Source organism: Triplophysa rosa, linkage group LG8, assembly GCF_024868665.1.
Source record: "Triplophysa rosa linkage group LG8, Trosa_1v2, whole genome shotgun sequence".
Lineage (NCBI taxonomy): Eukaryota > Metazoa > Chordata > Actinopteri > Cypriniformes > Nemacheilidae > Triplophysa > Triplophysa rosa.
The window spans coordinates 10507979-10580067 of NC_079897.1; positions in this window are offsets into that span (position 1 = coordinate 10507979).

Below are 72089 nucleotides of genomic sequence, written 5' to 3' on the forward strand. Positions count from 1 at the left end.
CTTTCTTGCTCACATAGACTCTCAGAAACCGAATATTTTATATCCAAGCATACACCACAGAGACCTCCCAAACTTTTGACTGCTGTTTTATCTCAGTGTCTGGGAAACTCTAAAAAAATCAATTGTTAAACAACATCTAACATAAAGTATTTCCCCAACACACTGACACTTTCAACACAGCAGTAAACAGTCATTTTGTGCTGCAAAATTTAATGGCTGAATCCTTTATTTTCCTTCACAATGAATGGCCACATATTGTGTATTCTGCTTACTACATGGAGCCTTTTCCAACAGTGCCTGACCTTGTCATAAAAACATGTAATAAAATTAAAAGTAATGTAATAAAAATACATATGGAACAGCGATCACACTTGGAAGAAAGTTATAACTCTCAGTTGGGCAACATGTGTATATTACACATAAATGTGTTAGAAGTCAAATGTTATTTTATGGTGGATATATTATACAGCGTGACAGAAAAATATAATCAATTTAAGAGACATTTTAAAGGCATGAACCTGTGGACTAAAACCTGTGGAAGAACAGTGCTGTAAACTATACAGAATGTCCTGTTATCATTTTGGATTGTCATGTAATGAGTCTCAGAAACAATTTTAGATTGTTTCTATTTCTCTACAAAACAAAAACAATAACCTTAACAAGAAAGCACCACTAATAAGCCAAAATACATGCTCATCAAGCAGAAATGCACTTTCACTTATGCTAACCATTTAGATAAACAGTTTTTAGGTGCGCAACATTTAACGCTGCAATATTTGTTATATTTAATTCACTACCAATACTTCAACTCACTCTTTATATTCAGCCATGGCTCTGGGCCATCTGACCCTCTCTGACCATACTGGTAAATTTCCTCTAAGAAATGAGCAGCCATCAAGCACAGAAGAAGTAAATCAACTGTTTTAGACAGAGCTACATCAGTCTTTGGATAAATGTGTGCAGAGGAAATCATTCTAATTGTTGCGTTTCATGTTTGTCTGCTCATTAGGGCAGAAAGATTAATCTAGCGGAGCGGATACAGTGGAGAACGTGATGTGTCCAGTCTTATGACGCTCTGCAGGGTGCTGTCTCTGTCTTCATTCACCCCGTGTTATATCCACAGACAAAATGTAAATAGAGTTTTACCTTCTGGATACAATTAGAAGATACTTTAAATGAGTAGGTACTGTATACTGTAGGTGAAATGTATTATTTATGCATCACTAGTTGCACTTGATCAAAAAATCTATGAATAAATAAAACGTAAAATGACTTTTAATTCTTATATGAATTGTTTCCCCCTACGGCATGAAGGGATATGTTGTTTGAGTGGCCGTTCCCAAGTATGCCAACCAAGTCTATTAGCTTATTTTGCTGAGTTGGCTTGGTGGGGATCAAGCCTGGCACAATTCTGAAAATTAAAGCTAAAATAATTTGATCGCCTCCTTGTGGCTGGATCCAGTACAGTTCATAAACCCTGCCCTCTCCCTGTAAACAAACAGGAAGCAATCTATAAAATCCAATTACACTTCAAATACATTTTTGCCAAAGATGGTTTCTGTCATTTTAGTTAGTTCTTATAATGCTGTTGTGTGTTCAAGGGATCGTTATTCTAATCTATTTGGTTTTAGTTAGTTATCGGCTCCACTTTATGCTTAGACCTACTACTGTGCAGACAACGAATGATGTCATCGGCGCAATATGTCAGTAGCCATATCTAAGAAGTTTTGGCTTGATTTTTCTACAGTGGAAGTAAATGGGGACAAATACTAAAATAATGTTTAGAAAATTATTGTTCTGGGACGAAAACAAATAATTAAGTAAGACCGACTAAAATATGTATTGGTATTTAAAAGAAACCTGTGTTTACTGTACGTTGTACTTGTTCATATTCACAGACACATATTTGTGCACTCACAGTTTTACATGCACTGAAACCTCAAAGACACATCCAGACATACAGTGCAGTGAAATCTAATAGAGCCAATCAGAGTCAGCCAAAATGCTTATCAGTAAAGCCATGACATTGGGAGCGTGTCTGGCACTCAGAATAAAGGATGAGGGTTGGGGTCTGGAATCCAGCACTGAATGAAAGACCCATTGACATTTATCCTACAGTCCTTTTCCACAGGAAAAAAACCCTCGCTTTCTCCGTGGGTGGATCGCGGCATCTGCACTCCAGCCGCAGTCCAGACAGCCAGAAAACTGACCGCGGCAAACTGACCCTCACATCCTTACTAAACAGAAAAAGAAGGCAAATACAGCCTGCCTTAGAGGTGGGCTGTCTAGCATCATCCCAGACTCCCTCAGGAGCAGAAGTGAACATTAGTCTTACTTAGAGAGACCACCCGGACTCTCAAAGCTGGACTACTGGATCTGCTAAGCTCACCTCTAAAAGGAGATTGTAGGTGCACAAACCGGACACATTGTTGTGTTTAAAAACACCAATACACATAACAATAGAACTAAAAAAAGATGACAAAGTTGTCACAATAGGAACCTTATATTAAACAGCCTTTTCTGGGCTTTCAGCAAGGCAACATACATCAAACATATTAAAAATAATGTGTAAAATTGACTGTAAAACACCTTTTATTATGTATTATGTTTATTATGTTTTTATTATATTTAATTGTATTATAATGTTTTATGTTGTTGACCCTTGCCCTACAGTGTGTTCACCCACCCCTATTAAAATTATTAAGAGTTATTGTAGTTTTAGTTTGGGTAACAGAAAGAAATTAATATAATTTAGAAACCAAATGTTTGAAACCAACATAACAACCTACTGAGAAAAACATTTATGCAGTTGGTCTTTCAACTAAAACCTTACTGAGATATAACCCTTTGCCATGTGACAACTAGCCCCTATCGTCTCTCTTCTAATAGGATATTTACATGCATTCAACCAGAACGACTCAACGTCCATTGACTGTAACTGGCCAGTGAACAGATTCTTGACCTACTTTCTTTGTATTTGCACAGTAACATTATATGTGAGAGTTTATATGTGACCCTTCTGGTGATATAGAGGCAGTGAAATTTGGCGTGTAATTGAACACAGGGCTGCACATTTAACCAGACAGTATATTAACCAGCCAGACAGGGACATAAGTGACAGGTCTCCCACCATAAAAAGTTAAAGTGAAGTTTATTAATCCATAAAATACCCATCCAATCTACTGTTACAATGTACAGTACCACACTGGCATTGAGGTTATGCTCAACAGGTGGAGGTCACAGGGTCCATGTATAGGGTCAGATGCCGTGATCTCATCTTCTCCGTGACATCTTTATTTTTCTTTCTCACGCACATGTCGTACATAGACAGCCTTTTTATTTTTATCCTTTTCCCATCTATTTGTCTCTGTGTTTCCCATTCTTTTGAAGGTCATTTTCTGTTCGGAGTCCCAGCTCTGCTTCTCATTTCCTGGCTCTATCAGACCCCATTTCCTCCTTTAGAGGGAAAGAGTCAGGGTCCGTAAGTAAAAATCCCATTCACTTTCTTTATAGAAAACAGATTTTAGCATACAGTAAACCTTTCTAGGACCTTTCTAAGCTTTCTAAGCTTTAAGATGAAGACAAGTGATTTTAATGCCATTTAAAGAAATTGTGCCCAAATTCCTTATGAACTGCATTACCCAAAGTCCTGAAGTGAGACTGACCAATCACTCTCAAATTATGCATATATTAATATTAAAATATATTGATGTCATACTTTTCATATATTTATAAATTATATTAATTAGATACATAAATTCTGAATAGAAATTTAAATGCTTCATAGAAAAATGGAAGTTCATATTCGTATTCTATTTAGCTTTTTATGCTTACCTTAAATCTCTTCATCAAAGACTTTTATAAATCCCTGTGAAGAAGATAAAAAAAATAAAACAATACTTGTGGAAACTCTTGCTACTCTGCTGTCTTTATCTGATGTCTGTCTCTCGTCATGCCATCCACTCTCATGTAGAAGCTCTTAAACATCATACAGATGCTGATCGCCATTAAATCTTCCACCAGACGCTTCAGGACTTTCAGTTTGAATTTGCAACCAATTGCCAAGAAAAAGGAGAAAATGTGACATGGAAAAAAAGAGTAAAATCAAAGACGCTCTTGGATATAATGCAGTGCAGGGCTGTCAGTTTCAACCTGTTGTAATTCTTAGAGCAGGTGCTTCAGATTTCATGGTGGACACGTATCTGCTGAACGTTTGTCTCGAACGGTCCCATCAGGACCTACTTTTCGTCTGAACAGTGGGTCCAGGTGCTGTACATGATGGAGATGTGAAATGAGATATCAAAGTGAGAAACTCACCGGAGTTGTTTGAACTTAATGCTTGGTTAATGGATTTTAAATCACTTTTAATGCAGCTGAGCTTACAAAGAAATGGGTTCAATGATTAAGTTATTGTGTACATGTATTGTGTACATGTACACTATATTTACTAGACTTAAAAATTACAAAAATAACGAATAAATCAGAACAAAAGACACAAATACATTTTTCTTTAATGTTGTTAATAATTCACAGTATATTAAAATTTATTTGGCAGACACTTTTAATCCTATAAGCGACTTCAAGCTTTGATTTGGTCCAGTATGTGTTTCGTATATTGTAACTGTGAAAGGAAGACTTGCCATTGCCTGCATTACAGTAATGCTTTATGAGAAGGGTTAGGAAAAACTTTTCTTTACATTGAAACTCCATTCTGAGGAAATGACTAAAAACTTTTATGGTAAAATGAAATGGGTCTATTATGGTTAACGGGCTAGTTAATGGGTTAATGTCATGTGTTGCTGTGATGCCGTTTCCTTGCGGCACCATGGTCACTCTCACACGCCAAAGGGTGGCAAGCTAAACAAACATGACCTTTTCCCAGTGGCCACCAAAGAGAGGTTCCATTTCCAGGTCAGTACTCGCATCAGTACAGGTCAATGTCTTGGCAGAAGGCTGATGAGAGGGATGTATAATGTCCTTGGGCATGTGGATTTAAGGATTCGTTTACAAAGCAACTTTTGTGTGTGTGAATACATCCAGTTGAGACAGTTGTTCTTCAGTAACCTAAAGCAGGAATTGTGGTGTCTTCACAAACCCACACTATCTCGTATCTCCACGATTATCTTCCTCCCCGCAAAACTGCTTGGCTGAGGAGAAGAGATGGATTGCAATTCTTTATTCAGAGATAATACTCTCCCACATTGTGTCAAGAGGAATGCTTTTGGCTATGACATCATACCATCTTCTTTCAGCCATTGGTCAGAGTGGTCCGTGCATTCAGCTAGTTTTCTGCTGGATTGTTCTGCACAAAACCTGCACACTCTTCTCGACAAAGAAAGAGAGAGCTTAGATCTCAGATGCTGTTTGAGAATACTAATGAGGACATTAGATACAAATTTCCACTTAAAAGCTTTTGTCGGATAAGTGCATCTCATCATGATTCAATGCTGAGTGTTAAAGGGCATTTCTCTTATGATTCGTAGTTGAACACAGTATTAAAATGAATTGTGGAATTTGTCCATTTAGAAGTGTATGTGGTCAAATAGATGCAATGCTCTGATATTTAGCATCCTTATGAAAATGGTTTCCTTGCATCTTGTAGAGCTCTGTGGTCCCTGCCTGACTGAAAGGCATTCTTGTGTGGGCAGTCCCCATGCCACTGACCCACTGTGTAAAAGAGCTGTGGCCACTAAAACCCCATTATCTGAAATGGCTCTGTGGCATTAAAACTCACTGGATCTCTCACACAAAAGGCCCCTGCAGACTCAGCAATGCAAAAACGGGGGAAAAACGAGACCTTTCACACTGGAAAAAACAGAAGAGTAACAATTCCACCCTATGTGGCACTCACTGACAATTTGGAAACAATGAGATTCTCATCTGAGATGGAGTTAAAGACCCAGATGCCAACTCTGGAATACTGTCCTCAAACATTGAGCCAATCAAAAGCAGTTATAACATTCATTCCCACTCATTTCCAAAAGTCACAGGCCTACAAAAAAATTACATCTAATATTGTTTCAACATTTTTAAAAGTGTTAACTTATCTAATCACACATTTTTGACAATAGGGTTGGGAATCTTGGGAATTTTTTCGATTCCAATTCCAATTCCGATTATCGATTCCCAGTTTCGTAAAACATCCCAAGTAAAACATTTAGATATCAACCGGTTTGTGTATATACACAGAGAACCATGTTTTTTCAGATTTATTACAATTTGTTTTACCATAGTTGAACTACATCATGGTTAAACTGTTTTAACTATAATGAAACTATGGTTAATTTGTGGTTCCTGTGCTTTTCAATGCAAATACTATAGTTAAACTACGCTTACTATAGTAAAAATATTGTTCATTTTCATAAGGGCTTTTATTGAGATATCACCAGATCACGCAACCCGTGTTCTTTTCTGAAAATTTGCACACAGGAATTGATAAGAGGAATTCCTATTCCTTTTTTTTCCGATCCGATTCCTAGCCTTTCGATTACGATTCCAAATTGGAATTGATTTTTTGATTCTCAACCCTATATAAAAATAGAAGAGTCATGCATAGACTGATATTTTTGGATATCTGGATTTTATCAACAGTATTTTGGGAGAATATAAACAGATGCTTAAATAGGGCTGTCAAACAATTAATCGCGATTAATCGCATCCAGAATAAATGTTTGTGTTTACATAATATATGTCTATGTACTGTGCATATTAATTTTGTATTTATAAATACAAACACATACACATGAATACATATTTAGGAAATATTTACATGTATTTATTTATATTTACTAATAATTAAAATTATATATAAATGTTTATTAATTTTTTAATTTTCCTTAAATATATGCATGTATGTGTATGGGTTAAAAACTACAAAATTATTATGCACTGTACACAGATATATATTATGTAAACACAAACTTTTATTCTGGATGCGATTAATTGCGATTAATCGTTTGACAGCCCTAAAGTAATAAATAAAATTTTCGACTGCAAATGTCACATCCATAACACTGGAATTGCCCCTCTATTATAATTCAATTTAGAACCATTTAGTTAAAACATAAACTGATTGTAAAAAAATGAAGTAAACTTTTCTAGGATCATTTGTTTGCACATGCCACAGTGGTTTAAGTGTCCAAACTCATTTTCAGGTCAGTGTAGTGTTCTGAATGTAGACATTTGAGGAGTTATTTGACTTGAGGATCAATACTGACATCTTAGGGATGTGTGAGAAAATATCTGGATTGTCTTTGTGAGCCTGCAGCTTTTGGTGTGCGCACTAAATACTCCAAACTCCAGTAAAGAAACCCCAGTGCTGACACATCCAGATTAAGTGGCATTTCTCTGAAGCTCTGGAGATTAAGTAGCAAAAAAGCTCTGAAGATAACTTAAATCTTTGCTGTTGGGTCAGAGGTCATCAGCGTGGTTAGAGATGAGAGCTGCCAAAGTCTGATTCTTCTGCGCTAATCCACTGCACATCACATGACATCCTGCTCGCGGCAGCTGCGTGGACTCTGATTGCAGGACAGTTCTGTTCGGCACAAACACAAGCTTATATGCAGAAACCCATCCCTTATGATTTAAAGTAGAGGTTTGGACATGAGAGAGAATAAATATAAAAATAATTTTCATCTCTTTAACCAACCCAACCTTCATGCTGCCCTCAAGGTGAAAAATTCTACAAATAATTTCCTGATCTTTCAATGATCGAACTGTTCCAAGGAGAGGAGCACAGAACCAGCCTTACAAGAGACTAATCTTTGGTTAGGGAAAGAAACCCCTGACAAGTTTCTTTAAAACATCCTTAAAGGTCCAGTGTGTAATTTTTTTGGAGGACCTATTGACAGGAATGTAATATAATATACATAACTATGTCTTCAGAGGTGTATAAAGACCTTACATATTGAATTTTATTACCTTAGAATGAGCTATTTCTATCTACATACACAACGGGTCCCCTTGCATGGAATTCACCATGTTGTTTCTACAGTAGCCCTTAATGGACAAACTGCCCTACAGAGCGTGCTTCGTAAGTACGTTATCTCCTTTGGCAAATAAGCGGAAACGTGACCAAATGTTTGTCCTGTGTCAGTTGCCGTAGTGCCTCGAAAGGGAGGGTGGAGGGGTGGAGTGAACCGTTTGTTGCATTTCGCAACCTCACCGCTAGATGCAGCTAAATGTTATACACTGAAATGTATAAATGAAGAGAGTAGCTGTGTCTCGTTTCGGAAGGCTGCCTCCTTGTGTCCTCTTGAGGTCTCATCCTCTAAAGGATGCGGTATACGGAGGAACCTCAATTTAGAATTAAACGAGAAGTCCTTCGTAGGACATACTGACAGAAAAAGAAACAGGAAGTACCACGTTGCTATGACAACACTTTGCACTCGCACACCTGTCAAATTAATTAAAATGATTTCTACATGATTTTAAGAGGTAAAAAGTTGGTTACTTTCTACCCTAAACAATGCCAAAAGAGTTAAACAAATGTAGCATTTTTTGTCTTACTGTTTTAAACGTTTAAAAATCACTAAACACTTGTAAAGCTATTTACTACATGTGCCTGATAAGATGAAAAAATGTGACACAAATTGTAAACTGTTAACATTTAAACACCACATATTTGATTGAAAGTGCAGCTGCTGCCGTTTATTCAGATAACAGAGGTTGGCCGACGCAAAGAATTGTGGGTTATCTCTAGCAACGAAGGATACACCTCACGTGTCCTCAAAATTCTTGTGAAAGTAAGTCACATTAGAAGGGTGCATACGGAGTGTCCTGCTTGCTTTTAAGAAACGAGACAGCCTCAATGACGTAGCAGGCTTCAAATGAGACCTCCGGAGGACGCAGCCTTCCGAAACGAGACACAGCTAGTGACATGGTTTTGGAGACAAAAATGAGATGAAAACACACAGCTAAAATTAGATAATAAGAACCGAATGAGAGACAGGTGAACATAATCAGAAACTATAGAAATAAATTAGCAACAGCAACCAAGAAGATATGAGGTGCGTTCTATTTGACTATCCCTGCATTCACTTTTAGACTTAGGAACTTCCCTAAGCACTTCCCCTCAGGGGAATCCCTGCCATCTTTTTGAAGAACATATCACTTTGTGACGTGGACGAAGTAAGGAAGCAACCCAGTATCACACCTAAGCATGTAATAGACACGCTGGTCCACTGGAGAAAGTGTATCTGTGTCAGTGTCACGCTTTGCCTCCTCAAGGCTGAAAATGACACGCATGTATAAAGGCGAAGTAACGTTAGCAGCAGGAGGGCAATTTTCGAATGTAATTACCTGATATAATTTGCCATCATGGCGTGTACGGGTGTAATTTTTAATCGGTAATTTTGTGTATGTTTATTACTTTGTGCGCACATTTTAGCACGTAACCTGACCCGACCCCACCCCTAAACCTAAAAGTTTGTATATTATATATCATAAAACACAACACATAACAGGCAGATTTGCTATTTATTCAAAAAGTGCAATTATTCCAAGCGTTCTGAGGCCGAAGAACAGATCCAAAAGCAATCCTTTTCTCCCTCCGCCATAAAACTCAGATCCGGTTGCATACAATTTCAAAAACTGCAGCTGGAACGTCAGCTTTGATTGTGCAATGGCATTTGCTCTCGTGTGTCTTGTAACTGGTTGCGTCATTACGTTCGCTTACGTTTTGAAACGACATTGGCTGTCCTGTTCCGATTGCATCACACGCTTAACTTGAGTGTATACGTTTAAATGAGATGCCACTGCTTGCTTCCTGGAGCGCGGTCATTGGTGATTAAAACCTACTGTGCTCACAACGATATCGTACTGCTTTAGAAGACTCGGAATGCAACGCGACCTGTTCATAATATTTTGATACTGTTTCTGGTGTGTGTTTTAATAATAGCTTGTTGCATGTTTTTTAATCGTGATAGGTGGGTAGGTTTATGGTAGGAGTGGGGTTAAGCGCTCTTAAATATATATTATTTTATATATAAAAACAAACAATACGTATTTATAAAATCGTTTTGGTTTACAAGTGCAAAGAACTGATGCTTCCTTGTGTATTTCTAAAGTTTGTATGAAGTACACCTGCTTAGATTGTTAAAATAAATATGGGATCTATCTCAAGACTGTTTATATTTATCTAAGTTTAGAAAACGCTGGGAAAACTTTGCATTTACGCAACATTTAAAAGTGTAACGTTAGAAAGAAGGTAGATAACACTATAATAGTATGGTTCGACAAAAAAACGTACCTGGCTGAGTCTGACTTGAAATGGCTAGCAAGCGTGTACGTTTTAATATTCCATTTGTTTAGCAAATTGCAGCAAACCATTTGCTTCTTTTCTATCTTTCGGCAGTCTTTAAAAATAAATGTCCAATTTCACACTGTACAATCCATCGCACAACAACTTTTTCATTCTAAACAAAGTAAAGATAGCGATAAACGCTAACTCGCTTGACTTTCGTGTGCGGTGACGTCACGTGCAAGCACAGCCACCGAACGTCAAAATAAAAGCTTTGTTCAATGATAGGTGAAATCAGATGTTAATCAACATAAGTAGCGAATCAAATTTTGGGGTGGCAACCAAGGTGGCCAATTGGATGTCAGGGGTATTCAGTGCCACCTTGGACCCCCTCTGGCTCTGCCACTGCACAGCAGATCGCAGTTCAGCGTTTGTTGTGTAAATCTATTTCTGGCAGTATGTACAGAAGAGTCTAGTCTATCTTTGCTATAGCACTTGTGTACATAATGCCGGAAATGTCTTTTCACAACCGTAATGACTCTTCCGCATTCGGAAACCCGGAAGTGTGAAAAAGGCCTATAGCCCTCAACGGACATACTGCTCTACAGAGCACGTTTCATCAATACGTTATATCCTCTCCAAAAAAGTGATGACATCTAAAGCCTGTGGCATACTTCTATTTTTTTACGTGTATGCGAGTGTACAGCCGAGCGCACAGCCATGCAAAGTATACTGCTTATGACTCGTAATGCGCATGCTTGGGAATTGACGCATGCGCATTGCGACATATTGCAATACCTCTCCGGGCCTACAGGGGTCAGGCTTTCTTCTACTACCTTGAATCGAAGCTCCCAGGACACTGTTGCCACCTGGTGGTTAAACTAATTACTGCAAGAAATAGAATGCGTATGCGTGACCTGCGTGTACTTTGCACGCCAGGTAACAAAATTCTGGCAGAGCGCGTGCAGTATGCGCATACTATTCTGATGACGAAATTTGCGTCACGTGCACTGTACGCTGTCCCTCGTGTGAAAAGGGAACTATACTTCAGCCTTTAGTCATCTGTCAGCCTCCGTAGTGCTTTGAAACGGAGAGATGGAGTGAGCTGTTTTTGGAATTTAAAACATCACCGCTAGATGCCGCTAAATTTCATACACTGGACCTTTAAAGTTGATACTATTAATATTTTATATACTATTATATTTTATATATTTTTTCTAACAATTGATATGTTTATGGTGCATAAAACAAATTAGTTAAAAATTTTTAAATGGTTAATAAAATGGTAAATAATAAATCAAATAGTGAGTTCCAAGTGATCAAGGGCTTAGGGACAGATTTACTAACAGCTTGCGCCAGCACAAACACCTCTTTTGCCATTATAAAAACCATTGTCAGGATTTACTTTAGACACAAGCAGTGAAAAATTACTGCTGAAAAGGTGTGGGCAGTTGTTTTTGCGCAGTTTCCCTTACAGACGCAAAATTTAGGAGAGTATTAGTATTATTTGCGCTCGTCAATTTACTGGTATTTGCCCCATTATTTAACAGACAACATAGCATGTCTTAAACCCCGTGCTAATTTGCGTTGCTCTTGGTAGATTGCACAGGTCATTATGGAAGGTCATTATGGATTATGTACTTTATGGGCTATAAGAATGCGTGACTTCCGTGTTTCACAGGAAGAAACCTAGGCAGGGGTTCCGGTTGGGGAGGAGTGGTAGAACGCCACTTCTACATACCACTGCTGTGTGCCGCAATGTACAGCATCTGCTAAATTGAACCATTTTCTCATTTCTCTCTTCTTTAAGTCTCCCCAACCGGAAACTGCCTAGGGTTCTTCCGGAAGTCACGCATGCATAGAGCCCATTGTGCTTGTGTCCTTTAATGTTGCCCTTGTCAGTAAATCACCCTCAGAAATTTCCACTCCCATCGGTGCTTCTTTGAAATTGTGCTCTCACGCTACTTTGCCCTATTTAGTGAATCTGACCCTTAGTGAGTTCCATTTAAACCTTGTGCACGAGTTGCTCGAGTAGTGGGCACTCGAGCAATGAAAAAGATGCCGCACATCTGAGTTCACAAGATAGAGGGAAGTTAGTGAGTGAAGGGCATAAAAACTTACAACAGCTAACATGGTGATTGCATGCTGTATTTGTCCAAGGAATGTTATTAACCTAGCAAATGTGCAAATAAGTGGACCCAGGGGTTACAGATGTACTAAAATCTCAAAATGGATTTATCCATGATTAATTACTAACCCAGAAAAAAACTCTGAACAATGTGAAACATGGAACAAGAAAACCCAGGATTAAAAATAACCCTATGTAAACAACTGTTAGTGTGAAAAGCCTAATGGTCCTTGACACAGGGAGATTTAAGACCATTTGTGTTACTTAAGGTTGCTTATTCTTTAAAACGACTGTGTTTGGCTATGGATTAATATCTAAAGAAGATGTGTAGTTTTTATGTGAAACATTATCTACTTTCCATTTCCACTCAGTCGTTATTCATTAAGTGATGGATGTAGCCTATGGAATGAAGAGATCGGTGTATGGATAAATGGATGCATGCAGACACATGTTGTCATCTGTCTCAAAAATTACATTTTGTATAATAAGTTTAATATTTGTGCTCTATAACTCAGAAATGCATTGTGGGTATAAAATTGTGAACAGAATGCTGACTGCAATTGCTCACAAGGAATTTGGACAAGCCTATAAAATGGCTGACATCCCAAATAGTGTTCTGCACAGGGACAGGGTCTGAAATCGTGACAACAGGTAGATGAATAGATTTTAACCCAAAAGTCACTGCAAAACTCATAATAGGTGAAATCGACACCGAAAGCAAAACTGGGTCAAAGAAGATCTTTTGCCAACTGTAATTTCTCATAAGTTTAAGTTTCCACATATTCTCTACATGCAATACATGTTCACTTTACAATGCAAACACAATTTCCCATATACTGTATCACTGCCACTGAGAGTAAGTTGTCCGATTTGAGACTTAATGCTGGGTGAGCGTTCTGCCTCTCGGAGTCGAGGGAAAATCATTTCAGCCAGGAAAATCCCAGACACTGTGCGGGTCAGTCTCGAGGTCACGTGGTGAAAATCGTCTGGTGCATGCTTTCCATTTCTCTCCACTCCCACTCAACAGCTGATTCTGGGTCTGTTTACACGAGAAGTCTCTCAGAACTCCCAGAAGACCCCAAAAGCCGGTCATACGGTATCAGTTGAAACAGGATTCTTTGTGGAAAACATAGATTCTTGCCTGGCTAGGGCACAACACTGCATTATATTATACAGCACACTTCTGCTTGTAACTTATTATTGCTTTAAAATAAAAACAGAAAGTGTTATTTATGAGAAGTGACTTGTAAATACGTCTCGCTCATATATTTAAACTATAGGTGAACGTGAAACATTTGTTATAATGGTGTTTGCGTATGGGAAATGTTGGGTGATAAATGGCTGTGCACAGCTGGTCTATATGAATAACTTCACAGATTATCATGGTAATATAATGTCAGCTAAAGACAGGTGTGAGTGAGTGACACACACCGATCAGATATGCATTGGGTGGGTAAAGATGAGCCCTTTTCCTTTCTTCATACTGAGCAACCATAGAGGACTAGAGGAAAAATTACAAGACAATGTCGGGTCTGGAGTGCTGTTGTCCTGCAGATTTTAGCATGTCATTTTATTAAGTAAGTAATCATTAAGACTTTGGTTAGATTTTTGAAGTGTGTTTGATTAGGATTTGAGCTTAAATCTGAAAGAGAGCTGTACTCCAGGACTGACCTTGCCTATCCCCGACAGAGTTACAGAAATGTGAAAAGTTGATCACACCCCAATATTAAACAGTGTAGTACACCTATATATTGCAGTAAAATCTAGTTCATAAGATAATACACAACAGTTTTAAACGTTATATTTTAAATAGTTGTTTTGCCCTTCTACTCTGTGAACGTAGAAAAGAAAATATTGTGTAACGTTATGACGCCATCTGTTGGTGAAAGACGAGAACAGATTTAAAGCAAGGATTACTGTGGCTGGGTTTTTTTGTGAGGCTGCGTTTTTAGCCCGTTTAGTCAAAAGAAATTAAAATGTCAAAATATCTAATAAAATATTGCTGTTTTGTACATTGCCTATTTCTATATTATTGTATATTATTTTTATTTTTTTCTGTGTTCTGTCCTGTTGCTGTCTTTCTGTTGCACTGTGGAGCTTCTGTCACTATAACAAATTCCTCGTATGTGGAAACATACTTGGCCAATAAAGCTCATTCTATTCTATTCTATTCTATTCTATTCTATTCTATTCTATTCTATTCTATTCTATTCTATTCTATTCTATTCTATTCTAAAATATCTATCACAAAGCCTTAACTATCCCAATGTTAATTGTCACGGTCCCACCGTCTTGTTTATGAAATTCTAGTCGTGTGGTGGGATCGGGGCAGAGTCCTTGGGTTTTATGTGGGAAGGCCATGAGATGTTTAGGTTTTTACCTCTCATGTGTTTTTCCAGTGTCTCGTCTCTGTTCCCGCCATCTCGTTTCCTCGTTATCTTTCCCTGAGTGTTTAATGTCCCACACCTGCCCCATGTAATTATCCTTGTTTGTCTTCCCTATATATACCCTCTTGTTTCTTTGTCTTGTGCTCTTGTACTGCGTTGTGTACTGTGTTCCGTGTATGTGCGTGTACTGCATTGTGTTTGTGTACTGCATTGTGTTTGTGTACTGCATTGTGTTTGTGTACTGCATTGTGTTTGTGTACTGCATTGTGTTTGTGTACTGCATTGTGTTTGTGTACTGCATTGTGTTTGTGTACATGCTCGTGCTCTGCATTGTGTTTGTGTTGATGCTCGTGCTCTGCATTGTGTTTGTGTTGATGCTCGTGCTCTGCATTGTGTTTGTGTTGATGCTCGTGCTCTGCATTGTGTTTGTGTTGATGCTCGTGCTCTGCATTGTGTTTGTGTTGATGCTCGTGCTCTGCATTGTGTTTGTGTTGATGCTCGTGCTCTGCATTGTGTTTGTGTTGATGCTCGTGCTCTGCATTGTGTTTGTGTTGATGCTCGTGCCCTGCATTGTGTTTGTGTTGATGCTCGTGCCCTGCATTGTGTTTGTGTTGATGCTCGTGCTTTGCATTGTGTTTGTGTTGATGCTCGTGGCCTGCCCTGCCCTGCATTGTGTTTGTGTTGATGCTCGTGCCCTGCATTGTGTTTGTGTTGATGCTCGTGCCCTGCATTGTGCTCGTGCCCTGCATTGTGTTTGTGTTGATGCTCGTGCCCTGCATTGTGTTTGTGTTGATGCTCGTGCCCGTGTTGTCACCCGTGTTCCTGTTCCTTGGCCTGTTCGTGTTTTGAGAGTTTTTGCCTTGTATTATTTAAGACGTTTGGTCGTGTCTTTGAGTTAGTTTATTTGTCTTGTTTTCATTTTTGCCCCCTCGTGGGAAGTCTCTTGTTTTATATATATATATATATATATATATATATATATATCAGTTTCGTTTTCCCCATTGTGGGTGTTTTTGTTTGTGTTTTGTAAAATAAAAGTATCTGTTAACCCCTTCACTGCCTGCCTGTGCTTGGGTTCTCTTCCACCACGCCTTTTCGTGACAGTTAATAAAAGCATAAGGCCTACTGTTTTGTTGCTTTTACAGTAAACAGGAAGGATTAGGAATAATTCACTGGAAATTAATATTCTCTCATAATTTACTTACCACCATACCATCCAAAATGTGTATTTTTTTCTTTGTTCAAATACAACATAGGATTGGGTTCCCTTGTTACTAGTTTTCATACGTGTTTCATCGGGAGATACGCGAGAACCAATGAAACAGACATACCGACATGTTTGAATCTAGCGCTCTTATCTATTTGTTTATTTCAATTTAAGAAAATAGTTAAATCGAATAGATAAATAAAAAAACATAATGTGCAGTATGTGCTTTTTGCAGCTTTGCCATGATGACCCCATATGTCTTTTTATCAAAACATGTCTACAAAGTGCTTCATGATCCCATTTTTGGCTGAATGGTTTCTTAAAAACATCCGAAGAACATTTCTGTTTCATGAAAGTTTCTTTGTTGTGGAAAAAATCTGAAAGAAATTGTTCTTATATGAACTTTTAAGTGAAAGGTTCTTTGGGGGGTTCTGTGTTTCTTCTTTGGAATGGTCTAAAGAACCATATGTTGCACATTTCTTTAAAGAGTGTATATCTATATCTCAGAGTGGGTCAATGAAAATGAAAATTTGGTTTATATGAGGTTTGACAGCAGTTTAGAGCCTGTCGCTTTGGTAGTCAACATGCTTGAATGAAACCACCAGGGCCCGTCAGAGAACTCCAGAGTTTCAGGATCAATCCATCCTGCACCAAATGCCAGGGCCAATGTCTGCAAAGGGACTGGAATCTAGAGTTACAACTGACAACATACTGTATATTTCCTCTGAAAGAGATGAGCAGAACTCGGAAACTCAAGTAGAAACATTGCCTCCTGTTCTGCAGACGTGTAAGTTGTTGTTTAGCTTTAACCTTCGGAAGGGACAACACTGGGATCAATCCATAACTGCTTGTGCCCATCTACGTGGCCTCTTCATATTGCAAAACGGTTAGTGGTTGCAATGCAATTCACCCTCTCACTCTTTTGCTCGCAAATAACAAAATGTAGGCTAAACGTCCTCTTATTGTCCTCCAAAAAGTCTGTCTTTTCTAATAACAGAGCTGTTAGCAGCCGGGCGAACAGACAGAGAGACCCCAAAAACAGGAAATTAGGAACGAGAATAGATGGAAGGCAGAGTCGCACAAAGCACTTAAGCGCACTCATTACCGCCATCCAGATAGCAGCAGGCCATCGTGGGATTTTATAATTTCTGCCGGCATTATGCACCAGCGATCCTTTCATGTTCCGTCAGGGATCGGGGCTCGCAATTCTAATATGACCATCGATGGGAAAAATATGCACATACATTTAGCATTTAAAATCTCCACGGGCTGAACAGAAGAGAGACGGGCACATGTCATAGGACATATTGCGTGAGGGAAGAGGCAGAGAGTCTCTCCATAAATGATTCAACTGTTTATTTATCAGCAGTTTATGTCTGCCCCAGGCGGCTGCCATGGCAATATTAATGACTTGGCCCCACCACATTTGAAGTGAAAAGGTCATGGCTGTTAGACTCCCCAGTTAAATCTGAGGCCTACTGTTTATTTAACGCTCAAAACTGCTTTGAGAGGCAGGGGAAGGGTGGCAAGTTTATCTCGCAGACGGAGCGAAAGAGAGAGCCAGAGAGAGAGATGTGACCGTTTTCATGCGCTATTGACAGAGCCACTAATTCAAGTGTCTTCTGGGGCTGAGGGTTGCGGTGCGCTTGACCTGTCGAGTCGGTGTTTCTCGAGATTCAGGTCTACCGAGAAATGAGTGGTGTAAGAATTCTCCATTGTAACTTTGAGACCTTCGCCAGAATGTTGAGCACTGTGCATATAGGACAGCTGGAACCACAATATATGCGTAAACACACAATTATCACAATCAATGTGCTTAATAAAGTAATAACTAAACTCTTTAATGTCATTGCTTTAATCTTTAACACGTGTAAATGGGTGCACAAAATCATTTCATTGTGCCCAGCAGAGGGCAGAGCTGACCTGTGTGAAACACTAGAACATTAGTGAGCTTAACCACACATAACATTCAAGATCTCTTTCTTTGTGCTCAATTAATTGATGACATTTATATAGACATTAAAACACCAGTTATGTAACACAATTTTCTCAATAATTGCTAAAGAGGACATTGCACAGTGTTCTAATACACACACAGAGATATTCCCTTGTTCGCTTGTTCATTTATGATTCGTCATGCAGCCTGAATAAAGAATTGAGAAACCATTTTTCAGTGAACTACTAACAATATTTCCTCCAAATATCAAACAAAAATATTGTTTCTGTTTGTATTTATTTACAGAAAAATGAATACTGGATATACAGGTCAAAACAAGAGAAAAGATGATTTTTTTTCAGACCTCAAATACTGCAAAGAAAACAAGTCCATATTCACTTTAAGTCATGCGTTACAATATTACAGTCATAAGTGTAGCCTACATGTTTCTAGGAAAAGATAAGAAAATTATGTGATAACCTCAATTTTTCTCACAGTTTCCATGTGTCTTGTCATGCTGTCAGTCTTTCACATTGCTGTTGGATGACTTTCTCACTCCTGAGGTTTGATTTGGTTGAAATTCAACAGACACTGGACTGGAATCACCACAATACATCCAGAAATGCTGATTAAATAAAAAATTGGAATGGTCTTTTATTTTTTTCCGTGGCTGTATATTCATGTTGTGGAACACAAAAGAAGATATTTTGAGAAATTACTTGGTGGTTCTGTGTCCATACAATTGAAGTCAATGAGACCAATGCTGTTTGGTTACCAACATTCTTCAAAATCTTATTTATTGTTTTGCAGAAAAAAGAACGTCATACAGGTTTGGAATCACATGAGAGTAAATTAATGACAAAATGATGAAATGAGACATTTTCTTTTTATGTAAAGTTGGGATTTATATAAAATTATGTTTTTAAAATTTCATTTAATTCGTGAGATTCACTATTCGAACAAAACACAAGGTTAAATCTAAGCACAGATAGGATATATCAACTAAATAAAAAACTTGGTGGAATGTATTTGTTTGCCTGGTCTCCTATTATTCCTATTATTTTTGAGGAATTTGCTTTGCTTTAATCTGTCCCTATTTTCATTTCCACAAAAACATTTTACATGCACATTCAATTACGAAGCCAAGACAAAAAAAGCATCAACAAAGAGATGAACTGCAAAAACAGTACACGCCATCAAACCACCTGCGTTTTCCTCAGACTCTTCCAACCGATCCATTTGCTTGTGTTCTACCAGATTTTTTAGAAGTAACGAGAATATTTCATGTCCCTGGCACATTTATTTGTTTCTGTCACTCATGTTTCTGTGTGTTTATTTCTGCTGCACTCTTCATAATTGATTTTGTCAAGCATTATTACATTTTCATGACAGAATTTTTAAACGGGATGAGAAGGCAGATTATTTCCTTGATAACATTCCAATTAAATTGTTTGTGTGTCTGTTTGTTTACTTAATTAAATATTGACACAAGCAGCCAAAACTGATGAATGCCGAAAGCCCTCTTTCCGTTCGACACTCAGAGATTTCCTTCCAACAGAAAACAAACATGTCAACAGATCTAAACGCCAGTCGCAACGGCAGAGCGGATGCATTTGTGTTTGCTCTGTGATGTCGGAGTCCCAGGCAGTCGCACATTTCTGCCGTCTCGCATGGCGACCACCTTGCATGTAGTTCTGTGGGAAATAAATATTGTTTAAACTTGTTTTGGACTCGGGAAAAACAATCTCCCCTGAACAGAGAGATATTGCTGTCCAGGAAGCGTTGTTTGGTTCCTCGGGGCTCCCGGCTCGAGCAAAGCGTCTGTAATATTTCACAGTGCTCGGGGCTGTGCAATCCCTACCTATTGATAAAGTATCCGTTCCTTCTGCTATGGGCTCAGACAAACTCCAAATAAAACCGAGCTGGCTTCACTACAAAACATTTAGTGGAGGGTAACCGTATTTGGGGGGAGAAGCCGATGTCAACATCCCTGTAAATTATTTTGGAGCAGTATAAAACACAAGGTGGAACAGCAGTGGGTCGGGGAAAAAGAAACAGATCTAATGAGGAGAGTTCAGGCCTGGAGGAGAAACAGATACTGAGACGGGAGACTAACAGGAGGTCCAGATATAGCAAACTGTAAAGTCTCAGATGAATCATTTTAAGCTTTGAATAACTGTTTGGCCAACTGTTGTAGTAACCACGAATGGCTTTATGTCTAAACAGTGTTCCCCGAAAAACCGGGGCATAAACAAGGAAGACATTTGTGCTTCCTTAAAAGGATAGATCACCTGAAAATGAAAATTCTGTCATCATTTACGGCACCCTCTTGCCATTTTAAACCTGTATGAGTTACGTTCTTATGCAGAACACAAAAGAAGATATTTTTAAGAATGTTCCCAGATAGCACAATTCATCTGGTTTACGTCTATCTGACATCTGCATTTACATCTGCAAGACATCTGCAATACGTAGTTTGCTCATCTGCAATACGTCTCGGAGACGTCTGAACGTCTGTAATACATCTGCTAAAGATCTGGAGATCTGATGCGTAAAAACATCTGCTAAACATCTTAGAAAGAGCTGCTTTACATCCATTCTAAATCATAAACATCTTACAGACATCTTAAAGAGGTCTATATAACGTCTAACAGCAGACATCTCCGAGACGTATTGCAGATGAGCAAACAATGTATTGTAGATGTCTTGCAGATGTAAATGCAGATGTCAAATAGACGTAAGCCAGATGTATGTGTGCTATCAGGGTTGGTAACCCAACAACAGCTGTACCCATTCACTTCTATTATACGGACACTAAACCAATGCAAGTCAATGGGTACCGCTGTTGTTGGGATACCAACATTCTTCACAATATCTTTTTTTGTGTTCTGCAGAAGCGAGGAAAGTCACACAGGCTTGAAATGACAAGATTTTTGGGTGAACTATCCGTTTAACAATTCCATCAAAGAGTTTGAAATAACAACCACTTGGAAATAATAAACAATTTTATTTTGGTACATTGCATGTTTATGAAGAGCAGCAATGTTGAGCAAACACTCAGTCCGAGTCATTTATTATTATAGTGATTAATACATCATAATAGGCTAGCTGTTGTTTTGTTTCAGTATTTTGTAAAAAAATACTGTTTAAAGATTTTTTCCTCAAATCCTAGATCATTTAAAAATAATATTTCTACCATTGTGTTTATTTACATTGGATGTCTATTTTAGATGCAGGGTCATTTAATTTTTCTTTATATCTTTTCTCTCAGAATAAATAAAATGTGTCTCAGCTCTACCTGGATGGGGGGACACCTCACCATTTTTATCACCGCGATATTCCCCTCACTGTCCAGGTAGTTCATTTTTATGTAGATGAATAATTAAGAAGCTATTAAAAGGGCCCATATTCATGCATAGATGGACCTGACATTAATATTTTAATGTTTCTCTACTTGGCTTTGCATGTTCTCTCCACAGATCATTTAAAATCCATTTTGGTGGCAGCATCGCCGCCTATCAATTTTAAATACGGACTTCGGGAAACCCTGCGAACCCTAATCCCATCTCTTGTTAGTGTCAGACCGAATACTAGAATCCTAGTTTTGTCATTAATTATTAGTTACTCTAACAAACGACCACTGGCACATAAATTAAAAGATGTGACAGGACCAGGGCTGCCACGGTCCAAGCACATCACTGGTGCTTCCCTCGGTTCTCATACGTTGTGAAAAAGTCAATATCTCAAAAAACACACCCCTGATCTAATCTGCGTCGTGTTACTCATTTATAGTGAGCCGTTGTCTGGTGTTAATTAGTGTGTGCGTTTTCAGGCCGAGTTGTCGGCCTGTCTCGCACCGGCTTCGACGCTTGCTGCCAGAATGCTTGACAGTTGTTAAAAAAGGCAGCCCTTGCCGCTGTCATTTCATTGAGCAGTTTATTTTGCCCTGCGAGCTAATGAGGTTTATTTACTTGTCAGCCCTGCGGTCCGTTTGAGCACCGAGCTGCCTGCCTGACATATTACAGCTCGCAAGCAACCGAGGGGCGGGCTTCCCCACCCCCCCCATCACGGCGAAGCAACAGACAGCTCGAAAGCCTATCAAAGTCTTGCTTATTAAAACCGGCCGCTGCACATTATTAGGCCTTACAAGGGCAATCTGGCCACGTCGAGAGGGTCCAACCTGAAAGCTGTCAGCTCGGGGAACATTCGCCATCCCTGATTGCTTGTAGTCCCAGCAGGTGAGGTGACCCTCCCAGCCCTGTTAAATTACCCCTCCCTCCCACTTTAGACAGCCCCCACCCTTTCACTCGCTGAGGAGACGTCCACACTTAACTAAACAAGAGAGAAGGTGCGACATTAATAAATTAGCAGAGAACTGGCGTACGGGGATTAATAAATAAACAGCAAGACAGAAGAAGTTGCCTTATTAGAATAAAGTGCTGTAACCACGGGCCGAGGAGGCCAGCTCGCCCCGTTCTGGGGGAAATGTGTTTGCTCTGGAGCTCGGGGGCCACGGACATCGTCTGCATGCTGTTTTCAATCGTACCTGACTGTTCCTTTGAAGCGAATCCTCACACACCCGCACCACAAAGAAGACCCTATTTTTATTGCATCTCCCACGATTAATCTTGCAAATCGAGAGTGATTCTCGACAGAAAAGCGCTACAGTGTAACTATTTGTGAGCATGCGATGTCGACCCCACCCTGGTCTTTTTTGGCAAAGCTAAACATGAAAATGAAATTTCTCCGGCGATTAATTATTTGGCAGGTTCCTATTTACCCCCAATCTCTATATGAAACGCCGACCGGTTCAGGCTGCGATAGACCTGGCAAAGTGAAAAGCGAGAGCGGCTCGTTCTTTTAAATCACCTTTTACATTTATATTTAACCGCCTGCTTTCCTGCACCGTGGCCTTTATTAGAGTGCCAGGGGTTGCGGCTTGTAGCCACGCTCTTAACCGGCTGGCTGAGGGAATGTAAATGTGGAATAATGTAGCAGGTCCAAATTTGCATGGTCAAATGTCAAAAAAATGAGGCTTTCCCCTGAGCCTTGTCATGAGGAATAACGTAAGTGGCCTCCTCCACTGCCAGCATGCCATTATCGGTTAGTTCAAGCTGTCATCAGTGACTGGGAAAAAGGAATGGCGGTCATTATCTCAAAAAAAAAAAAAAGAAAATGTGGAAGTGAATATAGTCCCCCCACTCTTAACCTCTCTGACAAGATTTCACTATGCACAGACATGTTTTATTGTGTGTGTATGTGGTGGCACAGGTCCGCTAATGCTAATAGCTTCAGTCAGTGTCGGTCTCACTCACTCACACACACAATAAATAATCGCTTTATTTCAGGTCTATAATGGTGTTAATGTGCCAGGAGGGCCAATTTACAACACACGGCACAAATAATTAAATATGCAACTGGTAGGAAAGCACAAGTAGAGCACACTTATTATGTGGATCCCGCCGGGGAAGCAGACACAGTCAAGCAATTAGATAATATGTTTAAAGAGCAGAAAATCTGTTGCAGTGGAGACAATTAGCCAGAACATTCACCAACCACATATTTAACTCTGTAGATAAAACTGACGAGGGTTTTCACCTCCCCCTTGTAGAATTAGATGCTCGGTTTCTTTGTGGACTATGGGAATGACCACATAAGCACTAGGAGGAGAAGGAAAATGGATATTCTGAAGTTGATTAGTATATTCTTAACTATAGACATAAATCAGATTTGTTTTAAAGTTGGGTTGTTCTTTTGCCCTTGAATCCCACCCTGACACATACATTTCCAAACAAACATATTGGTGCTCAAGAATAAGATTGTAACTTGAGGGGTGAGTAACAAACAAAAGGTTTATGGGCCATTGCCGAAGAATAACAAATCCATGAATTTTTAAGAATGTGGGTGTGTGGGAAGGAAAACAAACAATGAAATATAGCCGGTCCCATCGGGAAGGCAACAAATACCATGAATAATATTCTATGAATAAACTGAAGCAATCAAGATGGCATGTCTTTACACCGACGAGTAAAATAAGTGTCCTTGACAGAAGGATGAAAGCATCACAGTGTCCGAGGAGATTAGCAGTTAGCATCACCTTCGGTTGCACTTTAATTTACAGTGCCTGTGTTACAGTGTAATTATACATTTAAGCATATTTTTTACGTTTTTGTTACCTGTGCCTTGTCAATTTTTTAACCTGTATGTGCACTGGAAGCTTCTGTCACTAAAACAAATTCCTTGTGTGTCCAAGCACACTTGGCAATAAAGCTCTTTCTGATTCTGAAGTACTGAGTTATAAAAATTTACTACATGTACTTACTATAGGGTTAGAGTTAGGATTAGGGTTAGTTATGCATAACTATGCATACTATTATATATAACTATGCATAATTTTTAGTAAATACTAGTGGTAAATGCATGTGCAACAACGACAATGTAAAATAAAGTGTTACATCATCTTTAAAGCATTTCACAACACCATAATAGCCTGAATTGCAGTGTGATAGAGGACACTTGCTGAAATATTTGCAACTGTTAATCCTAAAACTTAACAATGGATTTACTATTAAGTAGTTACATTGTAATAACTATTTAACACTGTAATTTGTGCAATGACAGTGATATAAAAGCATATTACAGTATATTTTCACTGCATTTAAGAATATTTGTTAATGCTTTTTTTCTGTGATACAGATTCAATTTTTCATTATTCATTCATGTTCATTGTACATACACAGCATTGCAAATTTTAAAATATAAATGTACTATGGAGGTATTTATAAACACATACATTATGTACACAATATTTATATACACATGGTACAATTGATTTTTGAAGCATTTTTACTACTTTACATTTTTTGTAAGAATGAACTTCATAATATATTTAAAAAACATATTTGCTAATATTTTATGTTAATACATTTATTGTAACACCAGCTGGGTACACTTCAGTGATTTATGGATACAATAACACATCGTAATACCTGTAGATAATAATAATACCTCTACAACATTATCAAGAATTTCCTTGTAACCTATACTGTATGTGCAGTTAATCAACTGGGTTTTATGTTATGTTGCACAAAGTGCATTAAATGAAAGTTGCATAAGTAAAGTTGCTCAGTCTGATGGGCTTCTGCTGTACCTGTGGTGCGCCACATTACCTAATGGACTCACCGTTGCGCTGCAATGGATGATATTCAAAGTGTCATCCAGACACACCAGCTGCACATTACCTTGACAAAATCAGGCTCTGTAAATTAGCCATCGCCTGCATTATTAAAATAACAAGGAATATTTCATTGGACTTGGCAAAAATATCTCCCCTAATTGTCCGCTTCATTCAAAGTCCGGCCAGGCTTCGTGAACAGTCAGCTCCTTCTATTGGCTTGCAGATTTCTCATGTCCCATTAGGGGGAAGTGCCATCGCAGTCCAAAGCGTCCTCATTTATTTTAATAACCTGGCAAGACAGACATGAAAATGTTCAAGTTAGATGACTCCGACATGACAGGGAAGTAGCTTGTCAGATCTGCGCTGGAGTCTTTTTTCAACAGACCCCTCTCGGTCCGCACATCTTTTGAAGATGAAGAATTGATTGACTAATTATTACGGGACATTTTTTTTGTGGTAATGTTGCTATGGTGTTGAAACGATCTGCTCGTGTATACAGCAGATTTTCAAAGCCTTCGAGATAAGCCGTGAACCATAAATCATATTCTCTCAGGAAAAATATTTGTATTTAATAGGCATTAAATCGGTGTTACATCTTTTTCATCTGACACATTTTATGGGAATATTCTTAAATAACATCTGATTAAAATCACTTTTACACTTTGGACTTTTGTTGTGGATTTGACTAATTTGCTGGTGGAGGAATATGGTTTATAATTGGCTCAACTCTTTGCTAAGTAAGATTGTAAGTTAAAAAGCCCTGAAAAGCATGTTTTCATAGCAGCTTGCTATCCCTGGTGTGACAAAGAGACATACTTTGTGAGGGTATCTTCAGAGATCCCAACCGAAGCCGATGTGTATTGAACAAAATCAAAGAATGGTATTTGGAGGCCCTCTTGTTTGATCAAATCTGACTGCGAGCCATCAGGCAACCTGTCAAAAAACAAAACCTCAACATATCATTGAGGCGTAATTGTGTCATCAAGGACTTAGAAGACAAAGAGCTATTATCAGTGGAGAGGTAAACAAGGCCTAATCCCTCCTCAGATCTGAGTAAATAAACGCCAGCGCTAATTCACACGTAACTCCTGCCTCCAGGTTAGCCTGTTTTCTTAACAGTTATCTGTCAGAAGCTAATACCATGTAAATGAGACACTTCATGGCTCACAGAAGCTTCCCCTAATCCTCTGCCATTCTTCTAACCAGCATACTCTCAGAGAGCAATATCTATTTTCATCTGGTCTGATACGATCTCCTAAGGATTTGAAGATGGCTGCTCGTCCATCGGCCTGGACTTTTCCCTGTGATCTAGGGCTTTAGGGAGTTCTCATTAGGCGGCACAGCTTGGATCGAAGAACCCAGTTCTGGCAAGTGGATTTTTAATCCTCCCGTGGCCTGTGTTGGGAGCAAGAGTTATTTAGAGACTTTGATTAGCCACAGCAGTGCACTTTGATTAAGAGAACTTCAGACGATTGAGCAGCGCTCAGATTCGGGGGGAGGATTGGTGTCTACACAAGACTGAACAGAGCTGTAGATGGTTGGAGAGGAAAGCTTTGTCCACAAGCTGTTCCCTCGCTGACCTTCCCTGCTTCTCAAAGTCACTGTTAGCGGAGGGCAGAAACTTTTGATGTCTGTGGGTAGCTGGTTTGTTTAGGTGGCTGCTTGTCGGCACTGGACTGTCATGGTATGAGGTCAGGCTAAAAGCAAACATGTGTAGAGCGTTGCAAAGAGGTGATGGTGGCTTTAAAAGGTAATTAAAGCAGTCCTGAAGTCCTACTCCACAATCTATCATGTTAGCGATTTATCATTCATATCTTTAAAGGGATAGTTCACCCAAAAAATTAAAAATCTGTCGTCATTTATTCACCCTTGTCATTCAAAACCTAGTTTTGGGTAGCCAGACCATCGTTTGGAACTTATCGCCGCTTTTTTTGGCCAAGGCCCACCCAAGAGGCCATATGACTGACAGGTAAGCAACCAATCACGTTTCATTTTGTGCTGCGTCATGTTTAGTGTGCTTTGTGCATCAGACGTTTAGCCAACGGTCCGTGTGCGTAACGTCTGAGGCTGAGACTATTCAAAACCTGTATATGACTGTAGAACACAAAGATTTAAAAAGATAGAAATGTCTCACTACTTCTGTATCCTTACAGTGTAACTCAATGGGGAGTCAATATTGTTTGTTCCCCAACATTCTTCAAAATATCCTTTTCTGTGTTCAGCAGAAGAAAGTAAGTAACAGTTTTGGAATAACATGATGTTGAGTAAATGATAAAAGAAAAAATGATGATTAATTTTGGCTGAACTTTTCCTTTAATTTTAATACCGATTCGATTTACAGATGGTGAGTTGTGTTCTGTTTCACCGAATGACCCCGCACAACACCAAGGTATTCAAATAAACCCTAATACTGTTTTTATCCTCACAGGACAATCAATTTCATGCAAGTTTAAGCAGCTATTCTACAGTAAGTACAGTCTTTCAGTAGATGTAATAGCTTGAATATAATTGTGAGCAATCGAGCATTGAGCACATTGTAGTGTGCTGGGAAGCCCATGGGATGCAAGTGCAGATAATATCTATATCTTTAAACAGTATATTTAATTACCATAGCTCTGTCTTTAAGCTTCAGAGTTTCGCTTATCTCATAAAATCCTTATGAAGGCTAATAACACATCATAACGGCTCCAGAGAATTCATCGGGCTTTCTGTGAATTGAGATATATAAGTAATACACGTTGTAATACTCATCAATCATACATCATAGTGTGCATACCTAACAATACTTAATTAAATCAGATTTGATTTGATTTGTGTTTTCTGTACTTGGCATATTGATAGTACTGTACAGTAAACACAGTAAACATTTAATTCTTGTAAAGTGAATGTCCAAACCTGGATAAAACTGAGGACAGCAAAAAAAACTTTTTTGGGGGGCTGCACAATCTGCATTCCTGACCGATGGCAGATTGAGTGTGCTTTGATCTGTTTTGATTTTAGTAGCATCTGATAAGAACCATGAATTGACCAGAAAAAGGAAAGGCAAAGGAATATAACCTGATACACACCATTTACATAATTTCCCTATCAAATTACAGGTGGGGTAAACAATGTTTGGTAGCCGATGTTGTTGCTTCAAATCACTAAAACAAACACGCCCCCTACCCCAAAAGGGTCCCCTATTTTGATAGCTCTTTGATTGCGATGAACAAATAAGTGAACATGACACACAAGCATATTCAAGTAAAAGCCAGCATATACTGTATATTTCTGTGAAACAAAGCAAAACGTCTTGGTTACGGATGTAACCTCGGTTCCCTGATGGAGGGAACGAGACGTTGTGTCGAACCGACAGAATGGGGTTTGTCTTGAGAACCTATCATCTTCTGAGTATTTAGAAAAGGCCAATGAAAATTGGCGAATGAAATTTGCATGCCGGGCTCCTCCCCGGATGTCCGGGTATAAGAGGGAAGCCGGCGTGCTCATTCATTCACCTTTGGTCTGAGGAGCCTAAAGCATCCTCCCCCGACCGCTGGGGTGGGCGGCCAGTGTTGTGGCATGAGGGACACAACGTCTCGTTCCCTCCATCAGGGAACCGAGGTTACATCCGTAACCAAGACGTTCCCTTTCTGTCGGTCTCTCGACGTTGTGTCGAACCGACAGAATGGGGTTCCTATGGAAAACGCCACAGCACTGAGCCGCGTCACAATCTCTGCGGAGCGACGTTGACTGGCCTGGGCGAGTCAGACGAACACGCTAGCGCGAAATTATGACCTTCCAGTGGAGAGGAAGGGGGACCCAGAGCTTTCCACAAAAAGTTGGGAAGCCCCCTAACGCCGGCCGTCACGGGCGGAGGCCTAATTCTCTAAATGGCGAGAAGCCGCCCGGCACCGTACGGGCCACTGGGTAAGCATTATTCCCCCCTGGGGGGGAAAAACGCTGCAGAGGCCACTACCTACCGTAGGGAGGAATTAGTGGAGACACCACATGGTCTCACCATCAGGGGAGAACTCATGGGAGGAATGTGCGGACTGCAGGAGTTAACCGCAAGGTGGGAGTCCACCTGGGGAGGTCATGGGTTGCCAAGGTGGGAACCATTCATGAGGATACATCAGACGGAACAGCCCACGGAGGGGGGGTTACCACGTCTGGAGCACTAGGTCCGGTTAGAGCTATGTGGAATAACTCAACTGTTCCCCGGCCTAAGGGGGCAGGGCTGCTCTGCCCAGCCTGTCCCCTGGAAGGGTGCTTAGTGATGGATGGAATGCCTATTCTTTACCCGAGGGGAAAGAAGTGAGGCTGGATCGCCACTGCTCCCCCCGAAGGGGGAAGGGCTTCCGCAGGCGTACGCCCAACGGCTGCCGGTCCTACCTGTTGCCCTGCAGGACGCGGGCTGACACCGGTTCAACGCGGAGGTTGTAGAACCTCGCGAAGGTATTGGGCGTAGCCCAACCCGCAGCTCTGCAGATGTCTGCCAGAGAGGCGCCCTGAGCCAGTGCCCACGAGGAGGCGACACCCCGAGTGGAGTGCGCCTTAACTCCTAAGGGGCAGGGGCGATCTTGCGACCGGTATGCCAAGGATATGGCATCCACGATCCAGTGCGCCAGTCTCTGTTTGGAGACAGCTCTCCCCTTCTGCTGACCTCCAAAACAGACAAAGAGCTGCTCAGAGCTTCTGAAGCCCTGCGTGCGGTCCAAGTAGAGGCGCAGTGCGCGTACTGGACACAACACGGAAGGGGTTGGGTCTTCCTCCCCGGTGGGGAGCGCCTGCAAGTTCACCACCTGGTCCCGGAAGGGAGTGGTGGGAACCTTGGGCACGTAGCCGGGCCGTGGTCTCAGGATAACGTGAGAGTCTCCAGGCCCGAATTCTAGGCAACCCGAGGACACAGAGAATGCTTGTAGGTCCCCTACCCTCTTGAAGGAGGCGAGCGCTACCAGGAGGGCCGTCTTTATCGACAGGCGAGAAAGATCGGCCTCTCCTAGGGGCTCGAAGGGGGGCCTCTGGAGGCCCTGCAGGACCACTTCGAGGTCCCAAGAGGGTACGGGGCGCGGGCGAGGCGGATTCAACCGTCTCGCGCCCCTCAGGAACCTGGTGACCAGGTCGTGCTGCCCTAGAGACTTACCAGCAACTGGGTCGTGATGTGCGGCTATAGCGGCAACATACACTTTCAGTGTGGAAGGGGAGAGGTTCTTCTCAAGTCTCTCCTGGAGAAAGGACAGTACGTACCTGATCGAGCATCTCTGCGGGTCTTCTCCGTGAGAAGAGCACCAAGACGAGAAGATGCGCCACTTGAAGGCATACAGTCTCCTAGTGGCCGGAGCCCTAGCCTGTATGAGGGTCTCTACCACCGCCGGGGGTAGGTCGCTCAGGATCTCCTCGTCCCGTCCAGGGGCCAGACATGGAGGCTCCAGAGGTCTGGCCTGGGATGCCAAAACGTGCCCTTCCCCTGAGAAAGGAGGTCCTTCCTCAAGGGAATCGGCCAGGGGGGAGTTGTTGTCAGGCTCACCAGCTCTGAGAACCAAGTCCGGTTGGGCCAATAGGGCGCAACTAGTAGCACTTGATGCTCCTCTTCCCTGACCTTGCACAGGGTCTGTGCAATGAGGCTCACTGGGGGGAAGGCGTACTTCCTCTTGTCCCGCGGCCAGCTGTGCGCAAGGGCATCCGTACCGAGGGGACCGTCGGATAGGGAGTACCAAAGCGGACAATGGGTGGAGTCCGGGGAGGCAAACAGGTCCACCTGCGCCCGACCGAACTGCTCCCATATGAGCTGAACCGCGTGAGGGTGGAGTCGCCACTCTCCGCGAGGTGACCACTGACGAGAGAGCCTGTCTGCTGTCTGGTTCAGGTCGCCCGGGATGTGTATGGCTCGCAGGGAGCTGATCACCTGCTGACTCCACAGGAGGAGGCGTCGGGCGAGTCGTGTTAGCTGCCGTGATCGAATACCACCCTGGTGGTTGATATACGCCACGGCAGCTGTGCTGTCCGACCGGACCAGCACGTGTCTGCCCTGCACGAAGGGTTGGAACCTCTTCAGCGCAAGTAGCACAGCCCACAACTCTAGGCAGTTGATGTGCCATCGCAGGCGGGGGCCCGTCCACCGCCCCGCTACTGCGTGCCCGTTGCACACAGCACCCCAGCCCTGAAGGGAGGCATCCGTCGTTACCACGACGTGTCTTGATACCTGCCCTAGGGGGACCCCCTCCCGTAGGAAGGCCATCGATGACCAAGGGGTCAGGGTGCGCCGACAGAAGGACGTGATGACCATACGCCTGCTGCCGGTGTGCCACGCTCTCCAAGGAACCCGACTCTGTAGCCAGTGTTGGAGCGGTCGCATGTGCATCAACCCGAGGGGGACCACCCCCGCCGAGGATGCCATGTGCCCCAGGAGCCTCTGAAAATGTTTCAGGGAGACCGCCGGCTGCCTGAAAACCTTCAGGCAGCGTAACACTGACCGGGCACGCTCTGTAGTCAGTCGTGCTGTCATGGAGACAGAGTCGAGTTCCATACCGAGAAAGGAGATGCTCTGCGCGGGGGAGAGCTTGCTCTTTTCCCAGTTGACCTGTAGCCCCAACCGATCTAGGTGCCGGAGCACCAGGTCCCTGTGTGTACACAACAGATCTCGCGAGTGAGCCAAGACGAGCCAGTCGTCGAGATAGTTGAGTACCCGCACACCTTCTTCCTTGAGGGGAAGAAGGGCGGCCTCCACGACCTTCGTAAAGACACGTGGAGACAGGGACAGACCGAAGGGGAGGACCCTGTACTGATATGCCTGTCCCTCGAACGCGAACCGCAGGAACGGCCGGTGTCGAGGGAGGATCGAGACATGAAAGTACGCATCCTTCAGGTCGATTGCCATGAACCAGTCCTGACGCCTGACTGACGCCAGGATGCGCTTCTGCGTGACCATCCTGAAAGGCAGCTTGTGTAGGTGCCTGTTCAGAACACGCAAATCCAAGATAGGGCGCAACCCCCCGCCTTTCTTGGGGACAATGAAGTACGGGCTGTAGAACCCGCTGAACATCTCGGCCAGTGGGACGGGCTCGATCGCTCCCTTCACCAGAAGGGAGGCGACCTCCGCCCGAAGCACGGGGGCATCCCTGCCTCTGACTGAGGTAAAGAGGACGCCCCGGAACTTGGGCGGACGTTTCGCAAACTGAATCGCGTAGCCGAGACGGATCGTCTTCCTCAGCCAACCTGACAGTCTGGGAAGCTGAGACCAGGCACCCAGAAACTGTGACAGGGGGACTAGAGGTTTGATCTGCTTCATCGTCCCCCCGGAGGGTGGTTCGATGGCTAGCAGTACGGATTCCTTGCCGAGGGCGGACCCCCGGGGAGGAGATCGGCTCTGCTGTTTTTCCTGCCTGGCGATTGTCTGGCTCGACGCACTGTCTGTCTGAGAGTGCTGAAGGCCAGTGTTTATACTCGACATTGCGCTTCGCCATGACGCAACGTCGAGTTGCCGTCCACCGTCGACCAGAGGGTGGGAACGGCTGTGAATACCCAGAGAGAGAGGAAGCTCCTTTCGTGAGGAAGTGGGCGCTGGCCCCCCGGGGGGGACCAGCTGATGGAAGGACGGGGCAGGAACCGTCCCTCTCCGATCCAGCGATGTGATGGCTGGAATCGGGCCCGATGGTACTCTCAATCTCCCTGGGGTCTCTCCGTCAGGGCCGCTTCTGCTTCCGCGACGGCTGCTGACGGGGAGGCGGTTTCCTCTTCGACGTCCTTCTCCGGGAGGCAGCCTGAGAAGGGGGCACTGGAGCCGGATCCGGAGTCGATGAGGTCCGGGGCTGCCGGGAAGCAGACGCCGCTCGGGATCTCGGAGGCCTGACGACGGCCGAGTCACGGCGGGGCAAGATGTGCTTGATAGCCTCCGTCTGCTTCTTCACCGTTGAGAACTGCTGAGAGAAATCCTCAACGGTGTCACCAAACAGCCCTCCCTGCGAGATGGGGGCGTCGAGAAAGCGAACCTTCTCAGCGTCCCGCATCTGCGCAAGGTTGAGCCAGAGGTGCCTCTCTTGGACCACCATGGTGGACATCGCCCGACCCAAGGCCCGTGCCGTCACCTTAGTCGCCCGTAGAGCGAGATCGGTGGCGGTACGGAGTTCCTGCATAACCGTTGGGTCGGTCTTACCCTCGTGGAGCTCCTTCAACGCCTTGGCCTGGTGGACCTGCAGGATGGCCATGGCGTGGAGGGAGGAGGCGGCCTGACCCGCAGCCATGTAAGCCTTCGACACCAGCGATGCCGAAAACGTACACGCCTTGGATGGGAGTCTAGGCCGAGCCCTCCAGGTGGCCGCAGTCTGCGGGCATAGGTGCACCGCGACAGCACGCTCCACCTGGGGGATCTCGACATAGCCCCTGGCCGCCCCACCATCGAGGGAAGTAAGGGCGACTGAGCCTTTCTGACTGGAACGAGCCGTGAGGGGCGCCTGTGGTGAGCCTGTGGCTGGCGGTCTAACGTTCACGGTGATCCCCATATCACCCCCGGTGTTAACTGAAACGGGCGGCAGGGCCGTAGTCACTGCCGTCACGGATCGGGTAACAGACGAGGTGGTGGCTTTACCCATAAAGAATACAGCCACCCGTGACCGCAACGTCTGGATAGGCATCTTCCCGCAGTGCGGGCAAGATGTATCCACGAAGGCTGCCTCAGCGTGCTGGAGACCCAAACACGTGAGACACACATCGTGTCCATCCCCTTCCTCAATGAGCGCGTCGCACCCAAGAGAACAGCGGGACATGCCACGCTGGAGAAATTTGCTCTTTTAGAAAAAAAGTGCTCAGACACTTCTGGAACTGCCGAGACGCCCAGGGGAAAGTCGCTGCAGGAAGGGACCGTCCGCTGCACCACGTCGTAGATTCCAGCAGGATACCAGCGAAGAACTGGAAGATCAGCGAAGATCTGGAAGATCAGCGAAGATCTGGAAGATCAGCGAAGACCTGGAGCTGCTCATCAGATGCGTAGGCTCTGAAGAACAAAAGGTGAATGAATGAGCACGCCGGCTTCCCTCTTATACCTGGACATCCGGGGAGGAGCCCGGCATGCAAATTTCATTCGCCAATTTTCATTGGCCTTTTCTAAATACTCAGAAGATGATAGGTTCTCAAGACAAACCACATTCTGTCGGTTCGACACAACGTCGAGAGACCGACAGAAAGGGAACCAAAGTTACACACCTATCGAGATGAAACAAAACAACCTCAATGTCCGATCTCAGGCCTTCCTACTTCTTGAGTTCTCTCCAGCGCTGGAAAGCTCTTCCAATATTTACACGGGTCCTACTTCATGCCTGATCGCAAGCTTTCTTTTGTTCCGCGGACGTCATGTGGCATTCGTACATGAGAATGACTGGGAAACTGCAACAAACTGTTAATTTGTGTTGCAAATTTTGGAATTTCCCAAAGTCACACGAGATTTGAGAAGTAGTGCAAGCATGAATTAAAGATCTGACGTTCAGAAATCTTTTGTTTAGTTAACACACCATGTTGATCATAATTCAAAACATGGCATGAAAATGCCACGTAGAACCATCTAACTTTTGACTTTCTTTTTGAAATATGTTCTTTCCTGTTTACATCAAGAACACTGGTACCTTTAAAGCCAGTTAAGATGAGTCTGTCACTTGGAATTAACTGCTGCATGAATTTGATCCAATCAGTAATGACACCCGACGAACCAGTAAACAAAAAACTGACAACATGGCTTTCAAAGACTGATCACGCAAAGTTGCTTTTTTTGTCATCCTGTCCGTATGCTTTTTAAATATATGGGTCTCCTCCCTCTGGCGCGTCTCGGCTTTGATATTAGAGGGGTTACAAAATAATATCTTTCCTTTGAAAAGCAATTTTAAGAGGAGAGGAATTTGTATAAATAGTCCCTCGTTATGCGTGCCATGGGCCACCGGATTCTGATGTGAAAATTGCGATAGGCTTCTAAATAGCAATGCAAAATTGATGACTACAGGGCCGCTGTACTGGTGTCAGGCAGTCAGAGATGCAACTGCATGAGCACATCAAGGCTCAGGCGACCAGGGATTTCCTCATCTGAGGATAACCACGTACATGCAGTACATACACTGCAGCAATACAGTAGCCAATGCGGAGTGCTTATTTTTGTACTGTGCACATTTAATCATCCCAAAATTAAAATTCTGTATTTACTCACCCTCATGTCCAAATTGCAGAACCCAAAGAAGACACTTTGACAGAAAGTTTCCCCAACAACATTGGCCCTATTATGGACACAAAACCACTGACATATTTATTAAAATATCTTCTTTTGTGTTATTTACAGGTTTTCGGTTTTATGGTGAATAAATGATAATTTTTTGGGTGAACTATCCATTTACAACCGGTGTTGCTTCAGTTATGGGGTCTTTTAGTTCTGTGGTACAACATTTCCACCACATCTCAAATTGTGTGTTAAATTAAAAAGTACACTTATCATGTACTTTCATGTACTTATTTTGCACATACATGTTGTTCTGGGTAGATTTGAGGTTGGGTTTAGCTTTGCAAGTGTAACTACAGTACATGCCGATACTTTAAATGTATTTAATGAAACAACAAATATGGTCACAGTCAGAGGTGGACGAAGTACACAACTTCCTTACTTGAGTGAAAGTACAGATACTACTGGTCAAATATTACTCCACTACAAGTAAAAGTTGTAAAGACAGATTCTTACTTAAGTAAAAGTACAGAAGAACGTGCTTTTAAACGTACTTAAGTATTAAAAGTAAATTTCCTTTATGTCAGTTGTGCATTGTTTTATTGTCGTATACCTTATGCCTCTGAAGCAACCTACTGAACACACTGAGTAGCTCACAGTATCAATTGTATTAAAGGATTAGTTCACTTCAAAATTTGCCCCCATTGACTTTCCATAGTAGTTTTTATTCCTACTATGGAAAGTCAATGGGGGAAAATTTTGCAGTGAGCAACTCCTTTAAGAGCTTTATATGTTTAGCACATATATGTTTAGTTTAGATATAATCCTGTATGATCATTTAGCCTAATTATCCTCATTAGCCCCCTAGGCCTATGTATTTCTGAGCAGTGTTCTTTTATTTTGTATATTCCCTTTACCAGTTTTAGCAGCAATTTACCAGTAAGTAATAAGGTTCTTGTAAATAGTAAAGTGTAGAAGCCATGTGTTTGTTGGATTTATTACCATTTGTATTACCATAATTTAACTACAAACATACTGTAAACTATAGCTAGTATAATGAACTATGTTCATTATATGTTTAGTTGCTGTGGTTTTACTAAAGATTATTAATTGGAGTATGGTTCCCATATATAGAAAATGGTAAATATGTTGATACTGTGGTTTTACTGCAAATACCATCCCTGCTGAAAAAAACAATGAATTTTTGAATTAGAATGAGATTTTTAAATTAAATTCCTCTTTGTAGTGTGTTTTGGGTTTTATTCCAATAGGATTTACCATCCCACCAATAGAATCCATCACATACAACTAGACAACAAGTATCCATAGTACAAGTCCCATTATAACCATTAAATCCATTACATGTTATGTTGTATTTTGGGCAGGGTTCTATTGTTTTTATTTCAACAGGAATACTTCAACTATAGTTACTTCAGTAAAAACATCATTCATTCTCCAAATCGCTTTAAATGATATAGCAGCAGATCAGAAGTTAACACGCACGTGTAGCTCAAGGTGTATGTGATGCTTATTTACCGTTTAGCCGTTATGCCGATCATTTTCATGACAATGTTTCTACGCTCTTTGACTGATCGTAACCCACAGATGATTACACCACACTTTAACATGTGCCTTTTTCGTCTTTTAATGTTCTATTTGTCTTTTTAGAGCGCTATCAATGGTGTAGCAGCGCCTACGTTTACATTAGTTTAGCGGGGAAGATCCCAGAGTTGCCAGATTTCCCTTAAAAAACTGCCAAATGGCCATTCAAAGCTTGCCGGAAAACGGCGAGCATAGAAAAACTGAAATACTAGGCAACAGTAAAAGGTCCTGGCAGATCGCAAGCCAGATAAATTGCGCACACAGGAAAACCCGCTGCATAGAAACCATTTTCTACTTTTTGACCTTTTTATAAATGTAGTGGAGTAAAAAGTATGATATTTGTCTTTCAAATGTAGTAAAGTTAAAGTACAAGTACTCAGAAAAAATAATACTCAAGTAAAGTACAGATACTCAAAAAGTGTACTTAAGTACAGTACTCGGGTAAATTTACTTCGTTACTGTCCACCTCTGGTCACAGTAGTTTAATGTAAACATGTTAGTAAAGAGTAGTTAAAGACAAAAAGGGGACTATAGATTTAAAAAGCCTGGGGGTTGAAGTTGAAGAAATGTCTATGTATTATTATACATTTATATACATTATGGTCCAAAGAGACTATGATGTTTTAAAGTATCTGCTTAAAGCACTTACTGTATGCAATACACTGAACTTCAGTCTCTGTAGCAACAACAATTAAAGAGACATTCTCCCATTTAAATGCATTCGGTATACTCCCAGGACCCTAAAATGTGTATAGAGCGTATCAATTCTGCCTCACTTTCTCTCTTTTCTTGGTCTGCTCGAAGGACTTAATAGACGAGAGCTTTAAGAGGCCAGAAAGACGGTTTTGCTCAGCCTCGGACAAGAGCCCAGTGCTTATCTGTTCTTGACCACACCATCTTCTCTCCCGTCTCTCTCTGTCTCCCACATCTTGATGGGTATTGGGGTAGAGTCTTCAGATAAAACTGTCTAATCAACATGCAGGAACTTTGGTACGTTAACCATCGAAACATCGAAGGCAGCTTGAACTTTGACTTGTCTGCATTAGTGGTGAGGCCTTATCAGCGCAGAGATTAGAGACTTCCTAATGAAGTGGAGGGATCGGAAAGGTTTTAGCAGTGCGAGAGTGGATTGCTTCCAACATTTTTCACTTGTTATCGCAGGTATCCAGATTGTTGTTGTGAGGGCAGGACTTCGCTAAGTTTCAGGTCACCGTGGGTTGATCACAGAGTAAGTCTGGATGAAGTAGTTGGAACACAACTGACAGCTATCGATTATTTTGTTTAATAATTTTTTCGGATGGGGGCATTTTGTCTCTTGTCTTTCAAAAAGTCCCGGAAATAAAAAGGGGGAAAATCTGATTAAGTGCTGCGCGCTGGATCAGAACGTGTGTTTTCTGCTAAATTACATAATTTAATGTAAATGTGTTTTCTTCATAGACACCAAGGCTCGATATGAACTAACCACTTCAGCAAGAAAAAAAAAAATTCTGTTCAGTAAAATGTTTCTTTTCCCAGTTTTGTTTGATATTTAGTCAATGACAGTGTAAGAAAATGTATTATAAAATTACTCAGTTAATCCTGATTGGATAAATCAGATTTTATTTTAATAAAATATGCATAAAATAACAGATTAAAGCTAACCTTATAAACCAATTTGGAGTCGACGTCACGGTTACGTCACTGCCAGCTGCATGCGCATACTGGTTGCAGAAAAACAGTGGAAACAAAGCAGCAATGAGTGAAACGGAGGAGCCAATTCCTTCAAAAATGTGTTTTTGTGTTGTTGAATGTCAGAATAAGAATGGCAAAAATTATGGTATTATTTCCTATGGAATACCGTCGTTGAATATGCCATTTTTAGCTAAACAAGTCATTAAACATCATCCGGATCTGTGTTTATTTTATTTCAGGTAAGGTTTTCTATAATCTTTCTAAGTCTTAACTATATTGTATACCGTATCCGTGTAATTCTCTAGTCATTATAAAGGCTATCTCTTCTGGGTTTTTCTGCAACCAAGATGTGCGCGCATCCTGAATGTTTACAAACTTATAATTAGCCTACTGTACATTAATACAATTCTTTATCAACACACCAACTACATAAACAACTTGTCACGGTCGGTAAGCGGGAACCCAGATGCAGGCAGACGTGGAGAGAACAACTAATATTTATTTGCAAAAAAACATAGAACAAAACCCACGAATGGGGCAAAAAGGCAACACACTAATATAAACTAGAAAATAAACCACAGGAGACGAAGACACGAATGAAATACGTGAGACAATCTATCCTGGAATTAACAGGCAAAAACGTGTCACAACATAGAAACTGCAAACGAATCACAATGAACCGACAACAAACCTGAGAATGAGGGGAACATTAAATAGGGAGGCACTACAGAGGATAATTACAAAAGAGATGAGGGGCCAGGTGACGAGGATTTAACAATAATGGAAAGATTATGGGAAACAAGAGGGCGGGGCAAGGAGACAAGACCGGAGGACACATAGCGCGCAATAACAACAAAATCCACGCATCTCTCCACATAACGCCCGCAGGACATGGTTCTGTCATGACTGTCCAGTGAGTTAGAAAACTCGAGACCAGAAGGACCGAGTCCTGAAAGAACCCCCGCCCCAAGAAATGTCTCACGGCGTTTCAAGAGAGAAACCTCCGCGGGAGTAAACAGAAGAACACACAGACAAACACCACAAAGACAACACAAAACAAACTAAAGGGAGCATAAGAACAGCAATCAAAGGACTGGGGTGTGCCAATAAAAATAATAAACATGGGAGGGGGGCGTGGGAACACAAAAGTCCACAGGGGAAAGTCCAAAGGAGCTTGGGCACGAACTAAAAGTCTTTGCCCTACCGGGCGCCCGTGAATGCTCCTTCTGTGGGGTCATAACAGAGGGTCTGGGGTGCACATAGTCAAAAGCAGGCAGGGATGCCGGCTGAATATAGCCAGGGCTCGGATGCCGGCTGCATCGGCTGGGACGCCGGTTGCACCGGCTGGGACCGACCTCGTGCTGCTCGCCGTTGCCTCTTTTTCCTCAACCGAGCCACACGCCCATTGGTCGGCTGAAGGAACGAGGTGAAAGCTGGGGTTGGCTCTGGGTTAGAGGCCTCAGAGGAAGACCCCCAAGACTCACGCCTTCCCCGTTTATCACCGAAGCTGGTGGGTGGTGGTGAGACCGCTGAGGGAGCAACGAGGCCCAGGACCCCGAGCTGCAAGACACCACCCTCTGGAATCGCCGCCAGTCCCGAGGGAGACACCGCCATGGATGATCCCCTGGAGTGCTCACGCTCCATAGCGTATTCAAGCTGATCGACGAAGCTCAGGGGACTCATCCTGCGCATCTCGGCAGATGGAAAAGGCTCGTCGAGACAGCTGTTAAAAATTACTTTCAGCTCCCTCTCGTTGAACCCCGAGTAGTTCATGGCGAAGTCTTTTACCGGGGTCCCTGCTTGGCAAAAGCCAAATAGTGCGTGAGCCTGGATGGACCGTTCAATATCCACGGGGCTGCCTGCTGGGTTCTTCTTTGGTCGGTTCATTCTGTCACGGTCGGTAAGTGGGAACCCAGATGCAGGCAGGCGTGGAGAGAACAAATAATATTTATTTGCAAAAAAACATAGAACAAAACCCACGAATGGGGCAAAAAGGCAACACACTAATATAAACTAGAAAATAAACCACATGAGACAAAGACACGAATGAAATACGTGGGCGGGGCTAGGAGACAAGACCGGAGGACACGTGGCGCACAATAACAACAAAATCCACGCGCCTCCCCACATAACGCCTGCAGGACATGGTTCTGTCATGACTGTCCAGTGAGTTAGAGAACTCGAGACCAGAAGGACTGAGTCCTGACACAACTAATACGAACTCACTATATTGTTCATCAGGGGCAATTCTAGGTTTTCAATATTGGGGGGGCTCAGCCTCCAATGAGGATATATACAGGTGTCACGGTCCTACCTTCTTGTTTATGAATTCCTAGTCGTGTGGCAGGATCGGGACAGAGCCCTTAGGTTTTATGTGAGAAAGCCATGAGTTGTTTATGTCTTTTACTTCTCATGTGTTTTCTCGTGTCTCGTCATTGGCCCCGCCCCTCTCGTTTCGTGTATTGCCTCCCTGCCGTGTCTAATGTTTCCCACCTGCCCTGTGTCATTATCCCTCGTTTGTCTTCTCCTATAAATGTCCTCATGTTTCTTTTCCTGTGCTGGTGTATTGTATATGGTGTCATCAAGTGTATTTGATGTAGCCTGTGTTTGCTGTGTTCCTGTGGTCCTGTGAAAACCCCCAGTCAAGTCGAGTTTAGTAAGTCTTTAGTTTAGCTTTTGTCTAGTGTTGTTTATTTTAGTCTAGTCTTAGTTAGTCTACGTCCTGTCTGCTTCCTGTTATCTTGTTTTCTTGTTTACTGTATATCCCCATCGTGGGTGCTTTGTTTTGTACCTTTTGTTTTTTGTCATTAAATATAAATATCTGTTAACCCCTGAACTGCTGCCTGCCTTTGGGTTCTTCCCTCACACTCCATGACATACAGGTATATACTGTATACACTCACCTAAAGGATTATTAGGAACACCATACTAATACGGTGTTTGACCCCCTTTCGCCTTCAGAACTGCCTTAATTCTACGTGGCATTGATTCAACAAGGTGCTGAAAGCATTCTTTAGAAATGTTGGCCCATATTGATAGGATAGCATCTTGCAGTTGATGGAGATTTGTGGGATGCACATCCAGGGCACGAAGCTCCCGTTCCACCACATCCCAAAGATGTTCTATCGGGTTGAGATCTGGTGACTGTGGGGGCCATTCTAGTACAGTGAACTCATTGTCATGTTCAAGAAACCAATTTGAAATGATTCGAGCTTTGTGACATGGTGCATTATCCTGCTGGAAGTAGCCATTAGAGGATGGGTACATGGTGGTCATAAAGGGATGGACATGGTCAGAAACAATGCTCAGGTAGGCCGTGGCATTTAAACGATGCCCAATTGGCACTAAGGGGCCTAAAGTGTGCCAAGAAAACATCCCCCACACCATTACACCACCACCACCAGCCTGCACAGTGGTAACAAGGCATGATGGATCCATGTTCTCATTCTGTTTACGCCAAATTCTGACTCTACCATTTGAATGTCTCAACAGAAATCGAGACTCATCAGACCAGGCAACATTTTTCCAGTCTTCAACTGTCCAATTTTGGTGAGCTCGTGCAAATTGTAGCCTCTTTTTCCTATTTGTAGTGGAGATGAGTGGTACCCGGTGGGGTCTTCTGCTGTTGTAGCCCATCTGCCTCAAGGTTGTGCGTGTTGTGGCTTCACAAATGCTTTGCTGCATACCTCGGTTGTAACGAGTGGTTATTTCAGTCAAAGTTGCTCTTCTATCAGCTTGAATCAGTCGGCCCATTCTCCTCTGACCTCTAGCATCAACAAGGCATTTTCGCCCACAGGACTGCCGCATACTGGATGTTTTTCCCTTTTCACACCATTCTTTGTAAACCCTAGAAATGGTTGTGCGTGAAAATCCCAGTAACTGAGCAGATTGTGAAATACTCAGACCGGCCCGTCTGGCACCAACAACCATGCCACGCTCAAAATTGCTTAAATCACCTTTCTTTCCCATTCTGACATTCAGTTTGGAGTTCAGGAGATTGTCTTGACCAGGACCACACCCCTAAATGCATTGAAGCAACTGCCATGTGATTGGTTGATTAGATAATTGCATTAATGAGAAATTGAACAGGTGTTCCTAATAATCCTTTAGGTGAGTGTATATATATATATATATATATATATATAGCCACTCTCTAAGCAACACATACTGTATACTTTACTAAAATAAATAATTAATAAATTATATGCCGAATAAAGACAAATAATTGTTATTACAACTAATATCACATTAATCGATCAATCTGCAACATTTATAATTCAAAGTGACAACAACAGCCACAAATCCATATAATAAATGTCACAATCAACTGCTGAGTCATTATTTAGTAGAAGGAATAACTTTATATGATGTTTCCCTGCCATTCATTCTGATTAGCGTGAGCGCTGTCACTCCTGTGCATGACTGCGTGCTCATCACCACATCCACAATATGTTTTTGATTAATAATAAAAATACTGAAGTGTGTGAAAAACGACAAAGAGCTTGTAGGTACACATTTGTTTACTCGGAACTCAGAACAATGAATAACACAACCGCACCTCCGTCTGAACTAACTCTATCTGCCCCTCGTCTTTCCGGGGCTCTTAAAGGAGAGGTTTCTTTCTACTTTTACACAAATGTAATATAAATCTTAGGGGTCCACAGAATGTGTCTGTGAAGTTTCAACTCAAAATACACCGCAGATCTTTTATTATATCATGCCCTAATTGCCCAGTTTTGCATGTGAGGAGAAACGCGATGTTTTGGTGTGTCTCTTTAAGTGCAAATGAGCTGCTAGTCTCCACCCCCTTTTCAACAGATAACGCAGCCAGGGCTGTGAGTGCTTCCATCGACAAAAGAAGGGTCACATAAAGCAAATGAGAAACGCTGTTTCCGTCTTTAAACACCAAACACATTGTTTTCTATAAGCGAACACACTCCTAACAAAGGCGTCATGTTTTCTACATGCGAAATTACACATGACAGACCCATCGCGTGTTTACAGACCATACACACTGCTTTCTATAAGTGAAGATACTCAAGACAAACCCATCGTGTGTTTACAGACCATACACACTGCTTTCTATAAGTGAAGATACTCAAGAAAAACGCATCGCGTTTTCTCTAAGTGAAAGTAACGTTACACAGGACAACCCCGTTGCGTGTTTACAAGCCATACACATTGCTTTCTTTGCGTGAATGGACGTACGTTTCACAATGACGTTTTACCTACTTTTAAGTTGCCACAGGTCCCTGAGGTCTTGCTTAAAAAATAACGGTACTTACAATGTCTTTATTTGCAGCTTTGCCTCGTTCAGTCTGGTGGATTTCCATTGAAAGCAAAATAAATCCATTGCTCTCCTGTCAGGCTGGGAACAGTGTTTTGTGCTGCTCTGTACAGCCAACAACAGAACACTTAGCATGCTTTGCTTACTTTTGCCATGGTGTCGGAACTAATTCACATTATGTCCATTGAGAAAACAAAAATGGCGGCAGCGCCATGGGTGGACACGTTCAGAAAAGGGGGCGGTAATATTATAATAAGAACGACTACCTACGTCAGAAAGCGAGCGAAATCTGAACGGCTCGTTTTCTCACAGGCTTGCAGAGATAGGCTCACGTAAACAAAGTTACTGGATTGTCATTTTTCACGTTTTCTGAGTTGGTAGATGCACCAGAAACCCGATTATAGCACTTAAACATTGAAAAAGTCAGATTTTCATGAAATGTCCCCTTTAAAACTACCGTCAGCTCTATATAACTAGGCGCAGAAAAATAAAACAGCACTTCATTCATGAATGACACATTTCTGTGCGCTACAATATCATTGTGATCGTATGCCGTCATTGGTGTGAAGTGCTTTCATTTTGCTGGAGGTAAACAACTAATGTTAAGTTAGTTAACAGTGTGACGACGGGTGAACGCAGACAAAACTTTTTACAGTGGATGGGAAAGGGTCTTGTATCGCTCCCGCATCACATTATGTAACGTACAAAGAATGGCAAATATGTCAATGTTAATGCTACACCTTTATCCTCTGATTGTGACGTTCACTTCACTCTGTGCCTATAAAGTTATCTCGAATTCCTGTACATTACAAATTATGTAATTACTCACAATTTTTTAGGGGCGCTAAACTAGAACTTTAGGGTGGCTAAAGCCCACCTAAAAAGGGCCTAGCAACGGCACTGTTGTTCATAGTGATTATCGTTAATCAATTTAATTATTAATTATTATCATTGGTGGCTGATGTTTCTATTTTAATAGGGGATCAGACTCATTGTTTCATGTATAAGAACATCCACTTAACCATGGTAAAGTTACTGTAACACACACCGTCTTGGATTATACAATTTATTTTATTGCACATATTAAACATATTACAGTAGGCTACATACCTTACTTTGATTACCAGTGTGAGATTGTGCTAAGCAGCTGTACCCCCCAACCGTAATACCACCCCCTGATTCTGTACAGGTTAATAATTTATTGTTAAGTAATACATTTCTCTGAAGCACGAGAAATGGCAAGAGCTATGATAAATATGAAAAGCACATTATAATTCATAAGCATGTGTTGGATTAGTGTAAACCTTTTTTTCTGTATGTACATTATTAATGTGGTGATATGCAGCCTTTGGGCCTGAATGACTGTTTTAGGTTTATGTTCATGATGAATTTTACCTGTACATGGTAATCATCAAATTGTGCAGTCAAATGAAATGTTCACATTTTTGTTCTGTTGTAAACATCTATTGCAGTATTATGGTGCTCAAATAGAATAAATTTGGGTGCAACTTTGACTGCAGTTAACTTCTGGCTTGCACCATTTTAAAATGTCATATTACCCCATCATTTTCACTATAGGACAAATGATAAAAATAATAATGTTATGAGAGGTTGGTACAATTAATCTCTATCACAAAATATGTTGCTTGCTGGATGTTGCTGGAAAGCTTATTAGAGGATTGCACTTACAGTATTGTACATGGGGTCAAAACATAGACATTGAAATACAAGCTGTTAAAGGGGTCATATGGCACGAATACGTGTTTTTCTGTGACTTTGGTGTGTTATGAGTTGCCTGTGCATGTATTAGACACGGGAAATTGCAAGAAATAAAGTGTCGGAACAAAAGATTCATTCTGTCTAAAAGCGAATACTCACCCAGACCTGCCTGAAACGCCCCATGTAACCACACCCCCACAAATCTACATCAGTTCGTGGTATGATTTGACTAAGACCATGCAAATGTATACGCAAGTAAGGTGGGCGTCCCTGTCAGTAAAATTGCTTTGGAACCTGATGTTTCAAATGTAGCGGTTTTAGCTGCATGTTAAAATAAGGATGAGTTTAGCTCACCAAATATGGTTCTCCACCAGATCTATCAAGATCACATCCATGAAATTAGTTATTTAAAAGATCAATTTCAGTCAAGGAATTAGTTTAGTTCAAAGGAAAATACTTATAATAATCGTTATTAAATATACATATTTTACAGTCTCTGATTAGTAATATAAAGTATAACAATATTTGTATGCATTCGTCCAGCGAATGCATCAATGATATTATACACTTTACATTATCTCATGGCCATAAGTAACGTGACTTTATCAAACAGGATTTAGAGCAAAGGTAGCGTAAATCAAACACAGTTTAAGGGACCAAGTATATACTGTAAGCTGAGCACAAAAACCTTTCACACATGAATATATATGGTTGTTTATTAAACTCTACACTACATGGTAAACATAATGACGATCGCATAAACACAAACAAAACAATGAAACATGAAACACAAACGCGCTAGGGAGCGCGGAGAGAGAGAGAGAGAGAGAGAGAGAGAAAGATTTGATTTAGATTTTTAACAAAACTTTATTACATTATAACAATAAGGACCTGAAAATTCATACTAACATTAATAATATTAAATCCACATAAAATTAAAAGCCAAGTCCTCCTCCACCACAGTACAAAACAAACAGTTATAACACCACTGCAATTTAAAAATTTCAATATCACTCATAGCTTTATTGTCAGGGACGATACAGGAGTCAGATGCAGGTTACCAGATTTATTTAACAGAAGTATACACAGACAGATATGGCATGAAATTGCCTCCACAAAAAGTCAGACAGATATGGCATGAAATTGCCTCCACAAAGAGTCAGAATTGCTAGAGACCTCTAGGGGTTGGGGAGAAAAAAGGCTCAAGCGCTCGGCCGTAAAGACCATGGGAAAAGATAGCAAAGCAGGGGATCGTCTTGAGGGAGAGATGGCAGTTCAAACGTCACAATGACGGTTCTGAAGCAAATGCTCCTTGAGGGAGAGTTGGCAGTCCAAACGTCACAATGACGGTTCTGAAGTGAATGCTCCTTGAGGGAGAGTTGGCAGTCAAAACGCCACAATGCAGATTCTGCAGAACTGTCTGAGGTCCCGTGCCAGGGAGTAGGTTCGATGACAGATTCCGGTGGAAGGCGTCCGACCACAGTCTGTGACTAAGAGATCGGGGATGACAATAGGAGACCGGAGGGCAGTCAATCCGTTATCCGTTCGCCAAGAGTTGGTCCCTCGACTGGAGTAGACGTCAGCACTCAGCGAGAGTCGGCCTCCGGTGCAGAGAAGCCAGGTAGTAGAAGGACTCCCAGCCGGGAGAGAGTTCACTCCCGAAGACAATAGAGTAGGCGTTGGGGAAGGTCGAGCAGCCGTGATCGCTGGGCAAACAAAAGCAGACAATGCAGACACCCAGTAGTGGTTAACAGCACTGGAGCCAGACAGGACAAGATGGTGATTACTAGAGTCCAAGACAAGAAGATGGCTGGGGTTACAAGACAAAAATAACTAGATAACCAGACTAGGTGGAAACTAGATTTCCAGACAAGATAGCGCTAGGTACTAGAAGGGGTTTAAGACCGATAAGCTACGAGGCTAACATTAGCAATCCGACACAAGACAAGAGAAACACAAGGAATAAGAAGGGAAGGTAATCAGAGTGGGGATGAGGAGCAGCTGGGGAGAGAAAAGAACCCAGGTGACCTGAGGAAATCGAAAGTGATAATAAATTAGATGACAAGAGGGGCGGGGTCAAGCATGTGGACTTCTGAGCACATGGTGAGCTGTTAAACAATACCTCGTGCTCAACACAACAATGACAGAGGACAAAACACAAATCAGGAGTGCTAGACCCGAGACCCGACATTTATAGTAATTGAACTCCACAACAATTCTTGACTTAACAAGAGCTTTCAATAAAGGTATAATTTCTTGACTATTCTTATTCTCTATTCTGTTCTTCCTTGTTTTGTAAATTGCCAGCTTGGTTTGTCCAAACAGAAAATTAATCATTTGCCATTTAATCCTCTGCTTTTGGTTGTACCCTGCCCCCCAAATACAAACATCAGGTGTAAACAAACCCCACATTTTCCACATAGCAACTTCAAAAAGTTAAACAACATCTGAAGTCTTACACACTCTAAAAAACAATGAAAAACAGTTTCCCTCGAATCACAGAAAACACATTTATCATCAACAGTTGGATTAATATTTGAAACAAATGCATTAACAGCCACATCCCCATGTAATATCCTCCATTGTAAGTCGCCAGATTGTTTTATCAATGGTGGTTTATACAGCACCCTCCATACATTTTATTTCATCCTTCATCCCAAGTTTGTCCCTCAAAACTGTATCAGTCCTCCCATTTAATGTTCCTTTATTTAAAACTTTAACAAAACACTTATACATAACTTTCCCTTCAACTTCGTACACATCTAAATTGTCCAGTCCATTGAGATCCAACAAATGTCACGGTCCCACCGTCTTGTTTATGAAATTCTAGTCATGTGGTGGGATCGGGGCAGAGTCCTTAGGTTATGTGTGGAGAGAAACATATTGTTGTCCGTTTGACAATAATATACGTTCTCTCCAGTGTCTTGTCATTGGCCCCATTCCTCTCGTTTCCTTATGGAATGATACTGCGGACTATATTAAAAAGGAATTGCAAACTGCATTTGCAAATGCGTTTTCTATTTGTTCGTGTCAAAATTGTGACATAATTCAAACGCAATTGCAAACCGTTTGCATTTGCATTTACGCGAATGTACAATGTCTGCCAAATTTCAAAAGGAAAAGCAAAGTCTATTTGCAAATGAATTACCTGTGTCTTACGAGTTACGACCCTGCCAAATTTAAATCGCAATAGCAATTCCCCATATGCCATTTCACTTCCTCTGGCGTCGCGTATTAAGCCTGCCAAAACTCAAATGAAATCGCAAATCCCTTTGCATTTGCGTTTCCTCTGACTTGTACAGAAACCTGTCAATCAATGGCGGGGGTGGGCTTATTCAACGGGGTGTGTTTGTATCGGGAAGTGACGTCATTCACCGTCGACTGGAACTTAAGTAGATACATACATGTGATACAGCTAAACACATGAGGAGTGAAGTTACAACTGCACTCACAATCGGCGTTGAAAACAGTGCAGTTTTCAGGTTTTTTGTTTGGAAATAACTTGCGCTGGAACTCTGGGCTCAGAGCAGCATCACTTAGCATGTGAAACTTCGGTGCAGGATGGATAATCATCACCTTCTGCAACATTCCTCTAAACATGTTTGTTTATGATATTCGTTTTCACAGTACTCCGAGGACATGACATTTCTTGACAACACTGTGACCGTATTTTGCATCATGATTAATACGTGTTGTAAACCATAACAAAACATGTTCACTTTGTATGAATAAACAGCATCCTGCATTATCATTGTTGTTCATTATGCATACAGCAAGTTAATAATAAATTACAAAAGTACGTGAATTCTACATCTCTTTATTTGTGTATCATAACATAGTGAGACAAAGACAAACTTGTGCTCCAGTGTTTTAGTGAGTTTGCTGGACACAGAAGTAGCTGTCATCTACAAATTACTGGATGGAGTTGTTGCTGTATTTAAAATTTAATTTCCGAACAGCCTTTTCAACAACATGTGCAGTAAATGAGCCCATCAGCTGATGCACCAACCTGAGAAATTCATGTAATTATGATGAATCCACACGGCTTCAATATGACTTTTATTGGTAGCTCATTGAGATCACCAGACCACTGTTTGTGTTCATCTGTTTATCGAGCCCGTTGAACTTCTTTAAATTATACTTGTTAAATACCGCAATTGTGATTCATTGTAAAGATTTTCTCTATATGAAACTTTGCATCTGATCCTCATTTGTTCCATTATTGTTATTTTGGCTTTTAGCTGTAGCTGAAACCCTTTTAGCCACAACCGGTGTCACCTTAGTGTTGGACTGACAGCCACCACTGCGACGGTGAATGACGTCACTTCCCGATACAAACACGCCCCGTTGAATAAGCCCACCCCCGCCATTGATTGACAGGTTTCTGTACAAGTCAGAGGAAACGCAAATGCAAAGGGATTTGCGATTTCATTTGAGTTTTGGCAGGCTTAATACGCGACGCCAGAGGAAGTGAAATGGCATATGGGGAATTGCTATTGCGATTTAAATTTGGCAGGGTCGTAACTCGTAAGACACAGGTAATTCATTTGCAAATAGACTTTGCTTTTCCTTTTGAAATTTGGCAGACATTGTACGTTCGCGTAAATGCAAATGAAAACGGTTTGCATCTGCGTTTGAATTATGTCACAATTTTGACACGACAAATAGAAAACGCATTTGCAAATGCAGTTTGCAATTCCTTTTTAATATAGTCAGCAGAATAACTCCATATTTCCTTGTCATCTTCCCCTGAGTGTTTAATTACCCACACCTGCCCCGTGTCATTATCCCTTGTTTGTCTTACCTATATATACCCTCTTGTTTCTTTGTCCTGTGTTCGGTCATTGTATGTATATGGTTCTTGTCTGTGTACTACCCCCGTGCCTAGTGCTGTATGTTCCTGTTCCTGGTTGTTGTGTGAGTTTAGTTATTGTCAGTTCTTTGTAGTTTTGTTCAGTGTGGTGTTTAGTCCTTGTATTTTAGTTTAGTCAGTTTATGTGCCTGTTCTGTTCTTCCATTCATTATCGTGTTTTGTTCCCCACTGTGGGTTTTTGTTTTGCGTGTTTTTTGTAATATTAAAGTCTTGTTAACCCCTTCACTGCCTGCCTGCAATTGGGTTCTTCTGCCATCCGTGACAACAAAGGACCAGACATTTCTTTAAGATCCGGTGTAATCCCCAGTTTTGGAAAGGGTCTTTTGAGTCCATAATAACTCTTCCACTCTTAAAATCCTTTATTAAAGACAGTTCCTCATTTGTCAACCTTGACTTCCACAACTCCACTATGTTTAATGTGTGACGCATTGACCTTTGACCCAGCAATGTGGCCACTGCATCTATATTGCTCATCTCAGGTCCAGCAACATTAAGTATGTGCCTCAATGTCACAGCCTTGGAAGCACATAACGTTTGCGTAAATCCAGGAAACTTCTCTCCGGCAATATCCATACAAGCTCCTATGATAAGAGGTTCTTTTAATAGCCAGTACACAGATTTGGTTGCTTCCAACTTGCAAACATTTAAAAGTCCCCACACTTTAAAAAGTCCACGGTAAAACTGAGGTATTCCAGCCAGTCGTAGCTGTTTAGCATCCATGAGAAACAGTGTAGCATCCAATCCAAATCCATCTACAGTTTGTAGAATTAATTCCGCCATCTTTCTCCACACCAAATTCACAGGACCAGTCAAAAACTTCTGAAAAAATTGCAGGCGAAAGGTGGCGTGCCTACTTGGTAGATGTACCAGTCCTTGTCCCCCCTCTTCTTTCGGAAGAAAGATAACACTTTGAGGGATCCAGTGTAGATTGTCCCAAAAAAAGTTCACTAAAATTGTCTGTAAATGGGACAATAATCCAGGAGGTGGATCAATACAAGATAATCTATGCCACAATGTTGAGGCGACCAGATTATTAACAATTAGAACCCTCCCTCTAAAAGACAATTCTAAATGAATCCATTTCCATTTCTTTAGTTTACCTTCCATTTTTTCAATTACTCCTTCCCAATTCCTTTGTTGGGTATTTGAATCCCCAAGATAAACACCCAAGTACTTAAAACCTTCCCTCTTCCAAATCAACCCACCAGATAATCTTGGTGGCCCTTCCTCCCAATTTTTGCATCTGAAATTACCCCGAAATTGTTAACAACAGAAATTAACTGGTTAACATCTTGTTGCCCATTCACCATAACCATTACATCATCAGCATAAGATGAAATTTGGTGCTGTATACCGTGGTTCAGTACCAAGTAGGGCTGTAGTCAAGTCCACCATTGTCGAGTCCAAGACAAGTCCAAGACCAGGACTAGTCAAGTCCGAGTCCAAAGAGGTTCGAGTCCAAGTCAAGTCCCAGTCCAGAGAGGTTCGAGTCCAAGTCAAGACCGAGTCCAGAGAGGTTCGAGTCCAAGTCAAGACCGAGTCCAATTGAGACAGTCAAGACAGAGACAGAAAAAAATCATGACTACAAGACCACATACTTAACTATTGATAATTTATGTGACGCAAGAGACAGCATATCTTCTATTCTAAGATAATCATTTTCATTATTGTTTGTAATGATCAAAAAGCAGATAAAATAAGGTCATTTTAATTTTATTACCTAACAGCAAGGTTGCGCAGCAATGAACACTTTTGTGCGTGTGTGCGTGCGTGCGTGTGCGCGCCTGCCCGTGCATGTGCGTGTTCGATAGAGGAGCCGCTAGAAAGAGCAGAGGCTCCACGGCTCGTTTATAAGCACGTCGGTGCCCATCCTTAAATAACATGTTCATCACAATAACAATAAAAATACGATCAATCTTATCTTTAAGCCCTACTTTCCAAACTTTCTAAAATACTCAAATGCAATGCTAACTCTGAAACATGGCATTAATTTACCTCTCTTTGTGATGCCTTTGCAGGTGTCTTATGAAATTGGATGTTGTCCCACATGTTTCGGGGAAAGTTTTGGTGCAAAAAGTTTCCTTTTAAGCTCACTGTCGATACATTTATTATAGTTTGTAAAACCAATCTGTATTATGCCGCTGCTCGCTGACATCGTGCTTGATGAATGATTGATGCTGGTTCACGCCGCGGACGAATCATTCATTCGAACCGGTTCTTTCTTTTTAGTGAACCGGTCGAACCAGTTCAGCTGAATCGTTCCCGTTTAGCGTCTCCCGTAAACACTTAATATTATCCACAAATTAATTCAGTTATTCACTTTCTGGCGTGCATGACAGTCCCGCGGACTTGAACCAATATACCGGAGTTATTTAATTATAACAACAGCACACACTGAACTGAACTGCTGTGTGAAAAGAGAACTTATGAGCACGCGCAGCTCTCGTTCTAGAGTCGAGAGTCGGCAACAGTTTTCGGATCATTAGTTTTCGGATCACAAGAATATTGCTCTATCAATGTTTTGTTTTGAAGGAGAAAATAAAACATATATCGCTGGACTCGGACGAGACCGACTAGAACATTTGCGAGACCAATGACCAAGTCCGAGACGAGTCCGAGTTCAAATACCAACGAGTGCAAGACAAGTCCGAGACCATTAAAAAACGTCTCGAGTCCGGACTCGAGTACTACAGCACTAGTACCAAGCCTTCAATCTTTGATATTAGTTTACTTAGCATTGGTTCAATGGCTAGTGAATAGAGCATACGAGACAGAGCACAACCTTGTCTGATCCCTCTACTAACTTTAAAAGGGGCGCTTAAACCACCATTGATCTTCAGTAAACTTTCAATGTCTTGGTACAACACTTTTAACATATCAATAAAACCGGAACAATAACCAAAAGCTTCTAAAGTGTCCCATAGACACGGATGTTCGACTCTATCAAATGCTTTTTCTTGGTCAATGGAGATAAATCCCAAATTAACCCCCACAAGACTTGAAACACTCAAAACATCTCATATGAGACAGACATTATCTGTAATTGATCTGCCCGGCACACAATATGTTTGGTCAAAGTGAATGACCTGCCCCATCACTTCTCTCAACCTATTAGCCAGAGATTTAGAAAGAATTTTAAAATCAGAGCACAGCAGACTCACAGGTCGCCAGTTTTTAATCTCCTGCAAATTACCCTTTTTTGGAAGCAATGTAATCACTGCCCTCCTACAGCTCAGAGGCAAAGAGCCACCAGACAAACTTTCATTTAGGACCGCCAATAGGTCTGTGCCCATTACAGACCAAAATGTTTTATAAAATTCAACAGGAAGCCCATCTATACCAGGGGCTTTTCCATTCTCCATGTCCTTCAGAGCATTCAGAAGTTCCTCTTCAGAACGAGGCTTCTCTAGATCTGCCTTTGAGTCCTCCAAGACATTCGGCAGACCTTCGTAGAAACTAGCAGACAACTCCTCATTTTGCCTGTGTTCACTACTATATAGCTCACCATAGAACTGCACAGCTCTTCTCCCAATTTCAGATGTCTGTGTAAGCCCTTGCCCATCCTCTGAGCGCAAAGAGTGAATATACTGACTCTGTCCATTCTTTCTTTCAAGGCTGAAGAAAAACTTAGAAGGGGCATCTATTTGGGTTAAATTCTGAAAACGTGAGCGGACCAAAGCACCTTGTGCTTTAATGCTGAGCAAATCCGCAAGAGTAGATGTCTTAGTTTTAAGGGTTTCAAAATGTCTCCCCTTCCCCTTAACCTCCACTAAACCTTGTACTTCCATTATTTCAGCTTCAAGCTTTTTCATTGATCTAGCGATGTCCCGAGGAACATTGAAAGTATACTGTTGACAAAGTGCTTTCACTTCAGCTTTTCCACAATCCCACCACTGGCGTAAATTTTTAAAACATTGTTTCCTCTGTTTAAAGTTATTCCAAAAAGAAATAAAAACATCCTTAAAATGATGATCACTTAACAGAGACGCATTAAAATGCCAGTATGCGCTCTTTAACTTCGTATTGGCTATAAAAGCATTACATGTAACAAGACAATGATCAGAAAAACTAGTTGGTGTAATAGAACAACTTTTCATAACATTAAAATTATGCTTAAAACAATAAATCTTATCCAACCTGGCTAGTGACATACAATTTTCTCTACTACGTGCCCAAGTATACTGTTTCACATCATTATTGAGGTCTCTCCAAATATCACATAGGCTGTGTGTCACAATCAGTTCATTCAAAGCACGACTTGAGGCAACATGAGGTTCCATATGGTTCCTATCTAGTCTATAGTTATGTGTACACTTAAAATCCCCACCCAAAAACAACAATTCATCAGAGCTACAGCTCTGTACAACTGTATTCACTTCTTTGAGAAAGAACACTCTTTCGTTGCCATTTGTGGGAGCATAAACATTAATAAAATTGACCTTACATTTTTCAAACTGCGCTTTTATACATAACAATCTACCAGGTATCACATGCTCAACCTCACATGAAAAGGGCAGAAAATTCTTGGCAAAAAGAACAGCCACCCCTCCACTAACAGAACTCAATTGAGAGAGTAAAACTTCGCCATCCCATTCTTTTTTCCAATCAATTTCATTAATATCATCACTATGTGTTTCTTGGACAAACAACACATCAATATTTCTTTGCTTGATAAGCTCAACCAACAAGGCCCTTTTTTGCATATCTCGTGCCCCATTCAAATTAAGAGAGCTCATCCTCATAAAAAAAGGTATGAGAAGACACAAACAAAACAAAAGTATAAGAAAGCGGTGATTATGTTGTGTCAAAGCCATCTTCAGTTTGTAGTTCTTTTTTGAATTTGGAAACCAATTTTTTTAATCTGTAAATCTCTGGTACTGTAAAGTGGTCCCCCCCCTTCACCTCTCAATAACACTGTTACAGAGTTAATAAACATTCTACGGTCAGCAAAAAAACTTCCAAACTGGACATTTAGTTCTCTGCAGAAAAGACTTTATTTTGTCAAAATTGTTATCACTACGTCTACTTCGTTCTGCTTTATTATCCATTACTTCACCATCAGAATCCTCAATTGTGCTGCCCTCAGTGTCATCAATCTTATCAAAAACTTTTCTTGTTGGTCTGCTCATTTTTGCTGTTACCCTACTCTTTGTAACTTTTTTCCGCTTAGTGACAGGTACTTTAAAAATGGTCTCATCATCAACAATATCTGTCACTATCTCTTCTTCCTCCACTATTGGCTCAACAACATCCATGGACACTGTATCTTCAACACTCTTTACATTTTCTCCCCCGCCACTAACAAACGTGGCATCATTTTTTCTAGTACTCACTGTACTTTGCACAGCAATATTAGCCCCATCGTCTCCAACAGCGGAGGTAACGCTCGCTTTTTCCCCGATTGTTCCTGGCTCAGAAACTGACTCATGAGCTGCAATATTAGCCCCATCGTCTCTAACAGCGGAGATAATGCTCGCTGTTTCTCCGCTCATTCCTGGCTCAAAACTTGACTCATGCACTCTCTCAGGACACGCACGCCTAATATGGCCCTCTTGCCCGCATCCAAAACACCTCATAACATCAGATGTTGCAAACACAACATACTCAAACCCGTCGAATCTAAATTTGAAAACCACATTTAATTCATCCACATCGGGTTTTAAGATCATATACAGGTATATCTGTCGTCTAAAGCACACAACGTGTTTCAGCAATGGCGATTTACACCCTAATGGAATTCTTTTAATTTGAGACATAACTTTGCCATGTCTTGAAAGTTCATTGATCAAAAGTTCATCCTTAATAAAAGGTGGAACATTCAATAGTATGGCTCTTTTTGCTGGCTGAACCAGCGGAATTACAGGGGTAAACGTGTCCTGAATTACTACACCACTCTGAACTGCGCTGTTAACTTTCTCAATGGTATCGAGAAAAATAACAACAGCACTGTTCATTCGTGAGGCAGACAATATGCTCTCGAAACCAACAACTTCACCAACAGCCAAACTACACTCCTCCACAGAGCATTTCATCACAGGCGCAAGTTGTATTCCATGCCTGCGTGAAAGCCGCTCACACTTTGTTTGGCCTAGGTCCACCATTGTCGACCAGCACAAGGCTGGCTGACAGCGCCACACAAAATCAAACGCCTAACTCCTTAACTTTTCTTTGTATATAGTCTTTTAAAGTTTAAACCAAGGCGTACAGCAGAGACAGTACAAATAAGAAAAAGGATAAACTCACACGTGTCACCACACTCTCACACACGCCAACTCCACACTCACCACGCTCATGCGCACAGAGAGAGAGAGAGAGAGAGAGAGAGAGAGAGAGAGAGAGAGACTCATGCGCACAGAGAGAGAGAGAGAGAGAGAGAGAGAGAGAGAGAGAGAGAGAGAGAGAGAGAGAGAGAGAGAGAGCGTGAGAGCGTGAGAGCGTGAGAGCATGGCAGTGATTTCTGAACACCAATAAAAATCATCTTTAACAAAGAGGTACAAACTTAATGCAGCTATTCTATGTATAGAATCGGATACTTGCAAGCTCTGTGCTGGACCAATATCCGTAATCGCGTGTAGAGATGGAATTGTTCAAAAGGTTTCAGAATGCAGTCCTGCTGGAAAGTTCCGGGCCTCGTGACCAGCCGCGTGGCTCATCAAGGTGTGCGAGGCAGCAGAAGTCCATTGTTCCTTCTTCATTGGGTCCATTGGGAAAAGGGCAGTCTCCGAAGAAACGCCACAAACCAGTTTCTGATGAGAGCAGGTATAGAGCATAAAGGCCAAGCTGTGTTTTCAGAGCAAGCTCGATATTTAACTTCATGAGAGTTACTCACCTGAGTTTGAATCGCCCAATCAGAGTTGAGCAGGGAAGAGGTTCTTTGTCCACTCAATAGCTAATTTGCATCTTTATGACCTACTAGCAACTTTACAAAATACCAGTCCAAATTATAACATAATGAATATAAAGTGTTCTATGGTCACACAATATATATAAATTGGTGGAAATGTAATGACAAACATTTAGATATCAACCATGTCAGGTTTGAATTGCATCAATTCGATTCATTCGGATGTACGAATACAAACAGAGCCTGAATCAAACGTGCATATTTATCAGTTACAAATGATTTAAAGAACCAAGAGAGCCAACATATAACAGAGATAATTACGTATATTTACAGGAAAAGGACTGTTTAATCACATAAGTTCCTATTTGTCAGAGAAGTTTCTCTGGATAGCCTTGTTCCAGGTGAGACAGCAGAGAGACCTTTCACCTCTGCTTTGAAGCTTAGGAGTCGTAAATATCCCACGGAGAAACAAAAGGGCCATCAACACTTTCAGTGAGATCACCAACCCAAATCCAGGCCTCCCTTGGAGCCAGGTTTGGCTCTGCCCTTTTGATGATGGTATCACGAAACCAAGACAAAAGGAGTGGAGGGGGGTTTATTATATATTTATTATAGTTACTGAGTAAAGGATTGAAAGACAAGAAAAAGTCAAGACAAAAGTGGATGTGAATATGAAGATTATCTACACATCATCTACATTGGATTGACGTGTTCTATAGAGAGTTCATGTGTTCATGTGTGCGTGCGAGGAAGTTACATGAGAGGCATGAGATTGAGAGCAGTTGGTTGCGCAGAGCGATTTTCAGAAATCCTCGACGATAAGCAGCGAACAAGAGAGAAAAGTGATTAAACAAGATTGAACGATTGGATTGGATGTGATTTCTTCAAAGAACCGTAACAAAGTGAGAAGAGGACGAGACAGAGATATATGAAGCGGAGGCCGATGCAAGCTCACGGAGCATCGGCATGTGCAATTGAACTTCCCAGTTTGTCCAGATACATCACGTTAGTGCTTTGGTGAGTCATTGTAAACACTAACTTGATAATATGATAAGAAAAGCATCGCCAGTTTATACAAAATGCGTTTACATAAACCGCACGGGTGTAGTGTAACCATAACATGAGTACACTTTCTGTCGGTCTCTCGACGTTGTGTCGAACCGACAGATGGGGTTCGTCCCTGAGAACCAATCGCTTCCGACTTCTTAGAAAAGGCCAATGAAAATTGGCGAATGAAATTTGCATGCCGGACTCCGCCCCCGGATATCCGGGTATAAAAGGGAGACGGCGTGCCTCATTCATTCACCTTTTTGTTCTTCGGAGCATTCGCTCATGATCAACAGACTTCGCTACAAGACTGCTGGCTCTATGACGTGGAGCAGCGGACTGTCCTTTCCTGCAGTGACTTCCCCTGGGCGTCTCGGCGTTTCCAGAAGTGTTCGAGTTTTTTCTCTAAAAGAGCAAATTTCTCCAGCGTGGCATGTCCCGCTGTTCTCGTGGGTGCAACACACTCATCGAGGAGGGGGACGGACACGATGTCTGCTTCCAGTACGCTGGGGCAGATGTTGTGGATACGTCCTGCCCGCACTGCGGGCGGTTGACGATTCAGACGTTGCGTCACGGGTGGCTGTGTTCCCACGGGACTCAGCCACCACCTCGTCTGCTTCCCGTTCCGTGATGGCAGGACTACGGCCCTGCCGCCCGCTACGGCGAGCAGCGAGCTGAACTGGCTGAACCTTGCACAGGTGAGTAATACTGAGCAAGTCTGCTTTCTCGATGCACCCATCTCGCATGGGGGGGCTGTTTGGTGATACTGTTGAGTTCGACAGTTAGGGAGCAGACAGAGGATATCAAGTATGTCCTCCCCAGCCGCGACTCGACCGCCCTCTGGCCACCGAGATCCCGTGCACTGTCTGCTTCCCAGCAGCCCTGGTCCTCTTCGAGACATCGAAGAGGAGACCACCACCCCGTCAGCAGCCGCGGCGAAAGCCAAAGCGGCCCTCATGGGAAGACCCCAGGGAGATCGAGAATACCTTCGGGCCCTACCCCAGCCATTCCATTGCTGGTGGTCGATCCGGGACGGTTCCTGCCCCGTCCCAACAGCCCATTCTAAAAGTTTTCTCCCTCTCTGGGCATTTATCACAGCCGCTCTCACCCTCTACATGACGGTGTTTGGCAACTCGACGTTGCGTCATGGCGAGACCCAATGTCAGGATAATCAGCAGCCCAAGCACTCTCAATCGACGGTGCGTTGTGCCACATCATCGTCTGGGTATTATCACATCCGCTCTCACCCTCTACATGACGGTGTTCGGCAACTCGACGTTGCGGCAAGACCCAATATCGAGAATAATCATCAGACATCATCGCCAGGCAGGTAAAACTGCAGAGCCGATCTCCTCTCCAGGGGTCCCCCCCACGGCGAGCGATCCGCACTGCCAGCCATCGAACCACCCCCGGGAGGTCGATGAAGCAGAACGTACCCCTAGCCTCCCTGTCGGTCCATGGGAGCCTGACAAGAGCTTCTCAAACCGTCACGGTGACTACGGGATACGGTCCGTCTCGGCTACACGATCCAACTCCCCGGACGCCCGCCCAAGTTTCGGGGCATCCTCTTAACCTCAGCAGAGGCAGGGATGCCCCGTGCTTCGGGCCGAGGTCGCCACCCCTCTGGTGAGGAAGCGATCGTGCTCGTCCCTCTAGCCGAGATGTTCAACGGGTTTTACAGCCCGTACTTCATCATCCCCAAAAGAGCGGGGGTCGCTGATGGTATGGCTGGGATCGGGCCCGATGGTGTCAACCTCCCTGGGGTCTTCCCGTCAGGGTCGCTTCTTCCTCGAAGGTTGCTGACGGGGTGGTGGTCTCCCCTTCGATGCCCTCTTCCGGGGTGCCGCCTGTGTAGGGAGCGCTGGGACCGGAGCTGGCTTCGAAGAGGGCCGGGGCTGCTGGGGAGCAGAGGCCGCATGGGATCTCGAAGGCCTGTAGGCGGCCGAGTCCCGGCGGGGTAGAATATGGCTAATCGCCTCTGTCTGCTGCTTCACTGCCGAGAACTGCTGAGCGAAGTCCTCGGCAGTGTCACCAAACAGCCCACCCTGCGCAATGGGCGCGTCGAGAAAGCAGACTTTCTCGTAGTGGACATTGCCGACCCAGGGCCCGCGCGGTGACCTTGGTCGCCCGTAGAGCGAGGTCGGTGGCGGTGCGGAGTTCCTGCATTAACCCTGGGTCGGTCTTACCCTCGTGGATCTCTTTCAACGCCTTGGCCTGGTGGACCTGCAGGATGGCCATGGCGTGGAGAGAGGAGGCAGCTTGGCCCGCAGCAGCGTAGGCCTTCGACACCAGCGATGCCGAAGTCCTACACGCCTTGGACGGGAGTTTCGGTCGACCTCTCCAGGTGGAAGCCGCCTGCGGGCACAGGTGCACCGCGACTGCGCGTTCCACCTGGGGCACGTCGACGTAACCCTTAGCTGCCCCACCATCGAGGGAAGAGAGAGCGACGGAACTGGTTTGACGTGTATGTGCTGAAAAAGGGGCGTTCCACGTCTTCGTCAGTTCTTCATGCACTTCCAGGAAGAACGGAACCGGGGTTGGGCGCATCTTGGAGTCGCGCTCAAAGCCCAGGAACCATGTATCCAACCGCGAGCGCTGGGGGAGAGGCACCGGAGTGCACTCTAACCCAGTGCACACGGCGGCCCGGGAAAGCATGTCCGACATCTCGAAATCCGCCTCTTCCTGAGCTCGACCCCCCTTGGGGAGGAGCTGCAAAGAATCTTCGGGATCGGATGCCAGCAATTCGCTCTCCGATGCTGCGATTGACATCTCATCTTCATCACGCATCATGTCCGAATACGTGAAGGAGGATGCCAACGGTGTGGTACCGCCTGCTAGGGAACGGTGAGGCGAGCGCGACGGGGTGCGAGCGGTCCGTGAGCACTTGGCTGACGGATTAACGCTCGCAGAGACCCCCATATCACCCTCGCCGCTCGCCTTGGCGGACGGAATGGCCTTAGCCATCCTCTTCTCAGCCCGGGAAGCATTCGAGGTGGTGGCTGGTTCTCGGGAGAAGACAGCCACCCGTGACCGCAACGTCTCTATGACCATCTGCCCGCAATGCGGGCAAGATGAGTCCACGAAGGCTGCCTCAACGTGTTGGACCCCCAAACACTTGAGACAGACATCGTGCTTGTCCCCATCCTCGATGAGGACACCGCACCCACGAGAACGAGGACATGCCACGCTGGAGAAATTTGCTCTTTTAGAATGGCTCTGGCTCGAACACCTCTGGAACTGCCGAGAGTCGCTGCAGGAAGGGACAGTCCGCTGCACCACGTCGCACCATGTCGTAGAACCGGCAATGTAGATATTTAGGTAGCAAGAGTTGATCTTCATCAGCGAAGGCTCCAAAGAACAAAAGGTGAATGAATGAAGCACGTCGTCTCCCTTTCATACCCGGATTTCCGGGGCGGAGTCCGGCATGCAAATTTCCTTTGCCAATTTTCATTGGCCTTTTCTAAGTAGTCGGAAGCGATTGGTTCTCAGGGACGAACCCCATCTGTCGGTTCGACACAACGTCGAGAGACCGACAGAAAGGGAATGGTAAATTTGTTGATACTGTGGTTTTACTGCAAATACCATCCTTGCTGAAAAAAACAAAAATTAGAATGAGATTTTTAAATTAAATTCCTCTTTGTAGTATGTTTTGGGTTTTATTCCAATAGGATTTACCATCCCACCAATAGAATCCATCACATACAAGTAGACAACAAGTATCCATAGTACAATTCCCATTATAACCATTAAATCCATTATATTTTATATTGTATTTTGGGCAGGGTTCTATAGTTTTTATTTCACAGGAATACTTAAACTATAGTTACTTCAGTAAAAACATCATTAATTTTCCAAATCGCTTTAAATGATATAGCAGCAGATCAGAAGTTAACACGCGTAGCTCAAGGTGTATGTGATGCTTATTTATGCTGATCATTTTCATGACAATGTTTCAACGATCTTTGACTGATCGTAACCCACAGATGATTACACCACACTTTAACATGTGCCTTTTTCGTCTTTTATTGTTCTATTTGTATTTTTAGAGTGCTATCAACAATGTAGCAGCGCCTACGTTTACATTAGTTTAGCGGGGAAGATCCCAGAGTTGCCAGATTTGCGTAAAACAATCTGCCAAATGGCCATTCAAAGCTTGCCGGAAAACCGCTAGCTTAGAAAAACTGAAATACTTGGCAACAGTAAAAGGTCCTGGCAGATCGCAAGCCAGATAAATTGCGCACAAAGGAAACCTGCTGCATAGAAACCATTTTCTACTTTTGGACCTTTTTTTAAATGTAGTGGAGTAAAAAGTATGTTATTTGTCTTTCAAATGTAGTGAAGTTAAAGTACAAGTACTCAGAAAAAATAATACTCAAGTAAAGTACAGATACTCAAAAAGTGTACATAAGTACAGTACTTAGGTAAATTTACTTCGTTACTGTCCACCTCTGCTCAGCTAATTCCTTGGGAATGACAGACCATTTATTTTAATTATAAGGCAAAAGTGCATTTTATCAAACATTCACCCCAGTAAATGTAAGTTGCATTTGATCTCATTTCATTAACAAATAAAATTTCTTTAGTGTGTTACACATTCTCTGGCAGCAGCTGATTCTTTGTATAGGCACGAGTCACGACTGCTTTATATGTAGATTTAACATGCGCAACACCGGAAAATATAGTTCAGTATTTTAATATGATGTGTAATGATATGCATTTTCGTTATATTTTTACAAAATATTTCCATTACCTCTATGATGTAGACATAATCTTGCTGAAGGCGCACAGACTCAACATTGTTTGCGTCTTGCTTGCATAATCTTCCTTTTGGCACACAAGCATCGTTACTGCCACTCGCAGGACAAACTGTGCATTGCACCCGAAATTGCTCGGTTGTGGTAAAAAATTCCAGAAACGATTCCAGATTTAGGGGGGCCAGTGGGGTGCCAAGTGTGCTGACCCTCTGCCCCCCCCTAGAACCTGTTCCTAGCGCATTTGTGTTTCATGTAACATTATTCATTTTTTTATGCGATCATCATTGTTTTGTTTACCATGTAGAGTAGAGTTTAATAAACAACCGTATACTGTATATTCATTTGTGATGGGTTTTCTGTATTCATGCTCACAAGCCGTTAATTATGGCCATGAGATAATGTGAAGTATATAATATCATCGAGGCATTTGCTGGACGAATGCATACAAGTATTGTTATGCTTTATATTACTAATCAGAGACCGTAAAATATGTATATTTGATCACGATTATTATACGTATTTTCCTTTGAGCTACACTAATTTCTTGACTGAAATTGATGTTTTAAATAACTCATTTCATGGATGTGATCGTGAAAGATCTGGTGGAGAACCATATTTGGTGAGCTTTGCTCATCAATATAATAACGTTAGCTAAAACTGCTACATAATTGGTGGAGGGAATGCGGGCACAGTTTTAAACCTTGTTTTGTGAGCAGAACCCAGTGACTATTCATGTGTGTTTCTATGGGTGTTTATTGAAACCGAATACTCTTTCAAATGGCACTTTATGTATGAATGAAGGTGTGGACCCACCCACCTATCCTTGGCAGACTCTTGAGCTTCTCACAGAGAAAACCTCAGCCTCTGTCAAAGATTTAGTGACAATATAAAGACGAAGAAATCTCTTTATAGCGCACTATACTACTATTTAACCGCCCTAAATTGAGCGAAGAAATCCTCTTTTAGCGCAAAGAAGGTAGAGCGAGACTCAAACTCGCTCCCTTAAATTACTGCGCTGAAACAGCCTCTGTGACCAATTTAGGAAAAGCCCAATGCACTGTTAATGATGGTTAAGTCAACTGCAATTTAATGTGACCCTATAAAACGAAGAAATCTTTTATAGAGAGTCCCGATATTGTTTGACCACTCTAATCTGAGAGAAGAAATCCTCTTGTTAGCGTGAAGGAAATAGTGAAGTGAATTTCCTCCCTAGTTCGTGTACAGCCGAATTATGTGTAAATTAGATTTTGAAGCATTGCGTGTTCCAATGCTTTTCATCTAAGACACACCGCTTCCCGAAGTTTAACCATTACATTAGCTACCTAATGCATGCTTTCTCGTTTTCTCCTTGAGCAGACGAGGCAAAAGGATACTGTCTTACTGTATATGTACTGTACTGTATATTGTATAGTTAAACAGTAGATGACGACCATTTAAAGGGGAGTGTGACAAAAATCTTGATCAAGTGTTTTGTTTGTTTTTATGTTACGGTCGGCAAAGAATCCCGACCAAGTACACAAATAACTTTCAGGACGGCGAAGAACGTCTTGGTTACGGATGTAACCTCGGTTCCCTGATGGAGGGAACGAGACGTTGTGTCGAACCGACAGAATGGGGTTTGTCTTGAGAACCTATCATCTTCTGAGTATTTAGAAAAGGCCAATGAAAATTGGCGAATGAAATTTGCATGCCGGGCTCCTCCCCGGATGTCCGGGTATAAGAGGGAAGCCGGCGTGCTCATTCATTCACCTTTGGTCTGAGGAGACTAAAGCATCCTCCCCCGACCACTGGGGTGGGTGGCCAGTGTTGTGGCATGAGGGACACAACGTCTCGTTCCCTCCATCAGGGAACCGAGGTTACATCCGTAACCAAGATCTCTCGACGTTGTGTCGAACCGACAGAATGGGGTTCCTATGGAAAACGCCACAGCACTGAGCCGCGTCACAATCTCTGCGGAGCGACGTTGACTGGCCTGGGCTAGTCAGACGAAGACGCTAACGCGAAATTATGACCCTCCAGTGGAGAGGAAGGGGAACCCAGAGCTTTACACAAAGTTGGGAAGCCCCTGTCACCGGCCGTCACGGGCGGAGGCCTAGTTCTCTAAATGGCGAGAAGCCGCCCGGCACCGTACGGGCCACTGGGTAAGCATTACTCCCCCTGGGGGAAAAACGCTGCAGAGGCCACTACCTACCGTAGGGAGGAATTAGTGGAGACACCACATGGTCTCACCATCAGGGGAGAACTCATGGCAAGAAAGTGCGGACAGGAGTTAACCGCAAGGTGGGAGTCCACCTGGGGAGGTCATGGGTTGCCAAGGTGGGAACCATTCATGAGGATACATCAGACGGAACAGCCCACGGAGGAGGTGTTACCACATCTGGAGCACTAGGTCCGGTTAGAGCTATGTGGGATAACTCAACTGTTACCCGGCCTAAGGGGGCAGGGCTGCTCTGCCCAGCCTGTCCCCTGGAAGGGTGCTTAGTGATGGATGGAATGCCTGTTCTTTACCCGAGGGGAAAGAAGTGAGGCGGGATCGCCACTGCTCCCCCCGGAGGGGGAAGGACTTCCGCAGGCGTATGCCCTACCGGCTGCCGGTCCCACACCTTGCCAGGATGCGGGCTGACACCGGTTCCGCGCGTAGGTATTAGAACCTCACGGAGTTGTTAGGCATAGCCCAACCCGCAGCTCCGCAGATGTCTGCCAGAGAGGCGCCCTGAGCCAGTGCCCACAAGGGGTGAGCCTCACCCCCAACGGGCAGGGGCGAAATGAGATCGAGGGCATCCCTAACGAGGGCATCCACGATCCAGTGCGCCAGCCTCTGTTTGGAGACAGCCCTCCTGCTGACCTCCGAAACAGACAAAGAGCTGCTCAGAGCTTCTGGGCTCTGCGTGCGGTCCAAGTAGAGGCGCCGTGCACATACTGGACACAGCACGGATAGGTTGGGTCTTCCTCCCCGGTGGGGAGTGCCTGCAGGTTCACCACCTGGTCTCTCAGGAGAGTGGTGGGAACCTTGGGCACATAGCCGGGGCGGGCTCTCAAGATAACGTGAGAATCCAGGCCCCGAGTTTTAGGCAATCTGTGGACATGGAGGGTGCTTGTAGATCCCCTACCCTCTTGGAGGTGAGCGCCCTGCGGAAAGCCGTCTTTATCAAGACTGAGAAAGAGCGGCAACCCTGAGAGGCTCGAAGGGGGCGGGGCCTCTTGAGGCCCGCCACCTAGGTCGCAAGAGGGTACGGAGCGCGGGTAAGGTGGTCACCCTCTCGCGCCCCTTAGGAACCTAATGACCAGGTCGTGCTGTCCCAGAGGCAACCCAGCACTTGGGTCATGATGAGCGGCCGTAGCGGCTACATACATTCCCAGTGTGGAGGGGGAGAGGTTACTCCCCCGTCTCTCTTGAGGACGGGACAGCTCGTACCCGACCGAGCAACTCCGTGGGTCTTCTTGCCGAGAAGAGCACCAGGACGAGAAGAGCGTATAGCCGCCCAGTGGCCGAAGCCCTAGCCTGAGTGACGTCCCAACCGGACCGGGGGTGGGTCACTCAGGATCTCCTCGTCCCGTCCAGACATGGAGACCAGGTTTTGCCTGGGATGCCGTAACGTGCCCCTTCCCCTGGGGAAGCTGTCCGCCAGGGGGAGCGGCCAGGGGGGAGTTGTTGTCAGAGCCTCAGCTCTGAGAACCAAGTCCTGGTTAGGCCAAAGGGGGGTAACTAGTACTACTTGATGCTCCTCTTCCCTGGCCTTGCAAAGGCCCTGTGCAATGAGGCTCACTGGGGGGAAGCGTACTTCCGCTTGTCCTGCGGCCAGCTGTGCGCAAGGGCATCCGTGCTGAGGGTACCTCGGACAGGGAGTACCAAAGCGGACAATGGGTGGAGTCCAGGGAGGAAACAGGACCACCTGTGCCTGGCCAAACTGCCCCAAATGAGCCGGCTGCGCGGGGAGGGAGTCGCCACTCTCCGCGAGGCGTCAACTGACGAGAGAGCGCATCGGCTGTCTGGTTCAGGACGCCTGGGATGTGTGTGGCTCGCAGGGAGCTGATCACCTGCTGACACCAGAGGAGGAGGCATCGGGCGAGTCATGTTAGCTGCTGTGAGTGAAAGAATACGCCACAGCAGCTGTGCTGTCCGACCGGACCAGCACGTGCTTCCCAGCACGAGAGGTAGTAGCCTCCTCAATGCAAGTAGCACAACCAACAACTCTAGGCAGTTGAAATGCCAACGCAGGCGGGGGCCCGTCCACCGCCCCGACACTGCTTGCCCGTTGCACATGGCACCCCAACCTTGCAGTGAGGCATCCCAAAGGGGACCCCCTGTCCGCAAGAATGTCACGGAGACCAGGGGGTTAGGGTGTGTCGGCAGAAAAGCGTGTGACCATACGCCTGCTGCCGGTGTGCCATGCTCTCCAAGGAACTTGACTCTGCAGCCAGTGTTGGAGCGGTCGTATGTGCATCGACCCGAGGGGGACCCCCCCGCCGAGGATGCCATGTATCCCAGGAGCCTCTTGTTACAGGGGGACCGCTGACTGTCTGAGCTTCAGGCAGTTCAACACTGATCGGGCACGCTAATCAGTCGCGCGCCTCTGGGAGGCCGCAAGGGTGCAAGCTTCCTCGTCGCGGGTCTCGCGCCCCCCCCCCCGGGGGGTGAGCGGGGCCGCTCGTGAGGACAGAGTCGAGTTCCATACCGAGAAAGAGGATCCTCTGCACCGGGGAGAGCTTGCTCTTTTCTCAGTTGACCTGTAGCCCCACCGATCTAGGTGCCGGAGAACCAGGTCCCTGTGTGTACACAACAGATCTCGAGAGTGTGCCAAAACGAGCCAGTCATCGAGATAGTTAGTACCCGCACACCTCCTTCCCACGGGGAAGGAGGGCGGCTTCCACGACCTTCGTAAAGACTCGTGTAGACAGGGACAGACCGAAGGGGAGGACCCTGTACTGATATGCCCGTCCCTCGAACACGAACCGTCGGAACGGCCGATGTCGAGGGAGGATCGAGACATGAAGTACGTGTCCTTCAGGTCGACTGCCATGAACCGGTCCTGACACCTGACGGACGTCAGGATGCGCTTCTGCGTGATCAACCTGAAAGCAGCTAAGTGTAGGTGCCTGTTCAGAACACACAGACCCAAGATAGGGCGCAACCCCCCGCCTTTCTTGGGGACAATGAAGTACAGGCTGTAAAACTGTTGAACATCTCGGCTGGTGAGACGGGCTCGATCACTCCCTTCACCAGAAGGGTGGCGACCTCTGCCCGAAGTACGGAACATCCTAGCCTCTGACTGAGGTACATTGGATGCTGAACTTGGCGAGCGTGAGGCGACTGGATCGCGTAGCCGAGATGGATCGTCTTCCCTAGCCAGTCTGACAGCCTGGGAAGCCGGACAGGCTCCCAGAATGAGACGGAACTAAGGTACGATCTTTTTCATCGTCCCCCCGGGGGGTGGTTCGATGGCTAGCAGTACGGATTCCTTGCCGGGGGAGGTCCCCCGGGGAGGAGATCGGCTCTGCCGTTTTTCCTGCCTGGCGACTGCGCAGCTCAACGCACTGTCTGACTGAGAGTGCTGAGGGCTGGTGTTTATACTCGACATTGCGCTTTGCCATGACGCAACGTCGAGTTTGCCGTTCACCGTCGTGCAGAGGGTGAGAGCGGCTGTGGTAACCCAGAGAGAGAGGAAACTCTCCTTTTTTGAGAGTAAGTGGGCGCCAGCCCCCCGGAGGGGGCCAGCAGATGGAGAGACGGGGCAGGATCCGTCCCTATCCGACTTCCCAGCGATGTGGCTGGGGTCGGGCCCAATGGTAGCCTCGATCCCCCTGAGGTGTTCCCATGACGGCCGCTGCGCCGCGGCTGCTGATGGGGCGATGGTCTCCTCTTCGCTGTCTCCTCCAGGGGGGCGCCTGAGTGGGGGGCGCCAGAGCTGGAGGGCGTTGAAGAGGACCAGGGCTGCTGGGAAGCAGACAGTGCACGGGACTCGACGGCCGAGGCGGCCGAGTTGCGGCACGGAGGACTGCTTCTTACTGTCGAGAACCCTCCGGGGAGGCCGCGTGCGGGTCTCGCGCCCCCCCCGATGGGCGGGGGGTGAGCGGGGCCGCTGCGGCTCGACAGTAACACCAACCAGCCCCCCCTTGCGAGACGGTACGTCGAGAAAGCGGACCTTCTCAGCGTTACTCATCTGCGCAAGGATTGGCCAGAGGAGTTTCTCATGGACCACAAGTGTGGACATCGTCCGACCCAGGGCCCGCGTGGTCACCTTGGTCGCCCGTAGAGCGAGGTCGGTGGCGGCGCGGAGTTCCTGCATAAGCGCTGGGTCGGTCTTACCCTCGTGGAGCTCTCTCAACGCCCTGGCCTGGCAGGAGCCATAGCGTGGAGAGAGGAGGCAGCTTGGTCCGCCGCAATGTAAGCTCTCGACACCAGAGATGCCGAGACACCACATGCTTTGGACGGGAGTCTAGGTCGAGCCCCCCCAGGTGGCCGCCACCTACGGGCACGAGTGCACCGCGGCGGCATACTCCACCTGGGGGACCGACGTATCCTCCAGCTGTCTCAACCTCGAGGGAAGAGAGGGTGACAGAACTTTGTTTGACGTGAAACGTGCCGGAAGGGGCGTTCCAGGTCTTACAAAGTTCCTCATGCACTTCCGGTAAACACGGCACTGGGGAGCGGCTCAAACCCGAGGCGCCATGTAGCCAGCCGCGAGCGCCGGGAGAGGCAGTGCGGGCACTGCAACCCAACACTCACGGCGGCCCGGGAAAGCATGGCTGACATTTCGACGTCCGCTTCTTCCTGGGCTCGACCCCCCGAGGGAGGGAGCCCGAGGAATCGTCGGAGTCGGATGGCAGTACGTCACCCCCCGATGCTGCAAGAGAAATCTCATCATCACGCATCGTGTCCGAATACGTGATTGAGGAATAAGACGCGGACCGTCTTTTTGGGGTCACAGTAATTGGGTTCTTATCAGAACTAGTACTGGCCGCAGATAGACTCCTTGTCGTTGGTGACTTTAACATCCACGTAGATAACGTTACAGATGCCTTAGGAATGGCTTTCAAAGACACTCTTAACTCCATGGGCATTAGTCAACATGTGTCAGGACCCACTCACCTTCGTAATCATACTTTAGATTTAATACTGTCTTACGGTATAAATGTGGACGACGTTAAAATCCTTCAGCAGAGTGAAGACATTTCGGATCATTATCTGGTATTATGTTTGCTTCACTGGCCTACGGCTGCAAATAAAACTCATTGTTACAAATATGGTAGAACAATAACTTCAACTACCAAAGATGCGTTTCTCGATAATCTGCCCGAATTGTCTCAAATCATGAGAAATAACGTTGAAGATCTTGACATTACCACTGAAAATTTTAATTCCACCTTCTCGGTAACGCTAGACAAAGTTGCTCCACTACGTTTAAAGAAGATTAAAAATGGCAGCCCCACACCGTGGTATAATGAACACACTCAGGCTCTAAAGAAAGCGGCCCGAAAAATGGAGCGCAACTTTAAGAAAACTAAATTAGAGGTATTTCGTACAGCATGGAAGGATAGTATTCGAAAATACAGGAAAGCCCTAATAACTTCTAGATCCGCCTACTTTTCATCACTAATAGAAGAAAACCAGCACAACCCTAGGTTTTTATTTAACACGGTGGCTAAATTAACAAAAAATAAATCGTCAGTGACTTCTGATCCTGTATATCAGCATAGCAGTGATGAATTTATGAACTACTTCACATATAAAATCCAAGATATTAGAGAAAAAATTATAACAATGCAATCAGAAGTGAAACCCGCTGAACAAACTAACTACAGCGCCCTTAAGGAGAAAATGCAATTATTTTATACCGTAGATCAAGATGAGCTGTCTAAAATTATTAGATCATCTAAATCAACAACATGCATACTAGACCCTATACCTACAAATCTACTGAAAGAGATGCTCCCAGAAATTATAGATCCTCTTCTTGGTATTATTAACTCATCTCTGACATTAGGACATGTGCCTAAAGCATATAAGGTGGCTGTTATAAGGCCCCTTGTCAAAAAACCCCAACTCGACCCTAGAGAACTAAGGAACTACAGGCCTATATCGAATCTACCTTTCATATCTAAAGTTCTGGAAAAAGTAGTTTCAACTCAATTATGCTCCTTCCTCCAAAGGAATGACATCAATGAAGAATTCCAGTCTGGATTTAGAGCATGTCACAGTACAGAGACTGCTTTGATCAGAGTTACAAATGATCTGCTATTGGCGTCTGACCGAGGTTGTATCTCGTTATTGGTGCTGCTAGACCTTAGTGCTGCATTCGATACCATTGACCACAGCACACTCCTACATAGACTCGAAAATTATGTCGGCATTAAGGGAATAGCTTTGAAATGGTTTAAATCTTATTTATCCGACCGTTTTCAATTTGTAGCAATAAACAATGAGGTGTCACGCAAATCGCAAGTCCAGTACGGTGTACCACAGGGCTCAGTCTTAGGGCCTCTGCTCTTCGCATTATACATGCTACCTCTAGGAGATATAATAAAGCGACACGGAGTTAGCTTTCACTGTTATGCTGATGATACTCAACTTTATATTTCCTCGAAGCCTCATGAAACACAGCAGTTCCATCGAATAATGGAATGCATAGTCGATATAAAAAACTGGATGAGTAACAACTTTTTATTACTGAACTCGGACAAAACGGAAGTGTTACTTATTGGACCGAAAACTGCTATAAGTAACAACCAAGAATACTGTTTAACTATTGACGGATGTTCCATAAAACCCTCGTCGTCAGCAAAGAATCTTGGCGTTCTATTCGATAGTAATCTGTCATTTGAGAGCCACGTCGCCAACACCTGTAAAATTGCGTTTTTCCATTTTAAGAATATATCTAAACTACGTCATATGCTGTCAATCTCAGATGCAGAGAAGTTAATTCATGCATTCATGACATCAAGACTAGATTACTGTAATGCACTGTTAGGTGGTTGCCCTGCAGGCTTATTACAAAAACTCCAATTGGTCCAAAACGCGGCAGCTCGAGTTCTTACACGTACAAAA